The sequence below is a fragment of the Rhododendron vialii genome, chromosome 10a (assembly GCF_030253575.1).
Source record: "Rhododendron vialii isolate Sample 1 chromosome 10a, ASM3025357v1".
Lineage (NCBI taxonomy): Eukaryota > Viridiplantae > Streptophyta > Magnoliopsida > Ericales > Ericaceae > Rhododendron > Rhododendron vialii.
This window is the reverse complement of record NC_080566.1, coordinates 10732570-10799222: the sequence shown is the minus strand read 5'-3', so window position 1 is coordinate 10799222 and position 66653 is coordinate 10732570. Positions and strand designations below refer to the sequence as shown.

General features: G+C 38.5%; 2 protein-coding genes across 7 annotated transcripts; one reads left to right on the top strand and one right to left on the bottom strand.

Moving 5' to 3' along the window:
* Positions 1–16062: 16062 nt before the first annotated feature.
* LOC131303351 (bidirectional sugar transporter SWEET1-like) lies at positions 16063–25177 on the top strand. Its single transcript, XM_058330175.1, has 6 exons — positions 16063–16346; positions 16451–16487; positions 18602–18697; positions 20465–20747; positions 24479–24598; positions 24722–25177. Exons 1-6 carry the CDS (start codon positions 16304–16306, stop codon positions 24929–24931), a joined length of 789 nt encoding a protein of 262 aa, XP_058186158.1. The 5' UTR covers positions 16063–16303; the 3' UTR covers positions 24932–25177.
* Positions 24722–37659, bottom strand: LOC131303350 (pentatricopeptide repeat-containing protein At3g09040, mitochondrial). Of its 6 annotated transcripts, none has more exons than XM_058330171.1 (6): positions 37400–37659; positions 35477–35577; positions 28019–32965; positions 27261–27362; positions 27106–27159; positions 24722–25339 (listed from the first exon to the last, which is right to left on the bottom strand). In XM_058330171.1, the coding sequence occupies exon 3, from the start codon at positions 32795–32797 to the stop codon at positions 29726–29728; it is 3072 nt and encodes a 1023-aa protein (XP_058186154.1). In that variant the 5' UTR covers positions 32798–32965; positions 35477–35577; positions 37400–37659; the 3' UTR covers positions 24722–25339; positions 27106–27159; positions 27261–27362; positions 28019–29725. The 6 variants fall into 6 exon arrangements, with proteins under 6 accessions (XP_058186154.1, XP_058186153.1, XP_058186157.1 ...); XM_058330170.1 differs by having other exon boundaries at positions 28214–32965; XM_058330174.1 differs by having other exon boundaries at positions 28290–32965.
* Positions 37660–66653: the final 28994 nt, after the last annotated feature.

Genomic DNA, 66653 nt, shown 5'->3' with positions numbered 1-66653 from the left:
TTGTGCCAAAAAAATCTATATTATAAAATAGAGCGGTTTTTGTCTATACATATAAACCCAGCATCCTCTACAACCGTCCGATCAATATTTCATGTTAGTTGTAGCCGTTCGATCGAGAAGATACTTCCTAATCTAAACTCCCCTAACCTTATGACCGGTAAATCTTTTCAATTGATTGATTTTACGTTGTTTCCTTAACAAGATTTTCCTATTTAAATTTCCTACATCCAACTCAATAATTTCCTTTTAGGTTGATTTTTCTACATTCAAAAAGGAAACAAACATTTTTTGATTCATACACTAAAAGGAAACATTCTTTGTTTTTTAAAGTTGATAATTGTTGTTTCTTTAAAACGGGGTAGCATTCACATACATTTTCCTTCAACAATGAATCTACGTTTTCCTTAATAATCTAATTCATAAGCTTCTCTAAGAAGAGAAGAAATCAACTTCCTTTCTACCTTGATTGGAGAAAGAGAGAGGGTCATTACCTTTGCTTTGTCAGAACAAAAGGTAATCAAATCTTTTTATTTTTTTTGTTATTCTAATGTTTGTACATGTTCTCTCCCTCTCTCTAGGTTAGATGTTTTGAGGCAATTTGGAGTCATGTTATCTGGAGTAGTACACTGTTTCTCTCCATGGATAATTTTTTTAAAATTGTAATAAAAAATGTTGTGTCGCGCCTTTTTTTTTTAATCGGCGTATTGTGTCGTGCCTTCAGGCATGGGCAATTACGAAATCCATGATACTGTTTTTGGAGCTTTTCTATGGTCATGACAGTATTACTATTAATTGAATTAGAGGTTTGGTTTGTGATGATATTGATTTTTATATTCATAAATGTGTATGGCTTGGTGTATGACCTGCGTAATTTTACATGTCTTCGTAATTTTACATGTCTTCCAGTTCTTTGTTAATACAAATCTTGCTTATCCACAATAAAGGCTTTACTACTTATTATGAGTTAATTGTGGGATTAGGAATTTGTGAGACCGGTTGTCGGTCAGATTTTGATTCGCTAAATTATGATTAATATTGTAACGACCCGAATTGGGACGTTACAAATATAGTTGGGGTTCTGATTATAATTCTGACCCATTGTCGATTTCGGTCAATCAAGGGCAAGGACTTGAAGTTTTTTTTGTAGTCCAAGATGTCATTTGTTAATAGGAGTAAAAAAAAGAACATTTTTATTTTCCTTTCATGTGCTTCCTTTTTGATAACTCAGATGTCCATGCCAATTTTCGAGCACCTCAACTAATCCTGAGAGCTCCACTGCCCATTTGCAGGGAGTTGCAGAGAGTACTCAATACTGACAATGCCTCAAAGAGATATGAATATGTTACCCCCAACAATTTGATGACATGAATATGTTACTTTATTGATGATTGTCGGGAAGTTGTAGTTGATATAGCTGCTATGGGTTACTTGACTCTCCTCTCTACCAAGGTAATTTGGCGCTTTTGGCATTTTTGTTTGTGTTGTGCCTAGCTATAAAACGTGCAGGGGCGCGCATGTGGTCTTATTGCACGTGTTGGAGTTAATAAATTGTTACGTTGAGCTTGATTTTTCTTAGACTTTGATTGTGCTCTAACGTAGACGGGCTCACTTGAAATTTAACAAAATGGGGTACCTATTGTCATCTATTACTTCTCTAATTCTATTCAATTTTGGGTTAAGAATACGTTGCGTCGTGCCTTCAGACACGGGCATCCGCTAGTCACAAATAATTTAGGATAAAGGGGCCTGTAACGTGGGAGCCCAATCGTATAGGCAACTTACCCATCTCCCACAGCACACCATGAATAATCAAAACATGGTTCATAATCATGATTTCCAAAAATTCTAATATTAAGGTTGCTTACATCTTTTTGCATCTGGTGTTCACAATTGTTCAAGATATTTAGCAGATGGGTCAGCTAACTATCCCCATATGATAATGTTAATGAATCAAATAAAACAATCTCATATGATATGATGGTCGTCTTTTTTGTAGTTTGGTAACAATTTCATTAGATTTGTAATTTGGAATGAAATCAGGATGTGAGGCAAAAGAATGTCTCCAAAGCAAAAACCACACAGCGGGTAGGGAGCTCCTATGATCACGCCCAAATGGAGGTTGCTACGCTGGTCGCCCCATCCCACCATTTTTTTGTTAAAAAAAAAGAGAGGCAAAGACCACACCAAACCCCCTTAACTAATGATATTATATAATTCAAAGTAGGGATGAGATTTTAAAAAGTCACACTTGACTCCCTAGACAAATACATTAATGCTAGGTACCCAGAAAGCACCCCAAAAAGGGAAATTCAGGGCCCAGATCATCTTTAGAGTGAATTTGAAACTCTTAATTTTCCTTTTCGGTATACTTTTTGGATAAGTTGTTTGGATACCTAACATTGTTCAAACAAATATGATGTAAAGTTATTGTTTAAAAAAAAAAAAAATTGAAGTTGGGTTGACACGTATCACCCGCCCCTGAAGCTGCTACGCTTGTAACGATTTTTTGGTGTATGGCAGAGAGTTGCAGCCTTGGCTACATCTTCATGTTAGTAATTTGTTTTGTCACAATCATTGGTGTAGTTTATTTTAGTATAGGTTTCTAGTATTGCTCTAACATTTGGCTTGGGAGTTTTAGTTGGTTTCTTACCAGTTGTATAACATGGACATATGCACAAGAGGGGGAGTCTTTTGGATTAGTTCAAAGCATTGAATCAGTTGTCCTATTGTCATACACACTTTCAGTTTTGTAAATACATTTTCTTTGTTTGTAAAACCTAGAACTTTACTCAATCATATAGAAAAACATGGACATTTCACTTGGTTTGGAATATTCCGTAAAAAGATAGTAAATCACAACTTAAGCCCTCAGGGATTTCTTCTGGACATATAAGAGCGCATCTCCGGTTCTTACTCAATTTTTCCTTCGAATTTGGCTATTTTTTTAGTAAAAGTTCCAATTGGTATGAGCATCTCTTTCCCTTTACTCAGATTTTGAAGAGTTCTAGCCGTCCACAGCCACTACACCATTCCTCGCCACAGTCTTGCCGCTAATCAAGTCACTTTCACATTTTCTCGCGGTTGGTGATTCCTATAAAGAAATGGACTGCACATTACACTCCAATATTGCGCGCAGAATCTTAATCAGCAGTTGATCTCTTGAATTTGGTCACTGCGTGCCCTTGCGTAAGAACTAACTACACTTACCAGCACGATAGGAAACTATAAAAATGGCATGGAGATATTTGCTCATCAATGCTATGTGCAATAGCAACTTTGAAAGACATAAAAGAGTGGTTACCGGTTAGGAATTAGGATATTTAGTTGGTGACGTCAGTAGCGGAGCCAGAATCTGGAATCAAAGGTGACACCCAAAATGATGCTCCGGTCTCGATGGGAGATTTATATATCTACCCGGTTATTCCTATTTGTATTTCTAGTTTCCTTTATGCGGATTTGATTGGGGTCTCGTACCCTAGAATTGTAAACTCTTAATTATGTTTTTCTTGTTTTAATGAATCGTCTAGTTACCAAAAAAAAAGGTGACACCCAAAAACATCAATATGTGTAATACCAAAAAAAAAATAAAAATACATGTGTTGTAAGGAGTACTAAGGTTAGCTAATTACGATATTAAAACAAAAAACCAAATGCATGTTCAAAGATTTACGTATTATTCATCAACATAGAACAACAATAAACTCATCTTGTACCTATCCTTTTTTTTACCGATAGTATGCAAATTTAATGTGGAATCCATCTCCAATTTTCACATAAATGATCCAAGGAGTTTATTTTGTTTAAACCAATTTTCTAAGGGTACTCCATGTAATTAAAAAATTAGCTCAATACTGGAAGGGCTTAGTCAATTCATTCAAATTTTGGTTAGGTTAATAATATGGTCGCTTTGCTGCTATTCAAAAAAAAAATTTATTCAAATTTTGGTTGCTGCCAATTTAAAGACCAAAAATTTAATTAACAAATCAAGTCTGTATAGATATCCAATTCATCAATTGATTTTGTATGAGTACACTTAAAAAACTATTTTGAACAAAAATGAACTTCTTGGATCAATTATGTGGGACCTCAAGATGGGCCCCACACAATCTATATCGTCTCAGATCGGGGGTGGTACGAGCGACCTCCCCCTTTCAATGGCTAGCTTCTCCCCGGGATGACGTTTCTGATCGGGGGTTGGGACATGAGTCCTCTCCCTTAGCTTCGTCCCTGGGTGACGTGTAGGGCTACTAAAGGAGCCAATCGAAACAACGGATCAAAAAATCCAGAGCTCTGACTTGGCATAAGGGGCCAAAAAATCAAGCCTTTTCATCAAGAGTTGTATTTATCATTCCTTCAGTCTCTCGATCGACTCTCAAACGTCGTGACATAAAATCAGATAGTCAACTAATTGTCGTGCATAGTTAACCGACTAAAGATCTTAATCAATTTTCAAGGTCGATGTCAACAAATTCAAAACCTCATACATATAAAGTACTTGAATTACTGTCACGGTTTCCGGAAGAGATTGAATGCTTCCTGCTGATGGCAGAAACGGTGGGATTTCCACCACAGTCATTGTGGGCCCTATACACCATGCGTTTAATGTTATGATTCGAATTGTTAATCTTGTAGGGCCCATCTAGCAGTATATTCACACAAAAATAAGCTTATCAGACATCGATAGATCAATCAAAAGTTGAATTTTAGTTCATAAAATGAATGGTCCGATTCTATCAAGTTAAACTGTCCATAACCATCCATTTTATAAATCAAAATACAATTATTGGTACATCTATCTATGTCCAATCAAGTTATTTTTTTGCGTTAATATGCTATTACGTGGGTCCTATAAGATGAACTATTTAGAACACCAATAAATGCATGGTAGGGCCCACAAGACGTGGTGGAATACCTACCGTTTCCAGGTAGAAGTAATTTCTTTGCGGAAAGGGAAATCGATATGGGATTGGGAGAGTAAGTTAACTTTGGGTTTCTAAAAAAATAAAAATAAAGGGCCCGGGTTTCTAAAAGCTCACATGTAGCTTACTCATCCGATAAGGGCGGATAGAAGGGGGTGCCAAAGGGTGCCCGGACCCTACACAAATTTAAATATTCTTTTTTATTGTACTATCTTTTTCGGGTTAATTTAGAAAAATTCTATGAAAAGGGACCCATATATACATGCAAGTCCTTTGATAAAAAAGAAGTATTAAAATTAGTATATATGTGTGAAAAAGCTCCTTAGCTATAATTCGAAGTTATCAACAATTTTTTGGTCGCGTGTGTGAAATACAATGATAACTACGTATATACACACTACTTGGACCTACCAAGTAGCATTAATATATATATTGGCAATTACATTTGTTATCACCGTAAAAATAAACGTGATTCGAGCTCCTGGTATGTACAAATTCTAAGTCCGCGATTGCATCTGATTACACTAGCTACTTAGAGCATTCCCATTGTAATAAGCAAATGGATGTGAAAAAGCAAATTTAACAACAATACTCAAAAAATATCCCACATTGTAATAAGCAAAGTTACAAGTCTTTTAATAAATAACCAAATTCTACTTATTCCATAACCAAACTTGGCAACTTTTATCAATAACCAAAACTCAATAACCAAACTCAAAACTCAATAACTCAAAAACACCCCACATTGGAATCGTCTCATCGAGACAAATAATTTGGTGTGATCAGGTGTGTGATTGGAACTCGTTTGCAATTGGACAAATGTGCATTGTGTATTGTGAGATTTTTTTTTTGTTAGGGATGCAAAAATAACCAATGTAGAGGTTGTTAAGTTTGATTATTGACTAAATTTATTCAAATGCTGACGTGACACATTTTGGTTATTGGTTTTAATTATTACCATTGTGGATGCTCTTAGCTAGTAGCTAGCTTTTCGGTAACACTATCAAACTCCAAGGGTTTGGTCAAGTGGTTGTGAGAAAGCAATAAGTGCTCTTCCATGAGATCACAGTTTTCATTCCCACGGAGGCCAAATATTTCAAACTTTGTAGCCACTCGGGGTAATACCCGGTCGTTACCTTCAGGGCCCAAAATTAGTCGAGGTGCACGCAAGCTGACTTGGACATCCGATTTTAAAAAAAAAAAAACCACTACCGTCTTGAATCCGCAAAAGGTAGGTAGAATACTGTCAGTTCAAATTTTGTGTGGTGTGAAGAACCACCACAATAAATCCGATCTAGTATTGATATACTTGTCGAGAAGCATTTAAAGAGTCCTAGCTTTGAGGGCATGCATGGTGATTGTGATGCTTTCTCAAGTTCGATTTGAACTACTCCTCTCTAGCTATCGCCATATACATGCATGAGTACCGAACACAAACAACTTCAGATAAGGGTCGGTGTTGGCTAAACTTTTGTTTTTTTTTTTTATAACTCGGGTGTTCGGACTGGTTTATGCGCTATTTTATTGTCCAGTACGGAGAACTCATTTAAGGCCGAAGCAATCCTCGTATAAAGTGACTCATGAAATTATTTTTTTGTATTTATTTTTTCTTTCTTTCTTTCTTCGGGTTTGAAGGTCAGTTGTGTCCGGGTCAGTTTGCGCATACCTATCATTTACTTTGTCACTATGGCAAGTAGTGCGAAGTTATAAATGCTCGGGTTTCAATGTGTGGACAAAGATTAGCTAAGTCACACATATACAGAGCTCACTCATATGCAATTATCAATTAGTGAACGTGGAAAGAGTCTCGGCTACGAGGGCAATGTAATTTTCAAAATCTTCAATGCCAACCCCTCCATTGTAAGGAAAAACGATTGTGATGGCTCCTTGCAAGTTGTACGTACGTAGATCAACGTGTGCATTTATAGTAACGAACCGATAAAATTTATTGCGAAAGTCTGCAAAAAATAGTAGGGGAGTGATTTTCGCAGTCTTTTTCCTTATATCCGCGTACTTTAAACACTTAAAAAAAGAAAGAAAGAATGTGAATATAAAAAATGAGAGTGTGAAAATCATTTCCCAATATAGTTACAAGTATACAGGGGGATGCCATAGCCAACATGGTCGGGTCGGCTGACCCCATGGGAAGGGATGGAAATACTATTAATTCTATGCTATACATTTATGTTGGTCAAGAAATGAACCACTAAAATTCGTTGATGACCCCATGCTAACTAGTGTGCAAGCTGAAAGGTGCTAGGTAATTTCTTTTTGTTAAAACAATTCACAGCTTCTTCTTTTTTATATTATTAATTAAAGTATTTGTGTTAGTTTACGCATACCTTAACTAATTTTTGGGGACTCAATCTCACTGTCTACTAGCACAGAGCCTGATTAAAGTTAGGCAATGCCCTGTATAGATTGACCCATAAGAGTTGATAACCTTTAGGAGGTTTCGAACTTGAGACCTTAAGAAGGAACAATACACACCTTTGTTAAAAAAGAGAACATAAAGTTTCATCACCGAAAAACTATTTGGGTAAAGAAAAACTAGGATTCGAATTTACAACAAGGCATCTCAGACTAAATTTAGAGTTTCAAGTGGGTATGAGAACAATTGTGATTTGAGAGAATTTTTTGGGTTAAAAAAAGTACACTGTAGAAGTATGTAACGCTATCAAAATCGATATCGTCTTCCTATCTACTTGTTTGAGACCAATTTAATCATTTAGCATATTATTTGAGAGCTATTATTTTTGCTGGTTAATAGCTAATTTAGAATCAAATTTTTCAAAGAAACCTTTAAAATTGAATTAACCTTCAATTAACAATTACTGTATAAACTTTGGTTGAATGTAATTAAAACTCGAGAAATATTTTCGACCCCATGGAATAATATTCCTAGAGTCGCCACTGCAAGTATATGGAGCGTTGGGCCCAAAAAAAAAAAAAAATTACTCGTGGCAATATAGTTTGCATTTATTTATTAATTTTAATTCTAATGTGTGCTCGATAACGTATATCAACGACAAACAGAGAACGATACACTTGAGATGGCGTCTCAACTTGTTAAGGCGGCAAGTGCACCCATTTGCTCATCTCATTTTTTTAAACATATATACATTGACCTGCTAAAGCCAAATTGCAACCAAATTTGATACTCCCTCTGTATCTAAATGAGTGTCCATATATTACTATTCCGGATACTTTAAAAAATCATTTATATCTTTCAATCTATAATGCAAAAAATATTAAATATGGATCATGTTTGATAGATATCTCAATTAGTTTTATTAGACAAAATTTTTTAAATCATAAAAAAAATATTATAAATTGAAAGATATAAACAACATAAAAATAATAGAAAAAAGTGAAAGTGGACTCTCATTTAGGAACGGAGGGGGTATCAAAGATGAATTTGTATTTTTTTGCCATCAACTTTAACGAACTGATAGTGCGCGTCACTTTCTCCTGCCATATACTTTGTCAAAATTTAACTTTGACGCTCTTTAAATGACTCGTGAGTGAACTTGGTCTAAACAAATGCTAAATTCAATGTATCTTTTCAAGTTGCCATTCTCGACCTTACGCTTGTGGCAAATTGAGAACCTAGCTACGATCAAGTCAATGTTCTAGTCCAACTCAGGGTTCGTTTCATTTGGATTACACCAATTTCTGTTAGTTAAATTAGGCATTTTTTGTTTGAAGTGTCTAAAACGCCTTCACATCTTTCGTTCTAATTAAGTAAGGATATTCTTCTTTAATTTTTTCTATTTTTTGAACTTTTTTAAAATCATCTCATCCAGAAAACGATGTGGACCGTATTTTGAAAAAGCCTACTAATAAAGACAAAAAAAAAAAAAAAACAAGAACTCGTTTGTTTGTCTTTAGTTTTGGTGTTTTTAGTACGCAGAGTTGGTCCAGAATTTAATTTTGTCATTTGAAAAAAGTAACAGTTATGAAAAAAAAAGGAGTAAAGACGAATATATTTTGAGTATTATATATATTGTCTTTTTAGAGAGGCCAGACGTGGCTATTTTGGCATCTCAAAGAAATTAAGGCCAACATTTTTTCAGAAGCTTTTCGTCTTTCATTGAGCTTCCTTCAAGTGTAGAATTTCTTTCCTTCTATTTTGTTTTTGGCTTTTTTACTTTGTAGTTGGCTTAGTCTAGATTCACTTGAACAAAAAAAATAAATAAATACTACACTTACAAATTTTGATCAAGTCCATTGCTAAAATTGATCGCTAATTTCTGCTCATTTTCTCATAACTGAGATATATTGTCTTTTGTCTTGAATAAAAACCTCGATTTTTATAGTGTCTAGGTTCTTGTATTCAATATGAACTAACAAACTACTTTCAATATATATATAAAAAAAAAAGAGGAAAAAAAATTCTCTAATAGTAAAATTGATCAACTTGTAATGAAGGTAATTAATTACAAGGATGTTGATGCGAAGTTACGGTATTTGTTTAATTTCTGTTCGGCTGACAAGTATTTTAGGCAATGTACGTTGATGTTGATCTTTTTTTTGGTACAAATTAATGCAAAATGAAAAATGCATTAATTTTTACCCAGTAACTTTACAAAATGGACACTTATTAAGGGACAACCAAAAATAGAATATTCGACTCTAAAAAAGGGACGAATGGAGTATAATTTATTTGGACCAAATCGTCTTAGTTATTCAACGTGTGTGTATTTCGTGTTGGTTTGGCTATCGTTTTGCCAGCAGCTGGTATAGCAGGTTAAGTCATTAACCAGCGTTTGTTGCATCTTTTGTGTCGGTTTTGGCCGCGCTAAGGCAAAAATTTTGTAGCATGTTGTCTAAAAAATAAATCGGGATAGTAAGAAAGTGACGTTCTCGGTATTTCGGGAATGATAAAGTACCATCGACATCCATTAAAATTTAGCTGATTATTAAGGCAAACATGGTCGGTCGGAGAGATTTGATGGGTCCCATAATCTTCAGATTGCCTTGCCTTGTAAATAAGTGGAAGATGATTGTAGGTCCCGACCCCGACTACCATCTAGGAGTATTGGAGTGATAAACGAGTCAAACGAGCTTAAGCGTTTGAGTACTTGAACTATAAGTTGGAAAATTTAATGAACGTACTTCAACTATATAGGTAAGCTTGGCTTGCTCTTGTACGACATGATGATCTTAAACGAAATTTAAAGGAGCCGATCTCAAGTAACTTGGAGTTACAAATATTATGGGCCGAACAAGTTGAGTAATAATTTGTTCGAATTTAGTTTCAAAGATTAACGAGCTTCAAAAATTTGTTCTATTTTTTTTTTGCTTTGTAAAAAACCGATTTTAAACCTGATTCTAAGGGGTGAGTACTACGAGTTCAAGCTCAAGTAGCTTTCTACACTTTATCACGTGCAATGCAAATTATGCCATGTCAGTGCATCATGTGCATGTACATAGAACTAGTACAACGTAATATTTGCAAACCATGTGAACTGTAAGGAACAAAAGGCTGTGGAAGTGAAGAAAGTAACTCCTTCACCGAAACAAATAAAGTTAATACGGAGTACTTCCGACAAAAACCAATCTTGGGCATGGGCTGGCGCAGGGTCGATCTTGGCATGTGGCTCGGGTTTTAATTTCAATTTTTCTCTCCAGTAATTCTTGGGGCTACCACACCCCACATGTAAGCGTACGTGTGAAAGGACTGTGGCTGTGGAAATTAGTCTGATGCACACGCAATTAGTAATAAGTTGGTTTGAGACACATCGCATTATCAATAAAAAAAAAAACTGTTGGTTTTTAGTCTTCAAGGACCTACCTGCGAACTTTATATGGTTGTTCAATTATTGAACTTCAATTATATATACCAGCACGTTCGTGAGTGTGTAAGCCTAGCTCCCTGTTAGATCATCTTCTAACTGACTGGGGACCGACGGTGTACAGACTAGCATGCCGGGCCCATTCCGGGTTCCACATGGATAATGTGAGCCTTTAAATAATTTTAAAATAATTTTTCAAGTGGCTTCGTGAAAAATCAGCCCAACCGAATAAGTTTAGATACTTGATCCAATCTTCAAATTTTTTAGTCAGATTATCCGCGCAGGACCCGAAGTGGTCGATGTCTTGCAGATTATCCATGCGAGACCCGGTCCATGCACCATCGGTTCCCATATGGTCGGTGTCTTTAGTATTTTCGAAATGATAGCTAGTACTCTCTAGGCTTTTGGCCTTTGGGAGCGTGCACTAAAGTTTATTAGATTGTTAACCACCAACTTATCTAAAAGCTTAAGCTGTTAAAGAGAGGAACAACTTTATTATTTATACCTTCAACACGCCCCCTCACATGTAGCCAGGCTCTCCTCCATAAGCGGGCTAAACACGTGTAAATATTTTAACATTAGGTAGACAGTGAGGTTTGAACACATGATCTGTTGCCTGCTTTGATACCATATTAGATTGTTAACCACCCACTCATCTAAAAGCTTAAGCTGTTAGAAAGAGGGACAACTTTATTATTTATACCTTCAACAAAGTTCGGATCATCATTAATGATCCGAGTGACATCTCCCATATGAGAGAAATCTCCCTAATCTAACTCTGCAAAACTCCAACGCTTTCTTCCTATCAGTGATTTCCTCGACCAAAAGAAACAGCCAAATCCAAAAACAAGAACACACCGAGCACAACCGGAAGGGCAAAACTGAAAACAAGAAACACACCTCATACCCGCAAAATCTCGATATTAAAAATCCAAAAAGAGAGATGCATCATCCTCGTAATCAACTTTCTTTCGAGACAAACTTTTCCTCAAAGTCATCTACAGCATGGATCATTTCATTTAATTCTTCCTCTTGCATTTCAACAAGTTTCTTCGTATTATAATTTCTTCCTCCTCTAACTTCAATACCTATAGTGTGACATCCATCCAACATCTTGCGAGCTTCCTTAAAGAAAATCGAGAAATTAATAAGGGTCCTTTTTATTTCTAGGATTCAATTTATCGATCTTAACTCCAACCTCCGCAAGATGCCTTTTTCTTTTTAATCTTCCTTTCCAATCTTCTCACTCTCCTTTTCAACACATTAGACTTAACTAGCGACGGCTTTAGATAGGGTATTTCGTTACGTAATGATCCGCATGTGAATCCGTAGCCGTGTCGGCAAACAAAAAGTCTACGGTTCCCGACCAAGGGATTCCGATCAGATTCCAAAGCTTTGCTGGGCTCACTCCGGCCACCAAACGGCCGATCCAAGCCGTCCAAAAATTCTATAAAAAAAACCAAGTGGGCTTACCGCAAAATCAATGGCATCCGATGTGTGTAGGTGCTCGATCCGAATACTCCATGTTTTTGTATATATATGTAGTGTATATACATGGAGTGTTTGGATCGAGCACCTACACATATCAGATGCCATTGATTCTCGCTTCAACCCACTCATTTTTTTTTATAGAATTTTTAGACGGCTCAGATTGGCCGTCCGGTGGCCGGAGTAGGCCCGGTGCGGCGTCAGGATCCGATCGGGATCCCTTTGAGATCGAGAACTGTAGCACCGCTCGTCGGCAAAATCCTAGGATACAAAAGATAAGGGAATCTTTTTAAGTTGAGATATAGCAAAGTGGTGCACCAATGCTTATCCAACAAAAAAAAGGGGTGCACCAATGAGAGCAAGTGCAACAATGCAACAATGTAGACAAAATTTGAGCTAACCACTTAGTCTTTAATCAAACTTAACAACATTTACCTCTACATTGGTTATTTTTGTATCTCTAACCAAATAAATCCCCAGAATACACAATGCACATTTGTTTAATCGCAAATGAGTTCTAATCACACAGTTGACCACACCAAATTATTCATCTCGATGAGACGATTTCAATTTGGGGTGTTTTTGAGTTATTGAGTTTGGTTATTTATAAAAGTTGTTAAGTTTGGTTATGAAATGTGTGGAATTTGGTTATTTACTGAAAAACTTGTAACTTTGCTAATTATAATGTGGGATGTTTTTTGAGCATTATTAAATTTGCTTATCCACACTCATTTGCTTATTACAATGGGGACGCTCTAAGTTTCGGAGTTAGTTTTTTGGTCTTTAATTTTTTGAAATCACTGAACAGTAAATTAGTTGAAAATTGATGGTAGTATTTATTTCCGTGAGAAATTAACCTATTTTACAGAAAAGTTGAAAAAGATAAAAGCTATATATCTGTTTATTCTAAAAAGTCAATTTTTCATTAATAAATGATTATCAAAGCGAATCAGTGTTCTCGCTTTCCAACATTGTTTTTTAAGATAAATTTTGAACACTAAATCTGAAAATTGTCACAGAAAAAGGCTCAGTTTTGTTCTCATCTCTTTTATCAGTTCGAGATTGTTGTGGAAGGAATAAGAAGGATCTAATTAACTTAAAATTAATTGGTAATAGGTGCAATAATTTTTAGATTATACTCCTTCCATCTTTATTAAGTAATTTGTTTCGTCCACTTTTAGAATTTCGGATGTTAAGTAAATTTTTGTCTGTTTGAGTTTTAGATAAACCAAATCTTCTTTTTGCCCTTTCTTTTTGAATAAAACCAACTATTAAAAAAATTGAAGGATAAACGTTGAAAAGTTGAACCTTTTTAGATGCAAGCATTGGGTTCTCTTAAAAACTTAGAATTTCACAATTGAACAAGTAGCAAGCAAGCTTGGGTGGGTTGAAAAGTTGAACCTTTTTAGATGCAAGCATTGGGTTCTCTTAAAAACTTAGAATTTCACAATTGAACAAGTAGCAAACAAGCTTGGGTGGCTTGTGCATCTCCGACCAAGGTTGCCGAATTGGAATTGACATGCTAAGTGAATGAATTCATATTTAAAAAATTGGTCTAAGGTCCACTATAGAGAACTTGTAACTCAGTTAGTCCACTTCTAATGTTTGTAACCTCTCTAGTCCACTAATATAGTTTAGTAAGACCTTAAGTCCACTTTTTTCAAAAAAGAAATTAAACCAAGACAAAAATGTCCTTCTATATAAGTTGTCATATAGAGAGAAACCCTAGACCAAAAACAAATTTGCCTCCTCTCTCTCTCCCTCTCTCTCTCGTTGACATAATCTCTTGTTTTGTTAGAAGCGACGGTCGATATGGACGACCGCGTACCAGTCGTTTTTCAACGGTGATGAGGATGTCGGCAAGGATTTTGGTTGGCGCTATCGATCGAGTATTAAGGGTTTTGGTCTAAGAAGCCAAAATCTCGAGATCCGTTGAAGTCTTGAAGACCTCCACGTATGTAGGCATTCATCGTAGTGTTGGCAGTTGGCATATAAAGCAACCGATGATATAGAGGGGTAGCAGTCCTAATTGTGTTTTTTCCCTTTGTCCTTCTTCTCACTTTTTGTGTCTTTGTCTGCTACTGTATTTTACATTTGATAGGAAAAGTGGAAATGATGTATACTATGATGATTACTCCATTTGTTATTGTTTAAATTCTGAAAGATGAAAACCCACGGAAATGGTATGTCTTGAAAAAAATTGAACAAATTATATGTGCACTTTTTCAACATGCAAAGAACACATATTTGGCATGGTAAAAAGTTCAAATATACACATATAACATTATATGTGTTTGTGTTGGCCAAAAATACGTTTCAGATATCAATAGATAACCTTATATGTCTCAGATCTGTCTTCGTTTTTTATAACGTTCAGAGGATAGATTGAAACATATAAGATTATATGTGCACTTTTCTTGATGTAGTACCAAATATAAGACAAGTGCGCAGATTGGGACAGATAACCTTATATGTTAAGGTGTGGCGGGTTCGAAAAGGGAATGACTCAAAACAGGTTAGAGAGAGAGAGAGAGAGAGAGAGAGAGAGAGAGAGAGAGAGAGAGATTTTTGTCATACATATAACGTTATATGTTAAAGGGTGGTGGGTTCAAGAAATGAAGGGCTCAAAACATGAATAAAAAAAGAAAATAGAAATTTTTATCACGCATATAACGTTATATGTTGGCGTGGTGGTGATGGAGGTGGAGTGGTGGTGGTGGTGGGAGAAAAAAAGAAAAGAGAAATTTTTGTTACACATAACGTTATATGTTGGTGTCGTGGTAGTGGTGGGTGTGGTGGTGGTTACGTGGTTGCAACAAGATCGAAAAAAATGGAAAAGTACATTTTTTGTGTTAGTCAAACAAAGCCCTTGTTTCTTTTACATAGGGTAGTTTTGTCATGAAAATTATTAGTGGACTAGAGGGGTTAAAAACTTTAGAAGTGGACTAATGGGGTTAGAGATATGCTATAGTGGACTTTCCAAAAATTCTCCCATTGATATTTGAACTAAGTACAACTTAGATATCAAATGATGTCAATTGATTAGGTGAAATTTGACATATCACCTCTAATTAAATTCAACATCAAAAAAAGTGGGACTTCGGGTTGGTGTTGTGCAGTGAGGTACACAACACCGTGCTGCGCATCTTTGAGCCGTCGGATCGTACATCTGACGGCTCGGAACTTATCTCGTCAATCAACAATTAAGAGTTGTTCATTGCCGAGATGAGATCTGAGCTGTCAGATGTAAGATTCGATAGCTCGAAGGTGTGCAGCATGATATTGCGCAACCATAGCACAGCACCATCCGGTGTCAAAACTTCTCTTTTGATAACTCTACCCCCAAGAATTACTAAAACGAAAGATAAATCGAAATCAAATTTAAATGTACTTGCGGATCCCAAAAAATTTATTAAAAAAAAATTTGCGCTCATTAATTTTGCGCCCATTAATTTTGCGCCAAATTTTTATGGATTATTTATTTGTCTCGTCGAGAGGAATCGAAAAAGTAAAAAAAAATAGTTTTATCCAAATATTTTGAAAAATAACCACTTTTCAGGGCTTCTTTTTTTTTTTCTTCTTGAAAGTGGTTATTTTTCAAAATAATTAGATTAAAAAAAAATCACTTTTCTGATTCCTTTCGAGGCAAATCAATAATCAACAAAAAATTCGTACAAAACTAATGAACGCGGTATTTTTTTTAATAGAAACAAAACTTCAAAAAAATGCAAAAAGTTTAGTATGTGTACCAAAATAACAACCTTGGCATATTAGTTGGAGTGGGACATTTCTGCAAATATTAAATTTTAACATGTCAAATTATCACTGAGTCTGCCAAAACATTTGATTGATGTTGTTAATCATGTAATACGTACTCTCCGTCACGTTAGTACGTGGAGGACCAGGAATGAATCGAGCCGAGAAGGAATTGGTTAAAATTCCCTTTCCTCTGTTCTATATAAGCCTCTGTCCCTCCTCACCCATAACTCTGCTAACCTCTCTCTACTTTCCCTGAAAGAGTTTCTTGATCTGGGTTTGGATTCTGCAATTTTTCTCGTGTGTTCCATTTTCTTCAGTAAGGAAGAAGAATTTGAAGGGATGGGTGGCACTGATACCGCGCATTTCGTGTTCGGAATCCTTGGTTGGTGGATATTCTTCTTTTACCCACAGAATTTCTTCCCTCACCACTTTTTGTTCTTGTTTCTTTTTGTATAGTTTCGTTCTCACTTGGGTTTCTTGTAACAGGAGATGCTACCGGGCTTTTGCTGTTTTTGGCACCATTGTAAGAATCCTGCTCTCTCTCTCTCTCTCTCTCTCTCTCTCTCTCTCTCTCTCTCTCACACACACACACACACACACACACAGAGACACAAACAGCTTTTGCTATTTTTGGCACCATTGAAAGAATCCTTCTCTCTCTCTCACACACACACACACACACAAAGGCACCATGGAACGAATCTTCTCTCTCTCTCTCTCTCTCGTTTTGAAGTGGGTGTTGTTCACCAAGAAACTTCTGTATTGATGGATTACATGACGGGATTAGGATCTCAATTCAGCGGGATCCCCGTTAAAAGGGAGAATGCCGGAGAATTTTCTTTCAATTCTTCACTCAAAAAATTTTTTTTTTTATCCGCATTCTTCACTCAAAATTGAAAAACAAAATTTCAAGTTTTCAACACTATCTTTATATATTTGTTGCTCAAAAAAAAAGTACGCACGCGTTTTATGAAAGTTGATCATACTTCTACGAGAGAGAAAGGAGCTGTGGATTCCGCGCAATCTTAGTCGTTCAAAAATATTTTGGATGATTCGGATTGAAAATAACCTATTAATGATAACAGATAAATAATCTATTATTAAGATTGAGTACCGTAAATCTTATTCACGGCTCCTCCGTAAATTAGATTCTCTCTGCTTCTACATAGTACAAAAGTAGTTTCACAATCTAAGTGGAACTTGACCAACTTTTAAATCTTTAAAAATTATCTACAATGTAATGTGAACTACTTAGATTTCATACTCCCTCCATTCATAAATAAATGTTTGACTCGTAAATCTATACTTTTAAAAATATGTAAATTTTTTGTTAAAATATTCAAACTTTTCTCACAACTTGAAATAACTCATTGATATTTTTTGTTTTATGAAAGAAATTTAAATTTTTTAACGAAAAATATAGGAACCTCTTTTTAGAGGTCTAAATTTACGGCCTGAGACATTTATTTAGGGACAAATTACAAAGGGAGTAACAATTTCTAGCAAGCAGGGAGTACAAGAGAGAGGGAGAGGGGAACGATCCAACTTTTTTTTCCGCGTTTTTTGGCCTTGACTTAAATCTAAATCTAAAAATTGTTTTTATTTGAATTTTTTCTCATGTTTTAGTTTTGCACCAAACTTTTTTGGGTTATTAATTTGTCTCAACGAGAAGAATTGGAAAAGTAAAATTTTGGCACTTTTACTCAAGTATTTTGAAAAATAGCTATTTTTTAGAGCAAAAATATACTTGGGTAAAAGTAAAAAAAAAATTATTTTTCCGATTTCTCTCATCGAGACGAATCAATAACACACAAAAGTTTTACGTAAAACTAACAAATGCGAAAAAAATTCAAATAAGGACAAAATTTTTAGATTTAAGTTTAAGTTAAGTCCAAAAGAACGAAGCCGATTGACACAAACTTGCTGCATATAGATCGTGCATAGATTTTTGTGTGGGGCCCACCCCGGATCCCTCACAAACAATCCTAACCGTTCATTAAATGTAAAAAAAAAAAAAAATCAAGGGCTTTCGCAAAAAATCAACTCAATCCGATACCTATAAATGCTTGATCCAATCATATAACTTTTTATTATCCTCAAATCCAAATGAAAAGTTAGATGATTGGATCGAGCACCTATAGGTATCGAATTGAGCTGATTTTACGTGAAGACCCTAGAAAAAATATTTATAATTAATGAACGGCTCGGATTGTTTGTGTGGGATCCGGAGTGAACCCACACAAAAATCTGCACACGATCTATGTGCAATTATCTGTGTGAATAGCACAGTTTTTTTTTTATTTTTTTGGACAAGCAAAATGTTGAAGTTACTAATCTAATCATAACACATAAACAAAAGATTTCAAATATAATTTTGTGAGCCAATATGTGGTTAAACTGAATTTTCTTTTAAAAGAAAATGGCACCAACTTGAATGTTTCAGTAAATAGTGAGATTGGTCTTTGATGATTAAACGAGATGTGCGTAAATTGGCTCGAAACTGAATTTTCGAAAAAAATTATTGAATACTTCCCCCTAAAGGAGAACAGAACTATCCATAAAAGTGTGAACCAATTTGAACAGTCATTAGCACCTATTACTACTGATCTTTTGACTATTATCTTAACTGATTGTTAGGATTACGTTTAAGAGGATCGTGATGAACAAATCCACTGAACAATTCTCTGGCATTCCCTACGTCATGACCCTACTCAATTGCTTGCTTTCTTCTTGGTGAGTTCTTCAATGTTGCTTTTTGATTTTCCTCCTGTATTATGCCTTTGTGTGCAGTGGCGGACCCATGATTTACTCAGGTGGGAGCACAAATTCTTAAGGGAAAAAAATTAAGATTAAGCATGATTATGTGAAAAAATAAATTAAAATCTGTCGATGAGCAAACATCAGGTAATTGAATGAAAGATTAATTTTTACATACAATCAAAAGATACATACAAAAAGAATGAATAAAAAGTCCAATTTTTTATGTAATCACAATTCAACATTTAAGATACACAATTATTTTTTCTATAGTTTATAAATTACCTTCTCTTTTTTTTTTGGGTAAGTTCTAGACTAACATTAAAACCTTCAGATTTGAAGTTGCATTTTTCAATCTAATTAAATTTCTCTCAAAGGCCCTTGGGAAGGGGAGGGGGGTTGTGTTGTGGGTGTGTGTGTGTGAGAGAGAGAGAGAGTGTGTGTGTTAATGTCAAGTCCAATCAAAACTCTTATGCATGTGTGGAGAGAGGGGGGAAAAAAAACAGAGAAAATGGTGTCTGGTGTAGCAGAAGGATAGCGGCAGAGGTATCAAACTACTTCTATATCCAAGTACAACTGTTAGTGTTCAATACAGTAGCAGCAGAAGAAACCTTCGGGTGAGTGGCTGCACGTGACCCCATCTATCTTCACTTGGGTCTGTCCCTGTTTGTGTGTACATAAGACTGCAAATGAACCAAGCAATTCGCGAATTCGGTTTGGCTTGTTAATGCTCAAATTAAACGAGCCAAGCTCAAACTCGAATTTTTGACTCATTTAGTAAACGAACTCGGCTCATTCAACGAAAGCTCGGCTAGTTAATGGAGGCTTGTCTTGATTAAAAATGCTCGTTTAGTAAATGACTACGCTCAGCTTGTTAAGGCTCAAGCTGAGCTCAAGCTCAAATTTTTGACTTGTTTAGTAAACAAGCCAAGCCAAGCTCAACAAAGCTTGGCTCGACTCAGCTCGTTTGCAGCCCAGTGTGCATTTCAAATTTTGTATACCATTTCTTACTCTAGAATCTAGATTCAGGAGATGCAAGAATGCAAGGGTATATGGTTGAGTACTATAAAGAGTCGGGGGCATTTTGGCTTAAAATTAAGCCAATATTCTTTTGATCATTTTTTATTTTTTAGTTAGATTCACGTCAAATGCATTGAATTAATCATAGGTCTTGATAAGCGAAATCTAAAGAGTAAAAAATTACGAACAACAGTAAAGAATTCTTGTTCAAAGTTTCTTTTTTCTTGAACTAACTCGTTCAAACTTCAAAGGTCATTAAAAAAAGTTGGTTTTATCAAAACTTTTTCCCTCTCGTCGGAATGAAGTATTAGTCCCACACTTAACAAAAAATCCACTAAGTACCAATAATTCCAACTGGTTTTAAAGAATTAACTTACATACTCAATCCTATTACACTTGCTTATGACAATTTAGGGCCTGTTTGCCTCCCAATTATCATTACTACTACTGTATTTTTTACTTTTGGTTGTCTAACTAAGGTTCTTATTTTTTTTAGTAAGTTTTATTTTCCACTTTACGATATAGGCCATTCCGGATTGAATTCCATGAAAATTCATTATGAAAAATGAATTGAATAATGCATATCAAAAATCACTTCTAGAGGACTTTTTGGGTCCTTGTCACATTTTCAAAAAGTACTCCTTCACAAAAATATTTGGCACGTACTATTCAAACACTCTCACAAATTCTTTACTAGTTGTATCCTTTGTCGAAATGGAACAGGTACGGCCTGCCTTTTATTTCACCAAACAACATGCTTGTCTCGACAATCAACGGGACTGGTGCAGTCATTGAGGCCATCTATGTGCTAATTTTCGTCATCTATGCACCCAAGAAAGAGAAGGGCAAAATCTTGGGACTCCTCACATTTGTGCTCAGTGTGTTCGCCTCGGTCGCCCTCATCTCTATGCTGGCCCTTCAAACTAAAAATAACAAAAAAATCTTCTGTGGTTTTGCGGCCTCCATCTTCTCCATCATCATGTACGGGTCCCCTTTATCCATCATGGTGAGCTCTTAACGACTTAACTTCTAATTCCCTAGTACATACTCTCGTTGTCCCCTTTTAAATATCTACTATGGTTCTGCGTGCTATTTTTAATTATCTATTTTTCTTTATGTATATTGTTAAAAATATGCAATATAGATATTGTTTGTTTGATAGATTTCAATTTTAATTTTTTTTGTCAAACGAAAAATTATTTCTATAAGACAATAATTTTAAAAACATGAAATATAATAGATGTCGAGAGACATAATTCATTGAAAATGACATGTAGTGTCACACCCCGCCCCGTAAACGGCACCCAAAGTGGGCTCGAGTCGGCACGACCACGTGGCATTCCACACAGAACACCAAACCATACCTCATAACCTATCAGAAATAAACACCTAGCGGAAGACTTATCACCTCAACATAAAAATGAGTCAACGTATTGACCAACCAACCATGACATCGCACAACCAAGAAGCAACAACTGCATTATAGTACTTTAAAAATTCTATACTTCAACACATCCACCAATAACTTACTTATAACTTGAATAAACCAATTTCTTCATCAACCACCTACAACGAACTCGACTATCTATAACATCTAAGGCTAACCTCAAATAGAACGCCAGCCTTCGACCAAACTTAATTACAACCTATACAATTTAAAAGCTTTAACTATCCTTAGCTACAACTCCTTACAAATTAAGTTTTGCACCAGCTAAAACACTTCACAACAACGTAACCAAAACCCTACCTGACGCAAGCAAAACACCTCAACACGATGACCGGTAGTGGACCCACTCTAAGCAACCTGCTACGTGGCAGACCAAAAAGGAAAGCCAGAGTGTATGAGATATAAAAATGCTTCACATAATACCACAATACCCAAAGGAATATCAACATGAATACACATCAGCAATGTAACTGAAATACTAGAATGTATACAACAATTATAACTAACATATCCACCCAACTGAGCAATAATAATCAATGCACAACAATATGAATGTAATCACTTCACATGCAGTGGCACGTCTGCCACATTCCATGTACCCAAGACAAGGTGTCCCACATACTATGCTTCCATCCATCGACAATTAGCCAGCATGACATATGACATGGTATGCCTCACACGCTAACCTTCGGCGGTTCAATCAACACCCATCAACTTGCATTTTCATCAAACATGCATATCACAACCAAATCTCGTGTCCCACACACCATGCTCCCAATCATCATCCATTGATCGATATGGCTTACGACATGGTGTGCCTCACACGCAAACATTCACAACATATCAAAAGCTAAACAACAGTAGCATGATATACATCTCTCACTACAACATCTCATTAAAAATAACCATATCCAAAGCTAATCACGAATAGCAAGATATATACTCACTACCACAACAATATTATAGGGAGAAGAACCATATCAAACACACTCACCTTTGTATCGAGCGAGATACGCCAAACTTACGGTTTCAGCATCCCCCAATTGATCGGCTTGACACCTAGCCAGAAGCTAACCATATCAGTTTATTGAACACTTAAATGTCAAAACTAACTCCTAACAACAATCTATAATACCAACAATATATTAACGATGCTTAACGCATACAAGCATGTCCATCTCAAATATTTAGAAGTGTCTCTAAACAAGTGTAGCACTCAAACACAACATAACCCCTACATTTGGTTTGAAATCTACGACCAGCCTGTTGTATTCTGCCTATAACTTCTTATAGGCTTAAAATCAGGTCATGAGACCAATGCCATTAGAAAGTAGACTTTCACTTCATCAATTTCGATATATAATTTGCCTAAAATGGAGTTCGGATGACAAAGTTATGCTTGTCCAAAGATACACACACAACTGCCCAAAATTGCAGATTCTGCACGTCTATCAACTTCAAATCAAAAACTGATTTAACCTAGTACAAACTAAGCCACAACCCCTACATATTCCGAAAGGTATACGAGTCTGGTTTCAGAATCAACAATCCGTGCGCTAACCCAATAGCCGAGCTAAAAGATATAACCATTTTTCCAAAATGTGTTATTGCAGCAAATACAAAACTCAGCAGAGACACACCAACTTATAAAATCCGCCACACTTAGAATATGCATCTAATAAACCCCAAATTTGGTACACACCATTATCACACACCAAAGGTCATCCCTGATTTTTCCCAGATTTTACCAAGTAAGGGAACCTAGTTAAAATCACCTCCAAACTCAAAAATTCTATGCAGCGAAGCACAATTTTCAGCAAAATAGTCTGTGTTCAAAAATTCATTAAAAATGGAATACTTAATATTTTTTGGTAATTCCAACGCCAAAACATCACCAACTTTTCAATCTTTCAGACTCATAAGGACCCATAATCAGGAGGATCGCATAATTATAAAAAAAAAATTGATGAAAGAAGCAGCTCTGTAAACTGTCTGCTCAAAAATAGGAATCCGACCACAGCTTGGTTTACGATTTTTATCTTTTTCTACACTTCTCCAAAATTATGAAAATTTACAACCGTATACTAGACACATAAATGAACATCCAATAAAAATTACAGAAATTTGCAAGATCTCTAAGTACCTTGAATAATTTTGTGAAAAGCAGACCACCGTTTTTCTCCTCTTCTTTCTCTTCTCCTTCCTTCTGCCGCCTCTCTCTCTCTCTCTCTCTCTCTCTCTCTCTCTCAACGTACAAGGGATAAGAATGGGAAGAAATATCTCTCCCAGGATATTTGTAAACCTATAGAAAAATTATCGTGTGCAAGCAAGACCAATTGCTAACTTATGTTTCAATCACAAATTACACACAGGACCCTGACAAGTTCTATTGTTTACGATTTAAACCCCCAAAACACATAGTTCAATTAAAAGTAATTGAAATACCGAAATATCCGGGGCAGGTATTACACGTAGAACCGTAGTGGACACTTAAAATGGGACAAGGGGAGTACATAAATGACGGAGTAAGATGGTGCAGTCCAAAAATCAAAGGGGAATCAAAGATTCAAAAAAAAAGAGCAAAATCCCATTCAAGGGGACTAGAGTGCTCACTAGGCAACTTTTGATATATTGATAATAGATATTTGAGAGCTTTTGCTCCTTGTATTCCCTTTTGAGGGATTTATCACTCTCATGAAAATCTATCAGTTTTCATCATAAGAACTTCAATTCAACTAGGACTGAACATGCAGATTAATACTCCTTTCGTCCTATAATTTTTATCCTGCCTGAACCATGTCATTTTCAAAACTAAAAAAAATGGAATTAATTTTTAGTTATTTTAGACCGTTTTAAAGTACTCAATGAGATTTATTAAAGGATGCAAAAAAAAAAGGAACAGTTTTTTTGGGGGAGCTTTTTCTGGTTTGAAAATAGCATTGAATTTTAGGCATTCCTAGGGTATTGAGTTCATCAATCATACATTTGTGATTCAAGAAGTGTGGTTATAATTTGGGTAGATCAACATGGCTACATAAAATTTAGCTAGATTGGTATATAAACTGATCTGCATAGCAGTTAGTTAAGAGGATTGTTCCAAACTTCAGATTTGTTGATTCATTTGATTCATGTAACTTTGTACAACATTGTGACTTCGCGAGTTCTACCTTATCTAAGTCTTTGCTTGAAGCAGAAAAGGCTATTTTTGAGGATCTACCTTATTTGAGGAAACGTTCATAGTGTCATAAAGTGTGTCTGTCAATGAAGCTTACATGTCTGTAATTGTACAGAGAACAGTGATCAAGACGAAGAGCGTGGAATACATGCCGTTTTTCTTGTCACTGTTTGTGTTCTTATGTGGCACTTCCTGGTTCATCTTTGGACTGCTAGGAAAGGATCCTTTTGTTGCTGTAAGGATTTTTTTTCGTTACAGTAATCTGTTTCTCTATAATCGTCTTCCCCCTCCTCCTCCCCCAACTGGGGTTTCGCTCATTCTATGTTAATTTTCATGGATGCATATGAATATCATGCAGGTGCCTAATGGTTTTGGTAGCGGGTTAGGAGCAATTCAGCTGATCTTATATGCCATTTACCGCGACAACAAGGTTGAAGCCAAGAAACTTGGTCCCGATGAATCGCTGGAGATGGGCCTTGCCAAACCAGATGCCCAGCAACAGCCTGCAGCCCGGCCTGATGAAGAGAAGCAATCAAACACACAGCTATCTGTAAACGGACACGTCTAGGCAGTGTGTATGGTCAGCATATGGACAGTTGTGCCCTGGTTATGAACCCCTTAGTTTTTCGGAATTTAGCTTCCCTAGTTCTGGTCTTTAGCTTTTGGAATCCTAATTTCCCTTGCCCACAATGGTACTAAAAGATAACAGACGTAGCATTTTGTATTCTAGAATTAATTGTTTCTTTCTTTTTTAGGGAATGGCAGTAATAATAATACGTAATAAACAGTAACGGATGAACAAACAGAACAAAAATCTCGATCTCTTTGTGCAGAATGTGTGTTCTTTAGCACATACCAAACCGTTTAATTCAAGTAAGACTACAGAAGTGATGGATCATAGAAATTACTTGCATGCAGAAGAGGTTAAATCCAACAATCAACTCCTGGGCAATACCTTGTCAAGTGGAAGGATGTCCTGTAACGAAACAAAAGAATTGAATCTGCAGCATCCATGAATTTACACGATATTAGTAAACACAAACAATATATTTACACAGCATACATCATAGGCCCTTGTTACTTCAACTGTAAATTTTTGAATCAAGAGGCTAAGAGCATATTCATATATCACAAATCATTGAAAAGCAATTAATTTGGCAGCATTGTAAACTTTATACTCCATTTCAATAATTTTCACCTCTTTTTTAGCATATTATCGCTCACAGAAATGCAATTTACAAAAATACACTACAAGACACCATCTTCAAATAAGTTAATAGGACAAACGAAAGGTGGAGGAGATTTTGAAATTTCAGGATAAAACCTGACTAAACGTAAGGAATCAAGTGGTGTGTTGAACTTTGACCACCACTCACGTTGCTTTTTGCTAAGCGCTCTTCCTTTCCCTGCTTTTTCCCTATTAGCCATAACATCTGCTAAACCCCAAACGCAACAGTTCGCATGCATAAAAAAAAGAAATTAACCTATACACCATCATTTTCAATCGAAGATCCATTGCAGCTACTTCGCTTACATATTTTATGTAGAGAGGCCAATCCTGAGTCCAAGGCAAGCAATTTCCAAAAGCAGAAAACTTATTCCTACTCACCCTAAGGTAGATCTCTGACAATTCTATCATTGCAAGATTGAACCTCTGTGAGAGTCGTTGTGCAGCAATGTTTGTCGGATTGGATTATTCCCGAAACTATAATGAGAGTCAAGATAAGTGCAAGGCCTTCACTAGTGATAACCAGTGAATCAAGTCTAGTCAGTACAGGGTACAGTTTATATAACACGTTGAACTCTGGCTCAAATGGTCTAATTCAGTAGACACTATAATCCTTTTGGGGGGGAGAATGGTAACACTTACGAGGTTTGGAAGACACTTGTACCTGCAGCACATTACAATTGCAAAGGAAATAGATGCCCACATGTTTCTACCTAAACATTAGTTTTATTGATGTTATATACTTTTTAAAACTCGAGGGGTTTTAGAATAACGTTGCACACTATAAATTACTGGTTGCTTTCAAAGAGACAACTATTGTCACAAAGAGCCACCTTCACCCTAGTTATGACTTGGGGAATAGACCTTCACATCTATATTACAATAATCCTACCTTGCAATCCTACCATATAATCTCGTTACACTCTCTCCAACTCATATCTATTCTCAGTGGACGAACATTGGGAGATATGGCTTTGTGATCTGGGGAGTAGGTAGCATCTCGGAGTTGTTGCATGTCCGTTACCACATACGTGTGGCGGGGCAAATACCGACTATAGGACAATGTATTTTAGCTATCTACTGATTTCAGTATACACATATATGATCACTTGATATATAGACTTTTTCATGTAGATGTGATTTATGTGTATATCACGGTTTTTATAATTCTCGTTAAAAATTTCCCTAGGCTTGAGTATGGTTTCCGGATATGAAGTATGTCCGACTATCACACATTTGATTCTCGTGTCCTAGGTCACTAGCCGTCCTATGGATAATCCAGGCTTTTGAATGGTTGCAACATATGATGACTAGTTCAATAATAAATTAGACCATCTATATTCAAGTCCAAGTAGATATGTTGGAGGTATATCCCAATTCACATGGAGCCGTAACTAAGGGTCCAATGCCCCTCTGTTTACTTCATAAATGTGGAAGAATCCTGTAAGATAGGACGTCATTACCAATACAACCAACCGAGTGACTTCCAATTGCAACTATTCAACCTTACATACCTATTGGATTAAGAGACGCATACAATGTCCTAGGCTGCATGTGGAGCATAGATTCTGCCCAAATGCATTGCTAATGTCAGTACTAGGCTTTGCAGTACAAAGGGAAACCGACACACTGTGATGGGTGGATCTGTAGGAAAGAAAGATAGGAGTACCTCAATAGATACATGGATAGTTCCATAAGTTGAGCATCATCCAACCGTTCTCTATATGCGAACGAAAAACCTTCAATACCAGACATACTTGCGGAACCCAACCTGTAAAAACATCCTTCAAGATTATTGAGCCATCAAATATGTCACATGAATTGGAGAGGTTGGCACAATTTCAACAAGTATTGAATAGAAAAAGACAGTTACAGGCATGAAAGAAACAGTACCAAACAGAAACTAAAAAATGAAAACTAGATCTCTATTCGATAATGCAAATGTTGCAAGGATTTAAAAGCTTGGATTGTTTGATAACTCAGCTCCAACAATAGGTCAGCCACATCATTCAAATTAATCCTCTAAGGTCTATAACCAGTTCAACCTCCCAGACAGGCACACAGAATGCAGTATAGATTGGGATCAACCTCTGGTAGTGATTCACTGATTCACTACAATGATCAATTGAGAAAAAAAATGGGCGAAGATTTGAAGAACATACCAATTGGTTTAAATTAAAAAAAGGATACTACAGAAAAATATTCCGAACGAAAATTAGAACAAGAGAAAATTCACAGGGAACCAGCATTTTGGCATGCCAATGCTTCCAGTTACCCTCAATCGAATCACAAGGAAAAATGGGAGAAAAGGCCCATTCGTGAAAGACAGTGGAAGTTTACATGAGAAATACACCAAATTCAATAGATAACAAGAGCAAACAATATGACGAGGTACAATAAAATAACCAAGAAAAAGGATGTCTTTACCATGTCAGGGAAGGGAAAAAGCTGTCCACAGAGATCCAAGGGAGAGAAAACATCATTTGTTTAAGCAAAAATGGATGTACTCAACATCCATTTTATCAACAGCCAATATCTAAGTTTGGTGTTCTTGCAAGCAAAAGGAGAGCGCCATCCATTAATTGAAATAAAAAGTTTTTATACAACATTTTTCCTGACAACCTTTGGGAGAAAGTGCCATTTGCTGGTTGCAGGTAGTGCATTCTCCAATCAGTCTTGAAAGTGCCTAGATGCTTACTTGTTTGAGAGCCTCTCCATGCATACTCGAATGGTGGAATTTGGTGATGTCTTAAAGGCATTTGTTTTAAATTCATAAGCAAGCGATTAGGCAACCTCTTTTGGTATTGCCAATGTTTCATCTTACCCCATGGTAACCCAGCAACTTGGATTCCACAGCCTTCAAAAGAAATAAAGGACGTAAATATTCACACTTAGCACAATGTCAACTTCACTAGTAAAATCAACAGATAATGGACAACACTTTCATAGAGTTCTGCATCTTAGGCTGAATACCCTAGCAAAACTTATTATCCTCCACCAATCTTCCATAAGAACGTCATTTAGAATTAGAAGTGATATTCTGAATTTAACGGAACCTTATGCTTGTAGTATGTGACTATCTAAACAACATGAATAACCGTGCTACTTGAATTAAACATTGCAGGGAGTCACACAAATATCAGTTCAGTCAAAATTCTCTATGCAGAGACGAGTATTGTTTCTATATCAGTAAACTGCAAAAAAAACCTACACCAAATTTATTGGACCAAGAACAAGAGTCCGTTTCGATAAGTAGATGTGAAATCTGGTCTGTAAATCTATTAGGCCTGTTTGGATGACAAATCAGTCCATGGATTTCAAGGGCAAGTTATGCCATGAATTTCAAGGCCAAGCAGTATGCTTTCAAATGACCCATAAAATAGGTGTTATTTAAGAAACTCCACCTCAGCCTCCCGAATATCAAAACAATACATCGGTAATGCCTTTGGAAGTTTATCTTCAAGCCAGTCAATTGATGAAAGTGTGTGTATTCCTATGTGCATCTGTTAACTCACTCTCTCCTTTTCTTAAACATTTATTGCTCTCTTTTTTCTCTCCCCAAATTCCACCTTCTCTAGTGTGTGAGGATATTGTTCAAACTTCAAACTCCCGTTTTTAGTAACTCCTTGTCTTCAACATTAATGCTCTCTCTTTTAGTGTCTCTTAGGACAAATTCTGCATTATTATGCTAACTTTCCCAATTCCCAAAGTCACTCCAAAGCTAGGATTTTCTCGTGGTTTGAAACGTAGGGAAGCTAACTTAGTCTACTTTCAATCCCATTTGGCTTCGTTCCAGAATATTTCGTACTTCATGAGATATGGGTTGGAAAACAAGTCATTTACGTGATATGGTTGTATCTACCTTCTCATAAATTAAACCTCAACCCCTTTTATATTGATAAGAACTTTTAAAGCACCAAAAGATAGTGAAAAACCCATTCATAAAAATCAGGAACTTTGGTTTACAAAAAATGGTCTTGCTCGCATGATGTTGTCGCTTACTTTCGCAACCACACTCCGGACTCCATGTAGAAGCTTTCCTTCAGATTTATGTTAGTCTATAGTTTGATCCACTACAGTTGTTAGAGGATTTGGTATCTCCTTAAATAACTTGACAGGAGAAGAGGCATGATCTTAGTCTTCGATGTTGCAAACAAAACATTCAATTTTAGTAAAGTAATCCTCATCTTTCATTAGTTCTGTCAAGTCCTTCAAAACTTTATGTATTTCATCAACACTGGGATGAGACTTATCCCCTGCGATAAATAAATTTGTCTTCTCTCCCACTACTATCCAGCTACACCCTGGGAACTTCCTCACACCTTTTTCTTTCATCCTCCTCCTCACAGAGTTAACCCCATCCCAGTTCCCTAATGCAGCATGTATGTGAGAAAGCAGCACGTAGGGAGAAGATTTTTCGGGTTCTAACTCTATTAGTTTCTCAGCTGCATGCTGCCCTCTTATGTCATCCCCATGTAGTCTGCAAGCGGCAAGGAATGTGGCCCACATCATAGCATCGGGTTCAAATTCAAGTTCGTGGATGAACTCCTGTGCTTCATCAATGAAGCCCCATCTGCCGAGAAGATCAATCATGCAGGCACAATGCTCAGGTCTTGGCTCAATATGATAGTGATTGATCATGATATCATAGACTTGGCGGCCTTCAAATACCCTTCCTGCATGGCTACACGCAGTGAGAACACCAAGGAAAGTCACATCATCGGGCTTCACATGGGCCTCTTTCATTTTGTCAAATGTTCGTAGTGCATCTTCTGCATATCCATTTTTCCCGAATGCAACTATCATCGAATTCCAAGAAATAACATCATTTTTAGTATCCATTTCTGTAAAAATTTGAATTGAACTTTGCACATCCCCACATTTTGCATACATGTCTATCAATGCACTACTCGTTAACTCATCCAAGTCAAAACCAGTATGGAAAATGAGAGAATGAACCTCTCTACCATCTCTCAAAGAAGCTAAGAGCGAACATGCTCTCAAGACACTGGCAAATGTTGCTTGGTCTGGCATGGCATTCTGCCTTCGCATTTCTAGGTAAAACTGTAAAGCCTCCTCACTGCAATCATTTTGAGCATGTCCTGAAATGATAGCCGTCCATAACACTGCACTCTTTGGATTTGGGAGCTCTGAAAAAAGAATATTTGCATCTATTTTGCCTTGGGAACACATGTACATGCCCAAAAGGGAAATACTCAAGAAATCATCCTCGTATGCAAGCCCTGCTTTCAGTATAAAGCAATGGATTAGCCTTCCAAGATTTAGTGTAGAAGGCCCAGTGCATGCATCTAGAAGGTAGGCAAAGGTTATTTCAGACGGCTTCAAACCTTCAGCCAGCATATCATGTAGCAGGTATACAGCTTTCTCTAAATTGTGTTGAGCATATCCAGCAATCAGAGCATTAGCGGAGATCACACTCCTCTCCGGCATGGAAATGAAAACTTCATATGCAGTGGCAATAGCCCCACACTTAGCATACATGTCAATAAGGGAGCTTCCAGCGTAAAGGCTAGTTTCTAAACCATATCTGACTGATAAACAATGTACTTGCTTTCCTCGATCAAGCGCTCGGAGATTTGCACAAGCACTTAGTATACTGGCCAAGGACACTTCGTCGGGTGTGATACCATCCGATGTCATTCTCTCAAACAGTTTGAAAGCCTCGTCCTCTTTTTCGTCCTGCACGTAGCCTACTATAATTGCATTCCAAGAAACATTATCGCGGTTCTTCAGTAGCTCGAATTTTCGTCTTGCATAATCTAGAGCACCAGATTTAGCATACATATCTACTAATGCATTTCCAACAAATAAGTTATCTTCAAGTTTATTCTTGATTATATACGAATGGAGTTGCTGACCCATTCCCAAGTTTTCCAAGCAACCACATGCACTCAGAATGCTAGTATAGGTAAATTCATCAGGATGGAAACCCGAAACCCTCATACTAAAGAATAACTCCATGACTTCACCGGCATACCCATTCTGCAAATAACCTCCAAGCATTGCATTCCACAACACAACATTCTTCTCATCAAAAGGACCAAAAACTCTCTTGGCGTCCTCCATTTTCTGACACTTAGCATACATATTAATTAGAGAACTTCCCACATAAACATTAGAATCAAACCCTTGTTTCGTAGCCTGTGCATGAACCTGCAATCCATACTCAAGATTCACCATTCCTGCAATGGCACTCAAAACACTACCCAATGTGGATCTTGTGGATCTAACACAAGCAATCCTCATGTTTTGGAACAATTTGACAGCTTCCCACTCATAACCTCTCTTGGCATGCCCTGAAATCATCACATTCCATGCCACAGCATTTGGGTTAGGCATCCGGGCAAACAATTGGCAAGCATCATCAAGCCTTCCTAGCTCCAAAAAGGCACTAATGACAGTCACAAATGCTACCTGGTCAGGGAAACAGCTTAGTTTCTGCATATCTTCAAACAATTTGACTGCCTCCTCTGGCAAACCAGCTTGAACATACCCAAAAATAATTGCAGTCCAAGAAACTGTATCGGGTTCCTCAGCAGCATCAAAAATCCTACGAGCATCGATCACATAATTGAGTTTAGCATACAGGTCAATAAGAGAACCTTCGCAAAATGAATTGAACTCGAACCCCGTCTTGATAACATTACAATGGACTTGTTTCCCAAACTCTGCATCCATCAGTCTACCACAAACAGATAAAAGAACAGCAAAAGTGTATTGGTTCGGCCCCACCCCGCAATTCCTCATCGACCCAAAATGCCAAAGAGCCTGATCAAGCAATCCCTGCCTCGAGTACAACGATAAAATCGAGTTCCAAGCACATAAATCTACACTCTCTAGCCGATGGAATGCCTTTTCTGCAAACTCAATATTGCCACATTTGGCGTACAAATCCACAATGGCATTACCCAGCCTCCCTTGTGATCCAATCCCAAGCTTCAAGCTCTGTGAATGGACCACTTTACTTGTTTTCGAAGCAAGTGAAAGCCTTTCGGGCATTTCGTCGAACAGCCGGCGGGACTGAATTTGTTTGCATTGGTGGATGCACGTGTTGAGGAGATGGGTATGTATGTGGTACTCGGAAGTTGAGTATAGTTCTGAGCATAAGTGGGCATGCCTTGTTTCTTGTGGGACTGTACAGGAATTTGGTTTGTGTAGCAATCTGGAATAAGCTCTTTTGGCCATCTCCAACAAAGACTCATACTTTTCTCAAATTAAGATTATAATCTGCGAAGAAGCCTTTTGGCACGATGACTACACTTTCACAGTTCCAGATGAATCATCCTCTGACATCTTGTACAACAATCCATGAATGACATACTCGAATTTGTCAGCAAGTGATTTTGACTTGCCCTGAAATTGGAGTAGAGCAACATTTGTTAATGATATTAGGCTTTCAATACTACAGGAAAATTAGAGCAAAAGAGAGGATCGGAGACAAAATTCCAGGCACATCACAGAAGTATGTTTTCCATTTCTTATCTATTTAAAGGCGGAGCTTTTGCATACTCTAAGTCTCTTAAGTCTTGACCATCAAAGTAAATATAGCTCGTCTAAAGAAAATACAAGAGAGGGATAAGGAGTTCAACATGTGCTACAATATCAACAAAATCTCATTTTTATGTATGTCCTATTTGTTAGGTTGTGTACCATCACTCGTACAAATTTGATGCATTTAATTTGGACAACTTGATACTCCTAATTCTGTATCCAATGCATGTAAGATGGTAGGTGCATTGCTTTGAAGGAAGTTGAACCGAATGGCCATGTAGTCCTGTTCCTGAGATTCCAAAGTAAAATAACCCAACTCATCCAATTGGTTGGTGAGAGGATGTCACATCATCACGATAAGAAGGATTCTGCGAGACCTATACAAATCTTAGTTATTTAAAGTGTTTTTCAGTCCAACTATGATTAAACCATCTTTTTTTCATGTCATGGTGTCCACCAATTTGAGTTCAACTTGAATAGTATCAACAAGTAACTACAAGCTGAAAAATATTGGAGGTGCAAACAGGCCATCCATTGAACAGAGAAAAAGGCTACGAGAGATAGCTATAACCTATAAGGATAGATAGCTAGTCACAGCCGATCCATCCAAATTTAGAGTTGGAGCTAATGCCATTCTAAACTTCTCCCCGACATGAATAAGATAAACTTCTGTATTCACATCTAGCAGTATGTGCATATCTTTTTCCTCGCTCTGTGCTTCAATGCAAGAAACTAAAAGACACATTTATGCAACGCATTATTTTCATTAGCCACATTACACAAGCATTACCTTGAAGCAATGTCAAGATTGTGGAGTATGAGAAAATCAGAAAAAAAAGATTCATCATCCATCATGCTCTATCCACTTAAAACCCAACTATGGAAACACCTCGATAAAAGCATACAAAGATGAAAAATCTCAGACACTATACAGCACTTCACACAACCTGAAAGATTCTAGTTGTTGCATTTAAAGCACATCAGAAATTGTATGGAAGAAGAGGTAACTTATACTGGCTTAAGTTTACTAAATTGTCACCTTTCAGATTCATGTGTTCTTGCTGAATGTAATAAGCATTACACCAATTGAGAGTTTTCCCATTAGTAATCAATAGTTCTTGTACATCAACATGCTTGACTCTGAATTTGAAAGTCGAGATTCCGCCTTATCACTAATCAGACAACTTTACATTGCACCTTGGTTCATGAAGCAATACAATTACGGAACCATGTAGGCAGGATACAAAGAACAGGGCTAGAGGGGCAGATAAGATAAAAAGCTTCCGCAAACCAAACCTGAGTTAGGTTAGTCCAATCCCAATCTTAAAGGAAATGTCCCATCACAGACCATGTTCAGCCCACCAGCACAAAGGACAGAGGATATACTGCCATCTTAGCCCCTACTACACTGCCCTCCCGGCCAAGAACTTTCAAGTGCTTAAAAAGAGGTTATATATATGCACTTAGGTTAAATACCATGCTTCACAAATTGGGTAGTACCGTTATAAGACCCAAAGAGATGAGCTAATAAAGAGGCACAGCCAAACGGCATCAAGGGGTGCACTTAAGTGCCGGAGAAAGGAAGGTCAGGAGTTCAACTCCTCTTCAAAGGTGCTAACTAAATATTCTAACAACATTGACTTTCGCCGATCAAAAAAAAGAAAGAGATGAGCTAATAAACCAAGTCCAATAGTGCCAAGGAAAGTTGGTTATACAGGCACTCAAAGTTAAATACCAACGTTACAAAATTGGGTAGCGCCCTAAACAAAGCCCAGATGACCTGACCCGATGAGCTAAGAAACTATGTTCGTGAGTGAGAAACAAATTGGTTTTCTAAGGACATCAGGTAACATGCAAATTTAACCCTAACAACATGTGACTCTCAATTGAAAAAGAGGATTAAACCCATGATAGGGGATTACCAACCCCACAAAGACCATCTAATATGGACAAGAAATAGTCAATATTAACCTGCAGGTGAAGACATACACTCCCATCTCTGGGTTTGTTCTTCCATTCAATAAGGGGTGGGGAATGGGAGGGTGCAGGCAGAAGGCAGTGTCCCCAGATTTCGTGCGTTCTACCCAAAAGTTTTGTAGATCACATATAATGTATGACTGATTGCCTCATCTATTGAAGGCCATTTGAATAGAATGGTGGCATGTTTACAAATTCCTTCTCTCAGAGGAGTAGGTTAAAAAAAAAATTGCACTTGCCAAGATTTCACAGAAGAGTAGGAACAGTAAAATTCCAACACACACACACACACATGCTTCTTCCACCATTTCTAATATAGTTGCAGGTACCATTAACAATCTACAGATAAAAAGCAGAATCTACATGGAACCAATAATGATGCTTCCATAAACATACCTTTGTCAAACTTTTTACCATCTGGATCTAGACGATCGCATCATCAAAAAGTACCTCAATCATCTCGACCGCAAGTTTATCCCTTGAAGAGAAATTTATACCTAATGTAAAACAGCAGAACAATGTTTAATTCTTAACAACAATCATCAATTTACTGAGAATAGGGATTTACATCAACCAACAACTTCTCCTCATCCAACGAAAAATACATCCAAATAACGTCACATGCATCCCCATAACCCATAACAAGAAGCAAAATCAAATCCATTTACTGCAATGTTCATGCATATTCTTATTTCACGATATCCACCTCAAAAAGCTTTTTCTGACTTAACAAAATTCTACAGCATTTGCAATAGCTCGAAAATGTGACCCCACATTACAACCACTACGTATTTTGTCACACCTGAACTTCCCCAATCTCAAGTATCACCCAAATCCATTAGCCGTCTAGTTCATAACCGGGGATATTCTACCAGCACGCACCCACAATGTAGTAATAAGTACATAATTTTGCTAAAACAACATTGATGAAACAAGTAAAGCAATGGAACAGAAGCATAAGAGGAAAAGTGAGTAAGAAAACACCATTAGCAATTTAGCATAGGCATTAAGCAAGCCCATCGATAACCATAAGTACATAATTTTGCTAAAACAACATTGATGAAACAAGTGAAGCAATGCAACAGAAGCATAAGCAGAAAAGTGAGTAAGGAAACACCATTAGCATAGGCATTAAGCAAGCCCATCGATAACCAAATCCACCACATTACACAATCCAAGACATGAGAATCAGTCCAAGAATGATACTGATGAGTGATGACTATTCAAAAGCCTCAAAAAGGTATATACCCGGCAATCCAACACTAATAATGGTCAAAATGCTAGTCTCGCTTTATGTGCCGCTCCTACTTCAAGAGCGGGAAGAAGTTCTTTCTTTTTAGCCTGTTAATATTTGCCTCACCATTTCAAAGAACATAAAAGATCCTCTCGGCATGGGCAGCAGAAGATATAGCTAATATTTTTTAAGTATAAATCACCCCCGCAGGAGCTAGCTACTTTAAACTTGTACCATTGGCGGACATCTTAAAACCTAGAAAATTAAACCCCCAACAAGAAGTTCGGCAGTATGGTTTAGTGGAAGGGGTAAATCTGTTGAAAGGAGTAAATCGAGTATAGGATGCTAAGCAGAAACGCATGGTTTAGTGGTGGTTTCTTACGCACAGGACATAAACAGTCACTATTGGAACTGAAGCAACCGAGAAAAGAAGACCCAAACCAGAATTATCCAAAACAATGCGACGGCTGAAGATTTATGGACTTAAAGTCTTTCTCTTTCTTCAGTACAGTCCATGGTCCCAAACAACCACTCAAAACTAAGATAGTGGCCACACACAAAAAATTGAGATCCAGAAGGGGCCCAACAAAATTACCTCCAACGACCCAAAGCAGGAAAAAGGGCAAAAAAAAAAGATGTGCCTTTACTACTTAAAACATCATTTTGTAACTACCAGTGGTTGCGAAGTTAATTTTCCGGTAATGCAGGCCCTTGCAAGGTTTCCGGGCCCAACTTCTGCGCACCTCCGACTAGTGCCTACAGCCCCTCCTCCATCCGTTTCACACGCTTAAACGTGGGGTGAGGTGGCCCCAAGAGATATTAGCAAGAAGAATTAAACCTGAGACCTTAAGATACACCTAAATCCCACGCCGGCCAAGACCCCAGGCCAACCCCTTGGGTTAGCGGTTGCGAAGCTAGAAGAAATCAAAATTCTAAACGCTTCAAAAATTAAACTCAATAACAGCCTGAATTTTGTGAAACTAAAACCACACTCGGAAAGTTGAAGACCCAATACAAGATCAAACTGGGTCGAGTTCGAACATCGATTCAACACACAGGAAAAGATAACTGTAGAGAGTACGAACCTTGGAGAGGAGTATTGTGCTCAAATTTCTCCTTTACGAATGATATCCTGCAAAGTGCAAACCCCTTGGCCCTAATTCAACGAGGGTTTTGGAGGCCTTTCTGTGAAAATTGCAAGGGCAAAAAACACTGAAAATTTGTTTACAACTCTGCCCCTTATAAAAAATGCTTATTTACACTACAACCCTATACTTCAAAAATCCGCTCTTTGCACCCATCCAACCGATAATGCTTGCATATGGAAAACATGAGCTCTGTGGCTATATCTTTTTCGAAAATGGTAATTCCATTATTTCGAAAATGGTAATTTCATTATTTGTTTACAATATTGTTCTCAACAATATGTTTTGGCTTGATATTAATTTATCCTACCATCCAAAATCTCATATAACAAATGGTCATGTATATTATGTCATCTTTATTTGATTAAATATGCCCCTCTATCTACCAATGCCAGATATGTGATACTTATGACAGAAGTGGTAATATGCCCCTCTATCTAACCCTAGTATTATTCAAGGAAAATTTCTTTTATATCCCTTCAACTTTGACCAAAAATTCGATTTCGGCATAAAAATACTTCGACTTTTCAATTTTTTTCAATATCATCCTTTAGAAGGAATCCATAGACACCGACGGTCGCGCTGGGCCATCTTTGGCCACCGGACGGCCGATCCAAGCCGTCCAAAAATTCTTTAAAAAAAACGAGGGGGCCAACGCGAGAATCAACAACATTCAATGTGTGTAGGGTGCTTAATCCAAACACCTTATTTTTCGTGTATATATGTATATATCCCTAAATGATGACATTGAAAAAAATTGTAAAGTCAAAGTATTTTTATGCCGAAATTGAAAGGTGAATGACCAAAATGAATTTTTGGTCAAAGTCGAAGAGATATAAAAGAAATTTTTTCTATCTATATCTTCTATATCTATATTCTATATAATATGAGAGGGTGGTTTATATTTTCCACCGTTGGATTGGTACATATTTTCTACCGTTGGATTGAAAATATAACTCTCACCTTAAATCTCTCTCTATACATACCTTCTTTTTGAAATTAAAAAGTCATGCCTTTGATTAAGGAAACAAAACATTCTCGAAATTAGAGACTAATTTCCGAGTACTAACTTTCCTTTCCAGAAATCTATAATTAAGGAAGTTATCTATATTCTATATAATATGGGAGGGATATTTTCAAATCTGTACATTTTGTACCCTAGTATCGGTACATATTTTTTTAACAGCTAAGATTTACGGGCAATATAACCATCGACATATTTGGAAATGATTGTACAAAAATAATGATACTTTCCTAGCACAGTCCTCTAATTAAAAATGGAAAAAACAAACGATTACTCTCATCAAGGAATGAATGGTGATTTAGGCAAATAGTCCAAGGGGAGGTCCCGATTTTGCTGAAATGGGAAGGTATTTTTCATTAATTTTAGAAATAATAGTTCTGTGCCACCCAATATGGAGGTCTAGGCCAATCATAATTGAAATATGCATACATATATCATCCATGATTTATGGAGAGAATCATTTCGAAAAGGGAAAAAAGTTTCAGTGGGATGATTTCCCAAACTATAGCTAAGAAATGCATGTGAATTGTATACTATTGGCTTTCATTATCAAAAAGATTCTTTGAATTTTTTTAAAGGATGCCCAATTATTAAATGCTTCCATTCGTATTAGATTCTCTTCGACATTTTCGGTTTTTTTTTTTACTGGTACATCAACGTTGATTTATTAGTTCACCCAATTAAATACCTATCACAACCTTCCCAATCTCATTTGAATTTTCAATCCTTTAAAGAGAAAATAGATTACGGAAATTGTGAAGATTGACTGAAAGTTTTCACTCCATTATTTGTGAGATGATCTTCTCCATATGAAGCAAAAAAATCATATCACGAGTTCTGTTCCATTCAAAAAAAAGTAATGGGCAGCTATTTCTCATGATGATGACCTTGAGGGGGAGATAGGTAGAGTAGACAGTAATGCTTCCATTCTTCATCTCCTTCAAGATAAAACTTTTTATGCGTATAACTTCAAACTTTTAGTTTTTAGTTCGTGTACATTCTAATCTTAGGTGTGTGGTGGGATGAAGAGATGGATGGGTGCCCGTGATGTGAATCTCAAGAAAACATCAACTACCATAGTACCATTGCCGATTTTGCCGAATCAACACAGGTTCCCACGGATCTCATTTGTTTGTGTTTTTTGGTATATTCCTAATCCCTAATATATCTTTTGTGGGTGTATATTTGTTGTGGACTTTGATCCTCTTTTGATATGATCAGATCATTAGAAGACCTGCACATACATTTCCCTCGCTCTCTCCCCGATCACCAAGTGTATAAACAAAAGATAAAGTAAGTTATTGCTGCCTCATCAGTTTGTAATGTTGATTCTTCTACTAATTATAATGGTTGTTTGTATGTCGTTAATTTTGGGTGATGACTATGCACAATTATCATCACTAGGGTGAATTGCCAATGATTCCCTTTTTCACTTTGTAGCGTTTTTCTTTTTCGTCCTTTCGATGATTTTTACGTCAATTTGGAAGCATGAAAATCATGCATGACGAGTGAATCTTTTACCAATTAAGTCAATCACATTCAACTACAAGACAAGCTGGCATTTTTTCCACTTTAAAAGTCTAAAAACGGAAAATGAGTAACTCGATCTGCTCACTATAAACCTTTAACTATAAGCAACTTGATTGGTTCTGCTAATTTCATAACTTTAAGTTCCTAACTTTGTCCCTCTTTGCCGAGCAAAAAAAACTTTGTCCCTCTTTTTAGTTAGCCTATCAAATTGCTCATACATAAATGCACTCCTCACGATTTTGGCACTTATTCTTCATATGATTCAAGAACTGCCCATGCCTACAGATATAAAGATTAACACGATTAAGATCTTAATTTAAAGCTATGTATGTTTGAACAGGTTTTGCAATGATCAATGTTTTACTCCGTAATAGAATAAGGGCTTCAGTTGGGCGTAGAGACAAATGAGAGCTTAGACTCTTGCGCCATATCTATAGTAAGCAGTAAGGACACATCCAATGTTGAATTATGTGGGTACTATTTTTTTTTTTTTAATTACCAGACTCTAGCTCTATTCATTTTCTCTCTTCATTTGATTATGATATAAACTGGTGCCCTTTCTTTATTTCTTTTTTGGGTACTTTATTTGGGTTTGTTTGGCCCTTGATGAGACGAAAGCAAGTATTAGCTAGAGACAAATAAATCAAGGTGGATAACATTGTGCTTTATATATACTGACCTTGGGAAGAGAGGACTTGGTTGGACACCTATGAATGTACACTTGAATAAGTTACTCTGAAGGAAGACTTCTATTCATTTTATTTTATATTTTGGTGGCATGAGTCCATTTCCTATGTTTTGTATTTTTTTCGGAAATTTGAGGATCATTCATAAATTATACCATTTTGTACTCTATTTTCTTGCTACGTGTCAAGGAGAATCCAGATTCAAGTATCTCTTACGCACATGTGTGTCTTTTGAATGTTAGAGTCATATCGTTCAAGGTAATTTGAAAGGCCCGAGCAATTGTAGCATGGAAGGATAAATAATTATGTAACAAGGTTCTTTCAACAAAGTAAGACAATTATCAATTACGACAATTATCAATTACCTAGGGTTTAGGCTCTCCCTCACATGACATGCATCCTGACTCCTATTGTATATTATCATATTTTTCTTTAGTTCACTTGCTGAAATTTATTAGATGGACCTTATTTGTCACTTCATTGAAAATATAGACTTTGGGAGGAGTTGAGTGTGCGGGTGAGTATGATTATCAGGGAAGGATTATTGATTTAAACTGAATCAGAATATACGGCGTCGCAATTATTAGACTTTCTTTCTACTTTTTGGGCATACTCTGTTAATTGGGTGTTTAGATTTTATGAAATTTTAATTGAGAGTTGTCGGGTTTGATTTGTGTGTGTTGATCGCACGAACCATGCCTTCAGGCACGGGCATGCACTAGTCTATATAATATGGGAGGGTGGTTTTCAAATCCATATATTTTGGACCTTAGGATCGGTATATATTTTTTCTACGGCTAAGATCTACGGGTAGTAGAGGTAGTGATATATTTAGAAATAATGATACTTTTCTAACAGTTATCAGTCCTCTGATTAAAAAAAAGGGAAAAAACAAACAATTACCCTAATAAAGGAATGGATGGTAATTTAGGCAAATCGTTAAGGGAAGGTCTAGGTCACCGATTTTGCTAAAATGGAAAGGTATTTTCTATTGATTTTAGAAATAATAGTTCTGTGCCACCCAATATGGTGGTATAGGCCAATCATTATTGAAATTGAAATATGGATACATATATCATTCATGATTTATGGAGAGAATCATTTTTATTGAAATTGAAATATGGATACATATATCATCCATGATTTATGGAGAGAATCATTTCGAAAAGGAAAAAAAGTTTCAGTGGGATGATTTCCCAAACTGAGAACTCTCACATGTGAATTGTATACTATTGGCTTCCATTTTTTAAAGGATGCTCAGCTATCAAATTCTTCCCTTTCTGTTAGATTCTCTTCGACATTTTCTTTTCCTTACTAGTACATTAACGTTGGTTTATGAGTTCACCCAATTGAATACCTATCACAACCGTCCCAATCTCATTTGAATTAAAAATCCTTATATGAGAAAGTAGATGTGAAGATTGACAGAAAGTTTTCTCTCCATTATTTGTGGGATAATCTTCTCCATATGAAGGGGAAAAAAAATCATATCACAAGTTCTGTTTCATTCAGAAAAAAAGTAATGGGCAGCTATTTGTCATGGTGACGACCTTGAGGGAGAGATGGGTAGAGGAGACCGTAATTTTTTTTTGTGTGTGTAACTTAAAACTTAAAGGTTTTAGTTTGTGTACATTCTAATCTCAGGGGTGTGGTGGAATGAAGAGATGGATGCGTGCCTGTGACGTGGATCTCAAGAAAACATTGACTACCATTGCCGATTTCGCCGAATCAGCGCATGTTCTCATGAATCTCATTTGTTTGTGCTTTTTGATATATTCTTAATTCCTAATATATCTTTTGTGGGTGTTTATTTTTTGTAGACTTTGATCCTCTTTTGGTGATTAGATCATTAGAAGACCTGAACATCCATTTCCCTCGCTCTCTCCCCAATCGCCAAGTGCATAAACAAAAGATAAAGTAAATTCCTATTGCCTCATCAGTTTGTAATGTTGATTCTCCTACTAATTATAATGGTTGTTTGTTTGTCGTTAATTTGGCTGATGACTATGCACAATTATCATCACTAAAGTGAATTGCCAGTGATTTTTTTTTTTTTGCCATTCGTTAATCCTAATCTATTCTATCCTAGAAAATTTGGGGAAGGGGATGGGTACTTAAGGGAATCAAATTCTGCCCAAGTGCATGAGAGTATGAGGGAGGTGTCAACTGCACTCCACTCCACTTGCAAATTGCCAGTGATTCCCCTTTTCACTTCGTAGAGTTTTTCTGTTCCACTCTTCTTGTGATTTTTACATCAATTTTGAAGCATGAAAAACATGGATGACGAGTGAATTTTACACCAATTAAGTGAATCACATTCAACTTCAAGACAAGTTGGCATTTTTTCCACTCTAAAAGACTAGAAACGGAAAATGAGTACATTTGCTCACTATAAATCTTTAACCATAAGCAACGTGATTGGTTCTGCTAATTTCATAACTTTAAGTTCCTAATTTTAACCCTCTTTTTAGTTAGACTAGCAAATTGCTCACACATAAATGCACTCCTCACAATTTTGGCACTTACTATTCATATGGTTTAAGAACTGTCCATGCCTACGGATATAAAGATTAACACGATTAAGATCTTAATTTAAAGCTATGTATGTTTGAAAATGTTTTGCAATGATCAATGTTTTAATAGAAGAAAGGCTTCCGTACTTGGGCATCGAGACAAATGAGAGCTTAGGCTCTTGCATCATCTCTATAGTAAGCAGTAAGGACACATCGAATATTGAATTATGTGGGTGGGTACTTTTTTGTTTTTTTTCAATTACCTGACTCTAGCTGGATCCATTTTTTGTCTTCATTTGATTATGATATAAATTGGTGCCCTGTCTTTCTTTCTTTTTTGGGTGCTTTGTTTGGGTTTGTTTGGCGACGAAAGCAAGTATTGGAGAAATATAAATCAAGGTGGAGAACACTCTGCTTTTTATATACTGTAGACACCCCAATCTGGGCTTCCAGATTAGTTTACTTACGGTTTTTGATTCCCCGATGATGAAATGGATCAAGAACACCCTAGGAATGATAGCGTGTTTGAGCTTTGAGTGTTTGTAAAACCCTTGAACCTAACCTAGCCTAAGCCACTTCAAAAAACCAAAAACCCTACTGGTCTGCGCCAGGGCGCAACCATCCCACGCCAGGGCGCATCCTCGCGCGCCAGACTGACTTCGTCGCGCGATAGTATGCCTCTGACCAGTGAGTGGCCTTGCACGGGTAGCTTAGTTTTAGGCCATTATTTTGTCCCCACACTGTTTATGGGGTGTTTTATTAATTTGTAGGGCTTTACAGCCTTTAAACTGTATATTATGCTGCTATATGAACTGCGTGGTTTGTCCTGGGTGTGCACTGGTCCTTCCAGAGCCCAGATGGTTTGAGAATAAGAGCTGTGGGTTTGAGCTCACCGGCGCGCGCTTGTCTTGGAATTTTGTGTGCGCAAGAGTAAACAGCATGCAATGACTCGTTCAGTGCATGCTGGTTTCTTCTTGCGCACGTCACTCCAAAACAGGGGCCTCCCAGTTTGTTTAAACTCCCACACCAATCTGTTCTCATCCTATACTAACTGCTCATGCATGCTATCCATCACATCCTGCAAACATGTTACAGTTTTAAATCCCCGATTAACTGTTCCCCCGCCCTAATTGGCTAAAAATTGATTAATCAAACAGAATCGCAAACAAACATTTTCGCAAATGCCTAAGTAGAGACCGATCTCCGGATTGGGCGAGAGGGGTGCCATAAAACCCTTCCCCTCTCGTAACCTGGCTCCCGAACCCAGATATGGTTATGACGGACTGGTTCCTTAACTTTTTCAAATCAAACAGCGCGACAAGTGCTTCGAAATACGGTTCCTTGGGTGTCGGACCTTCAAACCCGAGTGGCGACTCTGTATTTTGCGAGCGCTTGCCTTCCCCGCACGCGCTCCCTCGACCCGGGCCCCTTGCCTCGCGTCTCGGAATCCGAAAATTCCGAAAACGGGCACGCATGCCCACAGTGGCGACTCTGCTGGGGATCGAATCAATATTGGTCTATGCTTAGATTTTAATACGCTCGAGAACAATCCCACAAAAGTCTGTCAAAATAGTGAGCTTCGCGCTGCTAAAGAAAGGATTGGTGATTTAACAGGACCTCGTGTCCGGCCATCCAATCTGGGGCTTTTCCGATTTTTCTCTTGTGTAGTTTCTTCTAAGTATTGATCACTAAAGAGAGCCAAATTTGAAAAGGCATTTGCGAATTTGCGATTCTATTCGATTCATCAATTTCTTTAGCATTCTCATATGCATCGATGTGGGATAAGCCTCGTTGGATCGTTTTGGCAATCCGGCACGGTTTTCCGGAGCTCGGGGACCCCGAATGACCAACAACCTTCGACGATGATGAGTTATTCTACCGTTTGACTGTTGCTCTGCGATTACGCGGGCAGCGGGAGGTATATCTTGGCTCTAGTCCGAGGAACCCGTTACAAACCAAAACCAGCCTTTGCATATACAAAGCATTAGAACTCTCCAAACTAGGACAGGTACCTACAGGTTGAGATCTATTTGCATCTAACCCCATATACTGTCTACGTGTTACTGCTTTTCCTATCGCATGTACTGTACATACGCTATTTTGCATAGGAGCATGCTTAAGGTTGTCTTGTCTTTCAAGGTTGTCATGCGCTGTCTAAGACGTTGTTGGACCCGATGAGGAGTCGTTCATTCAACAGAATGTTCGTTATCAATCGCAAAGTCCTTAGATCAGCGAGACTTTGAGAAATCAAACCTTACTACATCCTTGGCTCATGCCCGATTAAGGATTCAACCAACAATAAGGAACCACAAGGTATGGATGCCACGTCACTGGTGCCACCCAGGTTGAAGTGCGAAGTCACTATACACCGCCGTGTTCAAGGTTAAGGTGCCATGTCATCACTACCGAGTTGTTCCAAATTCAAAGTTGAACCTTTAAATAGGACTAGTCGAAGATTTAGTCTATTTTGACTTCTTTTAGGATCTGTCGATCTACTCAAGGACACATCGCCGAAAAGAATTCTGAGGATTCCGGCAACGTCTGAAACTCGTGAGGCAAACTCGTCTCTGGAACTGTACATACATACATTCTGTTTTGCGTAGGAGCATGTTTAGGGCGGCTTTTAGGTTGTCTCTCTCTTTCGAGTCTGTCTTGTGCTTATTAGGACGCTGCTAGACCCGATGAAGAGTCGTGCATCTCGATGGTGCACATTGTTAATTTTTCAAAGTCCTTAGATCAGCGAGACTTTGAGAAATCAAACCTTATTAAGTCTTTGGCTCATGCCCGATTAAGGATTCGACCGACAATAAGGAACCACAAAGTATTGATGTCGTGACATTGATATCATTCAGGTTACAAGTGCCTTGTCACTTACAACCACCCCGGCTAAAGCACAGCGTTGCTCACGCCACCCCGGTTAAGGTGTCACGCAGTCAATACCGAGTTGTTTCTAATTCAAAGTCGAATTTTCAAATGGGACTAGTCAAAGGCTTAGACTGTTTTTGACATCTCTTAGTGTTAGTCGATTTAAAACAAGGATACACCCTCAAAAAGAATTCCGAGGATTCTGGCAGCGTCCGAACATCATGAGACAGACTTGTCTCTAGTTCTAGAGTCTAGGGTTGACACCGACGACGATGTGTACATTGCATTATTTTTGTACATAGCATGCCGCAGGAACGTCACTGAGCCTTCAATTGCTTTACTGTGAAGTTTGGAACCATTGCACCGAACAAGAGAGTACCGAAAGGAAGAGCCAAACCTACTTGGGAACGTCTGCATCAGAATCCGATTCAAAGGCTTGTCAGGCTAGATTCCCTGTCAGTCACAACAAAGGCTTCTCCAGGTTCACTATTGGCCGCCCTACAGTCGGGTTCGCCATCGATATTGCAAAAAGCCACGCTGCCGGCTTCCCCATCTTCAGCTTCTTCATCAAGCTCCATTGAAAAACCTGCGATGACAAATCAACCGCTCACTCTGGAAACCATGCTCATGAACCTCCAGAACAGTATCACTGCTATGCAACAGAGGGCTACTCAGACAGATGCTAACATCACTCGCCTAAATGACCTTATCAACACTCGTCTTCCACCAGTGGCCGAAGAGGAAGGCGAGGACGATGAGGATGTTCATGCGGAACCCGTCCTTGTTGAGGATCCAAACCGTGAAGGCCGGCTTATCGTTCAGCCCACTTCTAGAGAGGCTCGTGTGCTTGCTCCAAATCCCGTTGTTGTTAGGCCTGTGCAAGACCCTGACATAGCTGCTCTTATGGCCAAGATGGTTAAGTTGGAAGAAGCTATTTCAAAATCTGAGAAGATCAGCGCAGGAGGAATTGACCTGGATCGTCTCTGCCTGTACCCTAATGCTAGGCTTCCTAACAAATTCAAGATGCCTGACTTGGTTAAGTTCGATGGGAGCGGTGATCCCAAGACTCATCTCTTTGGCTACCACGCTGCCATGAAGCTGTTGGGTGTGGAAAGTGAGGCCATGTCTCAGCTTTTCCCACAGACTCTCTCTGGGCCTGCCTTCCATTGGTTTCTGTCGCTCGACATCTCCAAAAGAAGAACTTGGGAAGACATAGGGGCTGCCTTTGTCTCGCAGTACAATTACAACTCACAGCTCAAGATGACTACTCGCGAGTTGGAGTCCACCAAAATGGAAGCAAAGGAGTCCTTTGCGGATTTTGTTAAGAGGTGGAGAGCCAAGGCTACGCTAATGACTGATCGCCCGAGCGAGAGGGATCAACTTCGTATCATCTCCCGCAATCTTCAGCCTGACTTCGCCAAGCACCTCGTGCTGGTTCAAGCATCTGCAAACTTTGAGACTTTCTTCGAGTCAGGCCTAGCCATCGAGGATGCACTGCAGAGTGGAATTCTGCCTAGGGGAGAGTCCTCCTCACAGAAAGCTAAACCGAGCGCTTACTCTGGAAATAGTAGCGCTCTGTTTGGTAACAGCAACTACTCCAATACAGCTACAAGTGGGAGCGATGCTCCAGCTTTCGACTCCAATCGCGCTGTCGATGCCAATCAAGTCCAGAACGCCCAAAGCTACCGGGGCCGAACCCAGCCTCGAAATTTCTCTGTCTTCGAGGCATCTCTATCCGCAGTGATGGAAAAACTCGTCAAGTCTGGGCATCTCAAACCCTTGACCCCAACTTCCCCGCCAAAAGTTCTACCTTCTGGTTACAAACCTCACCTCTTCTGTGCCTTCCACCAAATGCCTGGACATCCCACTGACGCATGCTATCGTCTTCGACATGAGATTCAAGATCTCATTGACAATGGCACGGTTCAAGTTCCACCAAAGCCTAACGTCATTTCCAACTCCTTGCCTCAACACAACTCTGACCCTCTGGTTGGTCAGATATCTATCACCTCTACTCAAATCAACCCGAGCTCCACCATATTCAACCCTAGCCACTATATCGTCCCAGAGAGCCAACCCAAACCAATCGTATCCATCCCGTTCGAATCGGAGATTAACATGATGGCTGTAGGTTGGGCAATTGAGGTCTTCACTGCCGACACCTGGATTGACAGTAATTAGGAGCTTACAAAGGAGCGGACTGACGGGCTGAGGTCCATTGTTCATGGGAGCACTGAGTAGGTTTGGTCAAAAAAGCTGAGGAAGCCGAAGTGCTGTTGCTTGGGCCTGACACCCGCTGGATCCTACCTCTTTTTGTGGAAGCTATGGGTAGCTTTTTAAATATTGCGTTTTCAAAACCATGTCTAGTTTGCATTGGCGTTTTGTCTGAGTCTGACACAGAGTCTTTTGCATTTGTCTAGTCTAGCTCTGAGTCGGAGGTTGTGCCTCTTGGCCCTCCACGTCGTAGCTTTTGTTTCAAGTTTTGAGTCTGCTGTACTTGGCAAACCCCGGGGGTTTTTATGATATGCTTTATCTTGCTTCTAAGTACTTCACTGGCTTTTATATAAACTTTGTCGACTCTGACGACGAAGGGATAGATTTCGATGGGATCATCCCCAAGGAAATGTGTTCCCTCGCCGAAAGGGAAGACAAAAGGCGTGCTCAGCCTATTAAAAGGAAAAGTAGTTTCAAATAAACTTGAAAGACAAGTATAACCTCCCGAAAGGTTCAAGGTTGGTCCAAGCACTGCCCCCAAAGGAGCATTGCGCCCTGTTAGACAGGCTCGAAGAATTCAGCAACGACTTGGCATGGTCTCACAAAGACACGCCTGGTATTGATCTTGAGATAAAGAAACATCGAATCCCTTTGCTACCGGATGCCAAGCCAAAAAGTAGAAGCTCAAAAGGTCCAGCGCCTCATACATGTTCAAGTTTGTAGGAACAGCGTTCCACCAAGTACAAGTTAGCAAGTTCAAAATTGGCCTGGAACGAGACATGTCAACCGAAGCACACTGGACTCTGCGCTATCAAAGCTGTTTTATCTAAGGCTGTGGCCAGAGATCATCGATCTCGACGACCTCGATGGCAATCAATTTCAAATACCTTGGTCAACATGGATCAATTCAAAAGTCTTTTCCCTGAGAGAAGCTCGTTGGGCTGAAAACCCCAAGGGTGGGCAGTTCCAAGCAAAAGTTAGAGCAGCCTGCTAGACCAAGAACCTATGAAGGAGGTCTAGGCAAAAGTAAAGGCAACATTTGAAAGCTCGCTAGACCGAAAACCCGAATGGGCGGTTCTAGGCAAAAGTTAGAGCGTAAAAGGTGAGGTAAAATACTCGAGTGAACTTTAGCCTGAACTACGTTTTGACCTGATTCCCTAGCTTGGGATACGTAGGCAGTCTCTCTTTGAGACTCGGTCACATTCTATCAATTGGATCCATGGTTGACATTTTGGTACACATCAAAGGTCGAAGAGGATCGAAGATCAAATCAAGCTGCATTGAAGGAATCAGAAGGGGGAAAACCTTTGTCTTTCAATTTTATTACAAACTGCTTCTTCAATTTACAGGCTGAGCATAAGTCTTAAAATATTTGAAGCATCAAAAACAGAACGAAATGCTAGAGGCCTTAACCGGCTCACAATTTATTCTAAGTTCAGCGAAGTCTGGTATAAGCAACCGCAGCGCGTTTGTTCGAAGTGATGCGCGTTGGTCTCAAACCTGCGCACGCTTCTTGCAACAGATAGTAGCAGTTAACTACTACCCTCGAATGTAATTCCAGGGGCTTTTGCCAAGTCTTGTCATACCATGCAAGTCATATGGACTTAATGTGACTGCACGGGGGTGTCGGTTTCAGTCCGGGCCTATACGAGTCATCATTTGCGTCTTATGTCCATCTTTGTGGCATTTTTCTAGATTTCAATCCATTGTCATGTCGAGATGCTTTTCTCAGTTCTATTTGTTCATCCAGGTCACCCTACATATGTTTGACCTTACAAGTGTCAGTTTCACCTGTCTAAGGAATGTTGTGAGTTTTTGGCTCATTAATACCCAAAAATTTCATTATGTTTCGTGTGTCTAAGGGTTTGCATTATACCCTGGGGCTCTTTTTCCCTTTTCATTCGAGCTAGCGCGAGTCTGTTTATGTGCGCACGTCTGTGTGTCGATTCAAATCACTTGTCAATGCAAATTAGATATTAGTGGTTAGTTTTTGCATTCTCTTCAACACTTGTAAAAGAGGGTCAATAAACTGGAAAACGCAATTTTTACATTGCTACCCTAGTATCTGTAACCCACAAGCAGCGAAATCTCTTGAAGCAGCAAGGGCGCGTCAGCCCAGGGCCAAGCAAAGCACATCCATGGGGCTTATCCGCCCAAGCATCGAAGAAACGGCACGCAGGCCCAATGCTGTTACCATGTCAACTGGGCACGCCGGCCCGCTCGGGTGTCTCTCTATCTGGATGCGCATCCCAAAAGCAAAAGACAGTAAAGTACTGGAGCTCAGTGGTAGTCCTTAGGCATTGTTGTCCTCGTAGGAGCCGCCCTTAGCTTGCATCTACATTTTCAAATTGTGCATTTTCTTAGTATGCATCTTTGCATATTGTATATCAAATGTTTAAAGCAGGAAAATTCTATGACGGAATTCGCTTCTGTGGGTTAGCGCAAGTATGGGGGAATGCCACGCGCCACTTTCCTTATTTCATTTGCCGTGATAACCATCAAGCACACAACCTCGCTATCCTGCTTTGTTGGCACTTAGAATGCACTTTGGGGATCAGAATTCAATCCAATCTCAACGGCATGATCATTCTGCACACTGATCTGCCCAGTTCAAATCAACGACAGCCAGTCCTGTCCCAATCTCAACGGCATGATCATTCTGCACACTGATCTGCCCAGTTCAAATCAACGACAGCCAGTCCTGTCCAAATCTCAACGGCATGATCATTCTGCACACTGATCTGCCCAGTTCAAATCAACGACAGCCAGTCCTGTCCCAATCTCAACGGCATGATCATTCTGCACACTGATCTGCCCAGTTCAAATCAACGACAGCCAGTCCTGTCCAAATCTCAACGGCATGATCATTCTGCACACTGATCTGCCCAGTTCAAATCAACGACAGCCAGTCCTGTCCCAATCTCAACGGCATGATCATTCTGCACACTGATCTGCCCAGTTCAAATCAACGACAGCCAGTCCTGTCCAAATCTCAACGGCATGATCATTCTGCACACTGATCTGCCCAGTTCAAATCAACGACAGCCAGTCCTGTCCCAATCTCAACGGCATGATCATTCTGCACACTGATCTGCCCAGTTCAAATCAACGACAGCCAGTCCTGTCCAAATCTCAACGGCATGATCATTCTGCACACTGATCTGCCCAGTTCAAATCAACGACAGCCAGTCCTGTCCAAATCTCAACGGCATGATCTTTCTGCACACTGATCTTCCCGTCTCAAATCAACGACAGTCGGTCCTGTCCAAATTTCAACAGCTCGATCATTCTGCACACTGATCTTCCCGTCTCAAATCAACGACAGCCGGTCCTGTCCATTTCTCAACGGCTCGATCATTCTGCACACTGATCTGCCCGTCTCAAATCAACGACAGCCGGTCCTGTCCATTTCTCAACGGCTCGATCATTCTGCACACTGATCTGCCCGTCTCAAATCAACGACAGCCAGTCCTGTCCAAATCTCAACGGCATGATCTTTCAGCACACTGATCTTCCCGTCTCAAATCAACGACAGCCGGTCCTGTCCATTTCTCAACGGCTCGATCATTCTGCACACTGATCTGCCCGTCTCAAATCAACGACAGCCGGTCCTGTCCATTTCTCAACGGCTCGATCATTCTGCACACTGATCTGCCCGTCTCAAATCAACGACAGCCAGTCCTGTCCAAATCTCAACGGCATGATCTTTCAGCACACTGATCTTCCCGTCTCAAATCAACGACAGCCGGTCCTGTCCATTTCTCAACGGCTCGATCATTCTGCACACTGATCTGCCCGTCTCAAATCAACGACAGCCGGTCCTGTCCATTTCTCAACGGCATGATCATTCTGCACACTGATCTGCCCGTCTCAAATCAACGACAGTAGGTCCTGTCCATTTCTCAACGGCTCGATCATTCTGCACACTGATCTGCCCGTCTCAAATCAACGACAGCCGGTCCTGTCCATTTCTCAACGGCTCGATCATTCTGCACACTGATCTGCCCGTCTCAAATCAACGACAGTCGGTCCTGTCCAAATCTCAACGGCTCGATCATTCTGCACACTGATCTTCCCGTCTCAAATCAACGACAGTCGGTCCTGTCCAAATTTCAACAGCTCGATCATTCTGCACACTGATCTTCCCGTCTCAAATCAACGACAGCCGGTCCTGTCCATTTCTCAACGGCTCGATCATTCTGCACACTGATCCGCCCGTCTCAAATCAACGACAGCCGGTCCTGTCCATTTCTCAACGGCTCGATCATTCTGCACACTGATCCGCCCGTCTCAAATCAACGACAGCCGGTCCTGTCCATTTCTCAACGGCTCGATCATTCTGCACACTGATCCGCCCGTCTCAATTCAACGATGGTCAGCCATATCATCCATGACGGTCAGCCATATCAGTCATTCAACGATGGTCAGCCATATCATCCATGACGATCAGCCATATCAGTCATTCAACGATGGTCAGCCATATCATCCATGACGGTCAGCCATATCGTCTATCTCCACCAAATCAACGGCTTGATCATTCTGCACACTGATCAGCCCGCCTTCCATCCTGTCTGCAACGGTTCGATCATTTATACTAATGATCCTCCCATCCAGGCTTCAACGGTTCGATCATTTATACTGATGATCCTTCCATCCTGTCTGCAACGGTTTGATCATTTATACTGATGATCTTCCCATCCAGACTTCAACGATTCGATCATTTATACTGATGATCCTTCTTGTCAAATCCCCCAACGGTCTGATCGTTCGGCACATTGATCTCTCCGTCCGCATTCACGACAGCTAGTCCTGTCAAATCCCCCAACGGCTTGATCTTTCGGTACACTGATCAGCCCGTTTCCTATCAAATCCCTTAACGGCTTGATCTTTCGGTACATTGGTCAGCCCGTCTCCTGTCACAGTTCTCCAACGGTTTGATCATTCGGCACATTGATCTCCCCGTCCGCCTTCACGACAGCCGGTCCTGTCAAATCCACAAACAACGACCAGAACATCATTCGATGGTCCGTTCATCCGCAACTGATTGTTCCCCAGGAGAGTCCATCTTGGCCTGTCCCGAACGACAATCACCCTCAGTCTAGCCGCAAGTGCATCTTCTAGCAGGCTTATTGCTCTGTCTCGGATGGTCTTTGATAAGGAGATTGGCTCTGATTCCCTACAGATGGAATTCAACCTGCCTGACACGACCTACCCGTGTTTGTTGGAATACTTTGTGCCGAGGAAAGCTTGATCCCCAGCAACGACGGCCAGTCCCATCAACATCTGCAGCGACAGCCTGTCCTGTCCAAATTCGATCAACAAGCGGCGATGCATTCGTCCACTTCTACTTCCATCCCCAGCGACGGTCCGTCCGTCCATTCAACCAATTAAGTTCTGTAAGTATGCTTGTCTACTTTGCTAGTATGCTTTGCTCTGGATTGCCTTGAGGGGTGTCTAGAGTTCTTTGACGTTACTTGTACCAAGTCGATGGTGCTTCAAGTGCCGTCAAAGAGGGGCTACTGTAGACACCCCAATCTGGGCTTCCAGATTAGTTTACTTACGGTTTTTGATTCCCCGATGATGAAATGGATCAAGAACACCCTGGGAATGATAGCGTGTTTGAGCTTTGAGTATTTGTAAAACCCTTGAACCTAACCTAGCCTAAGCCACTTCAAAAAACCAAAAACCCTACTGGTCCGCGCCAGGGCGCAACCATCCCACGCCAGGGCGCATCCTCGCGCGCCAGACTGACTTCGTCGCGCGATAGTATGCCTCTGACCAGTGAGTGGCCTTGCACGGGTAGCTTAGTTTTAGGCCATTATTTTGTCCCCACACTGTTTATGGGGTGTTTTATTAATTTGTAGGGCTTTACAGCTTTTAAACTGTATATTATGCTGCTATATGAACTGCGTGGTTTGTCCTGGGTGTGCACTGGTCCTTCCAGAGCCCAGATGGTTTGAGAATAAGAGCTGTGGGTTTGAGCTCACCGGCGCGCGCTTGTCTTGGAATTTTGTGTGCGCAAGAGTAAACAGCATGCAGTGACTCGTTCAGTGCATGCTGGTTTCTTCTTGCGCACGTCACTCCAAAACAGGGGCCTCCCAGTTTGTTTAAACTCCCACACCAATCTGTTCTCATCCTATACTAACTGCTCATGCATGCTATCCATCACATCCTGCAAACATGTTACAGTTTTAAATCCCCGATTAACTGTTCCCCCGCCCTAATTGGCTAAAAATTGATTAATCAAACAGAATCGCAAACAAACATTTTCGCAAATGCCTAAGTAGAGACCGATCTCCGGATTGGGCGAGAGGGGTGCCATAAAACCCTTCCCCTCTCGTAACCTGGCTCCCGAACCCAGATATGGTTATGACGGACTGGTTCCTTAACTTTTTCAAATCAAACAGCGCGACAAGTGCTTCGAAATACGGTTCCTTGGGTGTCGGACCTTCAAACCCGAGTGGCGACTCTGTATTTTGCGAGCGCTTGCCTTCCCCGCACGCGCTCCCTCGACCCGGGCCCCTTGCCTCGCGTCTCGGAATCCGAAAATTCCGAAAACGGGCACGCATGCCCACATATACTGACTTTGGGAAGAGAGAACTTGATTGGACACCTATGAATGTACACTTGAATAAGGGGGTGTTTGGGAGGCAACTTTTTGGCTTTTCATTTTCCACTTTTTGCCTTTTTGGCTTTTGAGATTATGATCAGAATGTATTTTGTATTTGGTAGAGTGTTTGGATGATATGTGCAGAATGCATTTTGCAGTAGGAGTATTGTTTGGAAGATATGGAATAAAAATGAATTATGGATTGATTTTTTACTATGTTGCCCCCGGTTATTAATAATGGTGTATAATGTATATAAATAATGTTTTAATTAATTTTTTTTAAATGTACTTCCGAAATTGTACTGGTGCATGAACTGAAATTGGACCGGTGTATAAAGTACATTTTTTTAAAAATGTATTTCCGAAATTGGACAGTTGATATTTTCAAGGGCAAAGTGGAGATTATTCCAAAAGGGAGAGGATAGGGTGGTCTTTTTGGCATGCTAGAATTCCAAAATGGGAAAATGACAATGCAAAAAGCTCCTTTTCCCTCATTCTCGGTTTTATTTTAGAAACATCAAAACCCAAAACCCATTTTCCTCAAAATCCATTTTCCTTCTTCTTGCCAAACACCCAAAATCCAAAAATTAGAATTGGAAAATGTAAAAATAGCCCATCCAAACACCCCCTAAGTTACTCTGAAGGAAGACTTCTACTCATTTTATTTCATATTTTGGTGGCATGTCCTATGTTTTGTATTTTTTAAGAGAGAACTTGGTTGGACACCTATGAATGTACACTTGAATAAGTTACTCTGAAGGAAGACTTCTACTCATTTTATTTCATATTTTGGTGGCATGTCATATGTTCTGTATTTTTTCTTGGAAATTTGAGGTCCATTCACAAAATAATACCATTTTGTACTCTACTTTCTTGCTACAACATGTCAAGGAGAATCCAGATTCAAGTATCCCTTACGCACGGGCGTGTCTTTTGAATGTTTGTCATATCGTTGCAAGATAATTTACAAGGCCCGAGACAACTTCGTGGCATGGAAGGATAAACAATCGTGCAACAAGGTTCTTTCAAAAAAGTAAGACAATTGTCAATTACCTACATAATAGGGTGTCGACTCTCCCACGCACGATATGCATCTTGACTTCTATTGTACTTATGTAAAGAGACAACCTACCACGATTGTTCTTTTAGGGAGCTTTTGCTAATGTAATACATTTGTTATATGAAATGCCTTAGTGGAATTGGACTATATTGGTTTCATTTTCTGTATCTTATCGTATTTTTCTTTAATTCGCTTACTGGAATTTATTAGATGGACCTTATTTGTCACTTCATTGAAAAAACAGACTTTGGGAGGAGTTGGTTGTGCAGGTGAATATAATTATTAGGGAAGGATTATTGATTTAGACTGAATCAGAATATACTGCGTCGTGCCTTCAGGCATGGGCAATTACTAGATTTTCTTCTTACTTTTTGAGCATACTCTCTTATTGGGTGTTTAGATTTTATGAAACTTTAATTGAGAGTTGCCGGGTTTGATTTGTATTTCATCTCTAACCAAGGGTTTTCTTATCCCATGAACGATGATTTCTATTATGTTATTACTATGTTGATTCAGTGATTTTCTGAAACTTTAATTTGGAGTTGTCGATTTTGTTTGTATGCTTGGGCAATTGATCGCTCAAACCGTGCCTTCAGGCACGAGTATGCACTAGTTATTCAAAAAGTTGTAACGAAATACAAATGTAGTTAATTAAGTACTACTCCCTCCATCCATTTTTAAGTGTCCTGCTTCGTAACTACAATTTATTAAAAAGACATCATCATTATACCTATCACATCAACATTTTCCTCCACTTTCCTTACTTACCCATTATCATTATACTTTTGCTCACTTACTTTTCAAAATGTAATCTACTTTTAGGGACAAAATAGACAATGCACCAATTTTTACCCACTAACTTTTCAAAATGGACACTTATTAAGGGACAGCCCAAAATAAAATACTGGACTCTAAATAAGGAACGGAGGGAGTATGTTATCGATGGTCATAATCAAGAAAATGGGAGAAGTTGTTTATGTTCCTCTAGTGCATTGCTCGACTCTTTTCATAGTAATGTGAGGATTCATGCAATTAAAAATGGAAAATTGATTTTCACACTCCCTTTTTCACAATTCACATATTTTTTTTGTCTTTATCTACTTAAAATTTATTATCTTTATTCAATATACTTTTTCATACGCTCAAGGATAACATTGTAGATTCATGTGAATAAAACAAAAAAAAGAGTGTGAAAATCATTTTCTTTAAAAATGAGCTTCACATTTTGAAAGAAATTAATTAGGCATCCTATTTGGAAGACTTATTTATGTGTCCATCCTAATGAATTTGAATACTTATGTTTCCACCCTGACTTTAAAAAAAAACCCAAAACACCCTTCATTTATTTAACCTCATTTTCTAGTTTATAATTTTATTAGATAATCCCAAACAAAACTATTCTGCGGTGGCTGCTTTGTTTGGATTGATGTTTGAAAAAAAAATTAAAAAATAGTAAGAATAATAAGTGGAGAGAGATAGAGAGAAAAATGTTGAGAGTAGAGGGAATCTAGGGGGAATTTTTTAAAAAATATTTTTTGAATCCTAAAAAGAACAAGGCTATATCTCTCCCTAAAAAGGTGGAGCATTTGTAGAACCGAAACGGAAGAAGAAAATCCAAACAGTTCCGCTTTGAGCGTAATCCAAAAAGTAGGAGTATTTGTAATTACTTCCGCTTTGACCGTAACCCAGATTATGGAATCCAAACAGTTCCAAGAATCTCTCTCTCTCTCTCTCTCTCTCTCTCTCTCTCTCTCTCTCTCATAATACAGGCAAGCCTCAAATCTATTGAAGACCAGCTAAATTCACAAATGCACACATACTCGTGAGACAGGGTTGGAGCTATGGACTCGCTGGGAACGGATACAAGTCGGTCGACGGTGGCCTCGGTCATTTGTGATCGACTTGATCAGGGGCGCTCGATAATGTCGGGGCCTCGGATTCCAAAGGAGGATCTGAGACGGAAGATTACAATGCCCCTGTACTTATGCCTCGCAATCAACGACGCAATGATGTCCAACGATGCTGCTTTCGGTAACCACCACCAAGCCTTCGGTGAGGCCGTTCAATTGCTGGAGTCTCCTCTCATCTTGCTCATCAATTCCAGGAGTATGTTGTTTGTCCTGTTTATCGTGTTTTTAAAATTTACGTAGGTAACGAATTTGTCATGTCCCTGTTACCGGATTCCATAGCCGGAATATTAGTTTTAGGTATTATGTTTTTTTATTTTTGTCATGTTTGTGAATTGATATTGATGATGTTTTGTTCATCATAAATTACGTATTCAGTTTGTACTGCTTACAACCATAATAAGGGGACAGTTCACCATGACAACTCAGCATTAGGGATCGTTCCTATCATTGGGATCCTTTACTGTCTCCCAATTCTACCTAATTCTACCTCTGGGTACTTTATCATACCCCTAAACTGTACACTGAGTACTGTACCACATCCTGAGATACTTTCCAGTCCCAAGATACTATACCCGGACAATCTTTGCTTGCCCACACTTACATCCGTTCCTAGGATCTTTATGGGTACTTTACCGTAACACTAAACTGGACACTGAGTAATGTACTGTATCCTAAGATCCTTCACCATCTCCCAAGATGCTGTACCCAGACAATCTCCGCTTGCCCAAACTTACAACCATTCCTGGGACCTTTACCAATCCACACTTATCATTTCTTTTATTCATCACCTGTCAAAATCTATATTTTCTATTCGGAGAACCAACCCCAGCATTCAAACGAACATAGCATAGTTACGAACAGTGAATTTGTCAAGTAACATTCATGCTTCAGTAGGAAGATTAAGCTTGGTAATACAAAATAATATCAATCGCCTAGTATTTTATGAAGTTGGGTCGTGGCCCTTAATGTCTAGGGTTTTGAACTAACAGGTTTTAATATTAAAAAGATGATTATGCATAAAAAATTTAATTAAAGAAACACTTACTTAAAGCTTCTATAGTGATTGATTAACTATTATTGTTTAAATTTAAATCATTCAAAGAAATATTACTAAGTAAGTGTGAAGTAAATAACGCTTAATAATAAATAGAAGAGAGGAACCGATTAGATTGGTTAGTAGAGTTACTAGTCGTAAACCATATTTTATTAATGAGTTTTTATAATAAGGAAAGGATTTAATGGAAACACTTGATTTAATCTATAGTTAAACAGTTATTAGAATTTCTAATTAAAATACAATAAATAGAATAAACTGTTATAATAATAATCGACTTTAACAAGAGTCCTAACGGTCCTATGTAATATGTTCGAGTATCAAAAAGTGGATCCGGAGGGTCGCAGAATTATTTTAAATAAAGATATTGTCGAAATTTATCAAAAGTAAAATAATAATCTAGTAAATAATTTATGTTGGGATTAACAAGATTCATCTTAAGATGATAAAGAGTCTAAAGAAAATTATTCGGGCAATAATAACATGGGTTATTAGGTCGCAAAATCATTTCGTTTGAAAACCTTGTGAAATAAATAATAAATAGATAATTAAAAAATAAAATTGATATTAACAAGATATCATCTTTGAGATGCGAGGAGTTTAGGAAAAATAGTTCGGGTGTCAAAAATGGTGTTCAAAAGGTCGCAAAGTTGATTCGAACGATTTTTAAGCAAACGCTACGGACCTCATGGCTGGAGTTTCTGCTGCAAATTTGGACCAAGTCAACGTTGCGGTAAGGCAGATCACCGCGAACTTGGAACTGGTTCTTGTAGCTAGAAGGTTGCGGCCGCAAGGTCAAACACAGATTTCGATTTTTTTTTTGTTTCTTCCTAGTTTTGATGCATGGGACCCAATGGGACTATGTGTTAGGCCGAAAAATGGATGAATATGCTTAGAGAGGGGAGGGACAGGATTATAATACCTCGAATGTGTCGAATTGGATTGAAATCGAAACTTTGCAAATTGAAGAAGATGACTTCGGGTTTGTTAATGGAAGGACCTTGGGATTGAATTGGTTCTTGTTTGGTGATGCTATGGGTCATAGGAAATGATTGGTGTGATCAATTTGGGTTTCGGTTGGGTGTAGCTAGTAAACCCACTTTTCTTCCTTTCACTTTCTCTCTCTAGAACTCCATGGAATTGGAGCTCTTTTTTTCTGTTTCTTTCGAGCCTTGGCAGTGGTATGAGATGGAGATGGTGTGTGTGGGTTCGTATGGCAGTGGGGGTTGGGTATTTATAGGAAATTTGGAGATGGAGGGATAAGGTGGAATTTAATGGTGGTGGCCTTTTTAGGGTGGTTAAGGGACGGGGTAGAGGAGGTAGGGGGTCGGGTAGGGTTCCTGGAGGAAGCAGAAGGTGGCACGGCGGGAGTGGTGGCCGAATTCTTGGAGAGTAGGAAAGGGTGTGATTGGATAAGTTTTGGAGGAGAGAGAGAGGATGGGTTTCCTTACAGCTGAAGAAGACGGCTGGGGCAGGGAAGCAGCTGGGTGGTGGCTCCGGGGTGGAGAGAGAGAGAGAGAGAGAGAGAGAGAGCCATGAGAGAGATCTCTTTTATCAGTTCGAGATTGTTGTGGAGGGAATAAGAAGGATCTAATTAACTTAAAACTAATTGACAATAGGTGCAATAACTTTTAGATTATACTCTTTCCATCTTTATTAAGTAATTTGTTTTGTCCACTTTTAGAATTTCGGATGTTAGGTAAATTTTTGTCTGTTTGAGTTTTAGATAAACCAAATCTTCTTTTTGCCCTTTCTTTTTTGAATAAAACCAACTATTAAAAAAATTGAAGGATAAACGTTGAAAAGTTAAACCTTTTTAGATGCAAGCATTGGGTTCTCTTAAAAATTTAGAATTTCGTGATTGAACAAGTAACAAGCAAGCTTGGGTGGCTTGTGCATCTCCGACCAAGGTTGCTGAATTGGAATTGACATGTCAAGTGAATGAATTGATATTTGAACTAACTACAACTTAGATGTCAAATGATGTCAATTGTTTAGGTGTCATTTGACAATTCACCTCTAATTAAATTCGACATCAGAAAAAGTGTGGTGTCAAATCTTCTCCTTTTTTACTTTACCCTTATGTACTCTCTCTCTAAAGGAGAGCCTCTCTCTCTAACTTCCTAAACCTTAGCCGGCACTTCACTACTCTCCCCCTCCCCTCCCTCCTCCTAAATGGGGCGGCGAGAGGGGGGGACTTCTCCCTCTTCCTCTCTCTCCCTATTTTAGATCTATACCCTTGATTTCTTCGAGTTCCGATGTCGACGGAGCCAATCGTCACCAGGGTAATCCGCCTATGTGCTCCTTTGTCCGATCTTCCTCACCATGTGCTCTTCTTTTCGATCATCATGCAGTTCCATTGACATTATCAAGCAGGTCCCATTCTTGTTGTTATGGGCGACGCATAGGTTCGTGCCCTGACAGGGGTATAGTTTTTTGGGACGGAAATAGGAGTTGGTGGTGTTGTACGGTAGGGTGTGGCTGCTATGGTGATTGTGGTTTCGTTCTATCGGCGTTTATGGGCGGCTAGATTTAGGTGTGATGATCTGCTGTTGGTTTTTTGTTTTGTTGAAAATAATCTATTAATAAGATTGAGCACTGTAAATCTTATTCACGGCTCCTCCGTAAATTAGATTCTCTCTACTTCTACATAGTACAAAAGTAGTTTCACAATATAAGTGGAACTTGACCAACTTTTAAATCTTTAAAAATTATATACAATGTAATGTGAACTACTTACATTTTACACTCCCTCAATTCATAAATAAATGTTCAGCTCGTAAATCTAGGCTTTTAAAAATATGTATTTTTTTGTTAAAATATTCAAACTTTTCTCACAATTTGAAATAACTCATTGATATTTCTTGATTTGTGAAAGAAATTAGAATTTTTTAACAAAAAATATAGGAGTATCTTTTTAGAGGTCTAAATTTATAGCTCAGACATTTATTTAGGGACAAATTAGAAAGGGATTAACAATTTCTAGCAATTGCAGGGAGTACAAGAGAGAGGGAGAGGGAGAGGGAGAGGGAGAGGGGAACAATCCAACTTTTTTTTTTTCTGCGTTCTTTTGGCCTTAACTTAAACTTAATTTAAATTTGAAAATTTTGTCTTTATTTAAATTTTTTCTCATTTTTTAGTTTTGCGCCAAATATTTTGGGTTATTGATTTGTCTCGGCGAGAGGAATCGGAAAAGTAAAATTTTGACCATTTTACTCAAGTATTTTGAGAAATAACCATTTTTTAGTGCAAAAATATACTTGGGTAAAAGTAAGAAAAATTACTTTTCCGATATCTCTCATCGAGACGAATCAATAACCCACAAAAGTTTGACTCAAAACTAACAAATACGAAAATAATTCAAATAAGGACAAATTTCAGATTTAAGTTTAAGTTAAGTCCAAAAGAACGAAGCGAGCACCTATAAGTATCGGATTGAACTGATTTTTTGTGAAGACTCTAGAAAAAATATTTATAATTAATGAACAGCTCGGATTGTTTGTGTGGGATCCAGAGTGGACTCCATATAAAAATCTGTGCCCAATCTATATGCAATTATTTGTATGAATAGCACAGTTTTTTTTTTTTTTTTTTGGACAAGCAAAATGTTGAAGTTACTAATCTAATCATAACACACATTAACAAAAGATTTCAAATATAATTTTGTGAGCCATTATGTGGTTAAACTGAATTTTCTTTTAAAGGAAAATGGCTCCAACTTGAATGTTTCAGTAAATAGTGAGATTGGTCCCTGATGATTAAATGAGATGCATAAATTGGCTCGGAACTGAATTTTCGGAAAAAAATTATTGAATACTCCCCCTAAAAGAGAATAGATCTATCCATAAAAGTGTGAACCAATTTGAACAGTCATTAGCACCTATTACTACTAATCTTTTGCCTATTATCTTAACTGGTTGGTAGGATTACGTTCAAGAGGATCGTGATGAACGAATCCACTGAACAATTCTCTGGCATTCCCTACGTCATGACCCTACTCAACTGCTTGCTTTCTTCTTGGTGAGTTCTTCAATATTGCTTTTTGATTTTCCTCCAGTATTATGCCTTTGTATGCAATGGCGGACCCAGAATATATTCAGGATGGGGGCACAAATTCTTAAGGAAAAAAAATTAAGATTAAGCATGATTATGTGTAAAAATAAATGAAAATCTGTCGACAAGCAAAAATCAGGTAATTGAATGAAAGATTAATTTTTCCATATAATCAAAAGATACATACAAAAAGAATGAATACAAAGTCCAATTTTTTTATGTAGTCACAATTCAACAATTAAGATACACAATTATTCTTGATTATATACAAATGGAGTTGCTGACCCATTCCCAAGTTTTCCAAGCAACCACATGCACTCAGAATGCTAGTATAGGTAAATTCATCAGGATGGAAACCCGAAACCCTCATATACTAAAGAATAACTCCATGACTTCACCGGCATACCCATTCTGCAGATAACCTCCAAGCATTGCATTCCACAACACAACATTCTTCTCATCAAAAGGACCAAAAACTCTCTTGGCGTCCTCCATTTTCTGACATTTAGCATACATATTAATTAGAGAACTTCCCACGTAAACATTAGAATCAAACCCTTGTTTCGTAGCCTGTGCATGAACCTGCAATCCATACTCAAGATTCACCATTCCTGCAATGGCACTCAAAACACTACCCAATGTGGATCTTGTGGATCTAACACCAACATTCCTCATATTTTGGAACAATTTGATAGCTTCCCACTCAACCTCTCTTGGCATGCCCTGAAATCATCACATTCCTTGCCACAGCATTTGGGTTAGGCATCTGGGCAAACAATTGGCAAGCATCATCAAGCCTTCCTAGCTTCAAAAAGGCACTAATGAAAGTCACAAATGCTACCTGGTCAGGGAAACAACTTAGTTTCTGCATATCTTCGAACAATTTGACTGCCTCCTCTGGCAAACCAGCTTGAACATACCCAGCAATAATTGCAGTCCAAGAAACTGTATCGGGTTCCTCAGCAGCATAAAAAATCCTACGAGCATCGATCACATAATTGAGTTTAGCATATAGGTCAATAAGAGAACCTTCGCAAAATGAATTGAACTCGAACCCTGTCTTGATAACATTACAATGGACTTGTTTCCCAAACTCTGCATCCATCAATCTACCCCAAACAGATAAAAGAACAGCAAAAGTGTATGGGTTCGGCCCCACCCCGCAATTCCTATCGACCCAAAATGCCAAAGAGCCTGATCAAGCAATCCCTTCCTCGAATACAACGATAAAATCGAGTTCCAAACACATAAATCTACACTCTCTAGCCGATGGAATGCCTTTTCTGCAAACTCAATATTGCCACATTTGGCGTACAAATCCACAATGGCATTACCCAGCCTTCCTTGTGATCCAATCCCAAGCTTCAAGCTTTGTGAATGGACCACTTTACTGATTTTCGAAGCAATTGAAAGCCTTTCGGGCATTTTGTCGAACAACCAGCGGGACAAAAAATTTGTTTGCATTGGTGGATGCACGTGTTGAGAAGATGGGTATGTATGTGGTGCTCGGAAGTTGAGTATAGTTCTGAGCATAAGTGGGCGTGCCTTGTTTCTTGTGGGACTGTACAGGAATTTGGTTTGTGTAGCAATCTGGAATAAGCTCTTTTGGCCATCTCCAACAAAGACTTATATTTTTTCTCAAATTAAAAAGATTAAAATCTAAGAACAAGCCTTTTGGGGATGAATCACTCAATGAACAAAATCAAATCACCCCCTCAAAATCTTTGGCTATTGATTTGAGGTTTCCTGGAACTTGTCGTTGTGACCGTTGGAACGGTTAATTTCTGTGTTTTAACCCTCCAACAGAGGATCAAAAAAAAAACCGAGTACAATACGTCAATCAATCCTACTATCCGACTGTGGGTGCACGTATGACCCACATTGGGTCCGACCGAAAAATCCAAATCGTCCATTAGGGCTCGTTTGGATGCGGGATAAGAATTGAGGTAATTATTTATTTTGGATGCAGAATAAAGATTGGGATAATTATTTATGAATGAGGGATAAAATAGTAAGTATATTGGTTAATAAGGGATGACCCACATTGAGGTGATATTTATTGATGATAGATTAAATAGTAGTTGTTTGGATGATGTATTAAAAATGGGGGATAATATTATTTTGTAGTTGAAATGAAGAATGAGATAATATTATTTCGGCCTTATCGGAGGTATTAACTAATAACACCCCAAAACCTGCGCATAAATAATACCCCCGCAGGGGTATTGGCGGGTCTTACACAAGAGGGAGATAAACGAAGAACGGGTTCCCAAACCAGCGAATAAGGAGGGGCCCACGGTCTTCAGGGGGTTATCCTCCTTCACAACAAGACTGCTTCCAAACGAGCCATTAGCTTTAAAATAATTTTTTTAATTGACCCTTAGAAAAATGACTTAATTAAGCGTCTGAAGACACGACGTAATGCATTTTGAAATGAATTACGAAATTATTGACCACCTCCGCCAACGAAACTGATTTATACTGGAATATATATTTTTAAATTAGGTTCAAACAGAGTTCTTTTAGTGCATGCTCGTGCCCAAAGAAGCGGATCGAATAATCAGCATACATGCAAATCAACACTGTAACCGTGAACAAAGTATCAACCTGTTCATGTAACACCGAGAGGTCGTTCAAAATTTCAAAATAGCACACACACAAAGAGAGAATATGGAACGTTTGGTTGTTATTATAATAATAATTATTTTTATTTTTATTTTTATTATTTTTATTTTTTATTTTTTATTTTTTTTGGGGGGGTAAGGGAATTATTGCAAAATTAAACCTCGACCCAAAGGTAGACAATCTGGTTACAAATTGGACAGTGGTGGCCGGTGGGCGCTCTGCAATCGAAATAGCTATTTAAACTGAGAAAAAATGAAGTCAATCTGGTTTCGAATCGGCTGTCATTGAGAGTGTGTGTATGAGAGAGAGAGAGAGAGAGAGAGAGAGAGAGAGAGAGCGCCTGCCTGAAATAGACTTGCTTCATGATTGAAATGACAAAAAGAGAGGAGGAGGAGTCATTGATTAGATTCATGACCAAAACTGATCTAGAGGGTCTTCGTTCTTAAAGGGTGTTTGGTCTCAAAGAAAATCGGGGGGGGGGGGGGGGGGGGGGGGGGGCGGGGGGCGTCAGCTTTAGACGCGAAGAGCTAGAAGAAGAGGAGAGAGAGAGAGAGAGAGAGAGAGAGAGAGAGATGAATTTTGAATGTGAGATCTAATTTGTGGTAATTGTGCAATTACTATTGTTTAAGAGAGAGAGAGAGAGATGAATTTTGAATGTGAGATTTAATTTGTAGTAATTGTGCAATTATTATTGTTTAAGAGAGAGAATTGTGCAATTACTATTGTTTGATAGAGAGAGGAAAGCCGTATCATTTATAGAGTAAATCAAGAATCCAAGATCTTGAATTATGAATGAAACTTGAAAATTGAATTGACCACTTACGCATATTTAATTGAGCTTATTTTTTGCAAGGCTACTAAAAATTGGTTTGAATTACAAATTGGCCCCACATGCTGTACATTTTCGATATTAGTAGCATTCGTATGTCACCACAATCAGATATTGACATAATTTGTGAGAAAGTTAAGAAGAAAAATTATTTCTGCCCAAATTATTCTCCTTTAATTTTTTTAATCCTTTTGTTGAGATGAACCAAACCAATAATCTAA

Bases quoted from the DNA above. Each gene is read 5' to 3' on its own strand.
- LOC131303350 (XM_058330171.1), bottom strand. From the start codon at position 32,797: ATGGCCAAAAGAGCTTATTCCAGATTGCTACACAAACCAAATTCCTGT.
- LOC131303351 (XM_058330175.1), top strand. From the start codon at position 16,304: ATGGGTGGCACTGATACCGCGCATTTCGTGTTCGGAATCCTTG. The intron at 16,488-18,601 runs GTAAGAATCCTG...ACTGATTGTTAG, and splicing joins TTGCTGTTTTTGGCACCATT to GATTACGTTTAAGAGGATCG. The intron at 24,599-24,721 runs GTAAGGATTTTT...AATATCATGCAG, and splicing joins GAAAGGATCCTTTTGTTGCT to GTGCCTAATGGTTTTGGTAG.